General features: G+C 34.1%; 3 protein-coding genes and 1 long non-coding RNA gene across 4 annotated transcripts in view; 1 reads left to right on the forward strand and 3 right to left on the reverse strand.

Moving 5' to 3' along the window:
* Nucleotides 1-1,242: 1,242 nt before the first annotated feature.
* LOC123537256 (uncharacterized) lies at nucleotides 1,243-11,339 on the reverse strand. Its single transcript, XR_008371678.1, has 3 exons — nucleotides 11,194-11,339; nucleotides 10,768-10,977; nucleotides 1,243-8,533 (listed from the first exon to the last, which is right to left on the reverse strand). It is a non-coding gene; the product is annotated as an uncharacterized LOC123537256 (long non-coding RNA).
* Nucleotides 11,340-17,607: 6,268 nt separating this feature from the next.
* Nucleotides 17,608-30,535, reverse strand: LOC123566471 (uncharacterized). Its single transcript, XM_045360610.2, has 9 exons — nucleotides 29,899-30,535; nucleotides 29,133-29,170; nucleotides 28,627-28,830; nucleotides 27,020-27,160; nucleotides 24,756-24,921; nucleotides 24,197-24,460; nucleotides 23,748-23,803; nucleotides 18,265-18,486; nucleotides 17,608-17,820 (listed from the first exon to the last, which is right to left on the reverse strand). Exons 1-9 carry the CDS (start codon nucleotides 30,515-30,517, stop codon nucleotides 17,608-17,610), a joined length of 1,923 nt encoding a protein of 640 aa, XP_045216545.2. The 5' UTR covers nucleotides 30,518-30,535.
* Nucleotides 30,536-36,854: 6,319 nt separating this feature from the next.
* LOC123545573 (uncharacterized) lies at nucleotides 36,855-45,284 on the forward strand. The gene is made up of 5 exons (XM_045331900.2): nucleotides 36,855-36,953; nucleotides 40,492-40,586; nucleotides 41,030-41,312; nucleotides 42,057-42,269; nucleotides 43,177-45,284. The coding sequence occupies exons 1-5, from the start codon at nucleotides 36,923-36,925 to the stop codon at nucleotides 43,401-43,403; spliced, it is 849 nt and encodes a 282-aa protein (XP_045187835.2). The 5' UTR covers nucleotides 36,855-36,922; the 3' UTR covers nucleotides 43,404-45,284.
* Nucleotides 45,285-64,833: 19,549 nt separating this feature from the next.
* The window catches only part of LOC123537274 (uncharacterized), a 9,796-nt gene continuing 2,540 nt past the window's right edge, over nucleotides 64,834-72,089 (reverse strand). The window contains exons 2-3 of the mRNA XM_053548024.1: nucleotides 68,396-68,611; nucleotides 64,834-65,121 (exon numbers count right to left, since the gene is read on the reverse strand). Of these exons, the coding sequence (XP_053403999.1) occupies nucleotides 64,895-65,121; nucleotides 68,396-68,611 (443 nt within the window). The 3' untranslated portion in view covers nucleotides 64,834-64,894. The remainder of the gene's footprint in view (nucleotides 65,122-68,395; nucleotides 68,612-72,089) is intronic.

Here is a 72,089-nt window from a genome sequence, read left to right on the forward strand (position 1 = left end):
CATGGCAAGCCCAGACAAGAGGATCAAACCCGTAAATGGTGCCATCATATACTATTTGATGAAATACTACACACTACCCTCACCATAGAGCCTGTAACAACAAATGCGTTTAATTAGTCAAACATTGGAAATATAAATGTTGAAATGTAATACCTTTTACAAACGTTTTAAAAGTAAAACCTGCTAATATCGCATAAGAAGCAGTTATTCAAAACTTTTGCACAATGCCACGAAAACTCTGAAATACAGTGTCTTGTGATTGTTTCGAATGTGTCAAGTGATTTAGTTTTGCTTTCACCGGCAATCAATGTAAGTGATACAATGCTTGTTTAGTCTGTCAAATTTCCTCCTGTTGAGGAAAGGTTTTGCTTTCTTACGCACCTCACAGTTAGCTACACCATACAGTATGACATTGCAATAAGTCAGATGTGAAATAACAAGAGAAAAAAAAAACTAAATTTTCAGTGGCTGCTTTTGTTAAATGTTTTCGGATGTTCTTGATCCGATGGTAATTCAACATGGCTGTACGGCACATGCGATTAACATGATCTTTAATTCACGAAATGCACCAATATATCTAACTGTGGTTTCACTTTTTTACATCATCACCAGCAATGTTACTGAAATTTGTGAAACATTTGTTCAATTGAGATCTGCTACCAAACATAAAAAAACAGTTTTTTAAGTGTTCATTTTCAGTTTGTTTGAAACTGTTTCTATTCAGAAGATAATATAAATATATTATTATCAATGCAACACACAAACAAGGGATTATTTGAAAGTAGTATTCAACTTTCAGCATGACAATTTCTGTTTAATGCTGACAATATTTTGTTTTCTCTTACTTAAAGCTGCTTTTCACAGTCTAATTAAATTTTGTTAAAGAAAAAATATAATTCTACTTGTACGTAGTCAAATAATTTTGGTTTCAATAGTGAAACATTGATAATTGTTAAATTTGGCGTACTTTTCAAAGATTTCAGTGGTGAACTACTTAGTGTCGTTGACGACACTAAGCAGTTCTTGAAATAGCAAAGCAATTACTAGCTGTAACTTTTATTTATAGATTTGAAAGGTTACTGGAATAAACCACTTCAGTAGAGGAGTACCCTACCTTTATATTACTTATTTTTATAGCAGGTATTTAAATGACTGATTCTTTCGATAATAAGATGCCGTGGTGCAGTTGTAAGCGTGACGGCTCTAGAATCTTACTTTTGTGAGTTCGAATTCCAACCGAGATCAATATTTTTTTATTTTATATTTTTTTCGTTTTATATTTTGCTAACGTACACTTTGAAATGATGATAATGTTAATATGTATTTGAATTGAATTACTAGCATCATTTTGCTCTTTTTGCATATAACATAGGTTTTCAAATATCTTCTTGATTGTGAATTATTCAGCATGGTGTGTACTTGCACGGGAGTGCACGAATTTCACGAGGATAAAATTGTTTTATCCTTTGCATATTACATACTCTGCCTCATTGAGAAAATAGCCACACTCAGTTTGGTAAGGAAAATGGCACTCAACTCTCTCTACAAACGAACGATAAATAGAATTAGGAAAGTATATCTTATTCCTAATGGCACACTTCAGTGCCTTGCGTGACTTTGAAGATTCACATTTATCATTGTTCTTAAAATATATTTCAAACCCTTATTTAATAAATGGGACAGTCTGAAAAATCCAAAACTAAAAATGAAAGCGACAGCTAGTACTTTCAAGTTTACGTTCTAAAAATAGATTTCGGTACTCCGAGGAAAATAAGGGATTACAAAGTAACAAAATGGAATTTGAATAAAATAATTGCTATTTGCCTAGTCTGAAACCATAAGGATTATATAGCTAAATAATAAGATTGCATGCAATTTCATGGAAAGTTACTTTAATAGATTATTGTCTTTGTAAGTAATACGTACTTTCAAACACTGCACTGCAAAGCTGTCGGTTTTTCATATACTGGCAGAACATTACAAAGAAGGGAAATAAGGTATACCAACTGATGTCTTGGAAAAGAAAACGTTTGTACAGATTACATAATTATTCCTTAAAAACTGTTTTAAGTACAAAACAAAACTATAATATATTTTTGTTTATTTTCTGGGGGATTTTTTAAGACATATGTGGATTCATTTAGCATGGAAAGAGTCCCTTATAACGTCACATATCCATCAATTAAACCCAGCAAACAAAAGACGTCTTTTTTTGGTTGTTATGACGTCTTTCCGAGACGTCTTTATGACGTCTTTTTTGGTTGTTTTTGAAAGGTGCGTTCACGTCTTTTAGAGACGTCTTTTTCACGTCTTTTGGTGACGTCTTTTTCTCGTCTTTTTCCGGTTGTTTTTGAAAGGTGCGTTCACGTCTTTTAGAGACGTCTTTTTCACGTCTTTTAGTGACGACTTCAGAAACTCCCCATAAAACATTTAAAAAGATACATATCAACTAAATATTCATTTCAGCACCAAACGTTGATAAATGTAAATATGGCTTGCCGGTACTTGGCTGCTCTTCTGTCATTTAACTTTTTAAATAACTCGATATATCACAATTCGCCTGGCTTAAATTTCCTCGTTTTCCGATTAAAATTGCGATCTACATGTAAACACGTGGTATGCTGGATTTTGATTGGCCCGCACCTAGTTGGAATTGATTTAAGGCATGGGAGGTATATCGTTATGTACAGGGCTTGTGTATAGTTGCCTCTCTTTGAAAATGTTAACAACGGTCGTATTTCATTTCTGATAACAGATTTTCGTTATTGTTTTCAAACAAATTGTGCTGTATTATCATTGCACCTAAGAAGAATAAAAGTTGAATTCTGTTTTTGCAAAAACGTCTTTATGACGGAATAAAAACGTCTTTTAAAAGACGTCTTTTTTGCATGCAGAACGACGTGAAAAACACTTCGTTTTTTGGTCACAGACGTCGCGACCGAGAAACAACCAAATAGAGACGTCTTTTTCTGGTCACAGACGTCGCGACCACGAAACAACCAAATAAAGACGTATTCCAGACGTCTTTTGTTTGCTGGGAACGTATCATCACTTTTAATATGTTTAACTTTCATTTTATTTCATTTAATACTAAATTTAGTATAATAATTAAATGCATTTTATACATAATTATCGACTTCTAAAAAATTGAAATAGTTAAGTAAATTATGATCTCATATTAATTGATAGTTACTGGCTTTACAAATTGCCAAAATTTAATGTAATAAAATAACTTTAAATGGTATAAGACTAATATTTACAGGTCCGTCTCTAACTTTAACTACATAGTGATTTCTCTCATAAATGTTCGCATACAACTATGTGTATTAAGTCATAACACACTGAAAGGCGTATATTTTTGCAAACGAAACATGGTTTTGCTTCAGCGATTGTTTTAGATAAGTTAACATGATTGATTGACCCTTTCTTCCTGTATCAGAAACATCATAAACATGATTAGTAGAAAGAATAATAAAACCCTTCCTGCATGTGACTGTGACAAACGCCACGAAAGCAGGGGGTCAAAAGTATCTGGGTACGTTGGAATTTGAAGCGAGAGCAAAAGGTATGTTAACACAAAACGGCGGATATAGTCGCGTAAACAAGATACAAGGTCAGTATTTCCTTAAAAATAAGATCTTATTTCAACATTATTATGCTTATTTAAACTGTGCATCGAGAGCTCAAATGTTTCAGCTGTGTAATGACGTTTCTATAAGTAAGAACTATGACGTATATAAAAAGTTATTGAGTGTAAACTAACAGCTTTCGCTTTCTCGCCAACGAAAAATGTATTGAAACATCCATCATTTTAAATATATTTTCGTCAGGTATTTTTTTTTTTATTTTTACAATTTACATTATGTTATACCCAAATGGAAGCGTATGACCTTATTTTATTAGTCATAGATACATTAAGCAGCCGCATCGCCCTGAAAATGTGGTGCATTTATTCGTTATGTTTCGTATCGAGAATATATATTTGTTGAGACACATGGGATTCCGAAACATATAATTTGATTCATAACACAGTCAATTTATATTGGGACAGCTTCTGTTATGTTCCTTCGCTACATGTATTCCATTCTGTTTTAGTTTGGCCTTTACTTTATTTGTGACTTACTTTGTATGTTTTTATTTTCAGTTCAAATATTCCACGTTACAAGAAACAAATCTATACTCACGCTTTACTTGATAGGTCAACGGAAATGAAATGACCAGCTTCACCTTCATAAAGTTTGTTTGCATGCTAAACAATGTTATAGTGAAGTTACAATAAGATATTAAAAATTGTACCGAAGAAGAACACAAGTTTCCGAAAAATATTAACCAAAAAAGCACGGGGCGAGTAGAATAACACCTTTATTAGCCGAATAGTACAGCTACTAAAGGGGAAATAGCGAAATGAATGTAAACAATTAAATAATATTTAATAAAAGTATGAAAATAAATGCAAGAAACTGCAAAAAGAAAAAGATACTCAATATAGATCTACTCACTAGTCATCCATGAAAACAATTAATTAAGTAAAAAAAATTAATTTCAGCAAATGTTTATCAAATCAGTGGCCATTTGCCATGTTGAAAATCCTAATCAAATGTATTTAAGAAATAATTTATAACAAAACAGTGTTTGAACACTATTTTACACAATGGCTGGTTATAAGCCGGGCGTAATAATTTCACGAGGCCGCCAAAAAGAATTAGTTTGAAAATACCACCGAGTGTGTGGACATAAATATAAGGAATAGATATGAATGCAGTCCGACTGGTATATATACGTATATAAATATATGCAACAGTTTCGCGGGCTGATAATCTAGCCAGTGTTCTTTGATTCTGTACTTCTTTTTCTCTGCACATAACTGTTAACATCTCCTCCGCATGGATCAGAGATAGACGAAAAAGTATGGGTTCTAGTTTGCTTTGTATAAATTCTGCATCAGTTTTGCAAACGGTAAACGATATTATCAGAAATGTACTGAATTGGAAATTATTTGCTGATCATTCCTACAACTCATTCACACCTTATCTGCTTCAACAAACCATATTTTATGCGTACATTTATGTTTTGTAACCAAAGAACGTACTTACAATTTGTGTATGCGTTTTCTTGATATAGTCCACACCTGAGTGTCAGACTTTTGCGATTCATTTTGTCATATAGCATGTTTGCAGCATTTCTTCACTAAAATAATAATTCTTATGTGTCATTTAACGGTAAAATTTCATGATTTCAGATGACATGTTCACGCGTCTTTTACAAACACAAAGACTTACGCATTCTATAACTTTTTTTTAACACGCTTCATCACGCGTTGTTATACTTGTTGCATACTCTCCAATGTAGATGCCACACGATGCACAGACGAGTTTGTTCTTTAAACTAGCAAGGTTAAGATAGAAAAGGTAAAATGTGTAATAACCTACTTTCACTTTCACATATTTCGGCCATTTTGTGTTAACATACCTTTTGCTCACGCTTAAAATTTCAACAAACCCAAATACGTTCGACCCCCTGGAAAGGACCTGTACTAATGCGTAAACAATTTCACTGACAGACGTCATTCTACTGTACTATCAACCTGTGTACCTTTATACAAATCTACGCATCCGGTGATCGAAATAACTACCCTCAAATTCAAATTCATGTACATAACCTGACAATTTAACAGGACGGTTACGGAAAATCTTTGTCAAATTTTATGTCTTGAACGTTTCCTTTGTATAGACAAAACTAAATAACCTGGTTTAATGACAAAACGGCGTCTCCACTCTAATACTGTGGTTGATAATTAGGTTTAAAAATGAAATATTAAAGTTACTATAAAGTGCGATTGACAACTTCTGTTCACTCAATTTACAGGTATATTAAAGCGCTGTGTGTTCAAAGCCAGGCTACTCTTAGCTTTTGTCTGAACTTTGCGTTTTTGTTCCATATGATATGATGAACAATGATTGTTTTTAAGTTATCATTGCTCATGAACACTCATTTTCGTGATGATGAAATTACTTTACCACCCACCATTGAACAAGTCGTTGAAATGAACTAGTCTGGCAAAATCTAACCAATAAGACTAGATGATAATCTATTTAATAATAATACTATATATAAGATGATTTCGAAGACATTTGGGAGGTAAGAAAAATAAAACAGAACAAAAGAATTATATGGCCCCAAAATGTTGGATTTTAGACATTTTTCATGAGAGGAATGTATTTCAGAAAATATGAGAAACAGTCAAGAAAAACGTCTTTTTAGGAGATCTGAAGTAGCAAGGAACTTTGAAATTTTTTTATAATGTTTGTTTGTTAGTTTTGTGTTTAACAGCAGTAATGTTTAATTTACATTTATTGGATGTGTTGTATATGTAAGGAATAGTTTTCAAAATTTTGGCGGATATCTTTAATTGCCGCCATCTTTGATTTCTGAGTTTTGCAAGATGTTATTATTATAATGACATTTTTCATAAATAATGGTCAATCCTATACGCTGAAACAAAATTTATATGTATGTTATGGAGGTACACATATACTCAATATTGAAAAATTTGTCGTTTGGTCCTATACTATACCGGGTTTCATGTGAGGAATGTTTAAGAAACTAGATACAAAAATAAAAGACTTACCAGTAAACGCTAAAACATGCAGTCTATCAAAAAATACTGGTACGGTTATGTATTTAAGAAAACACGTTTTACGACTAAAATGTAAAACGTAATAAAAATCGTGTATTTGTTTTTATGGAATAATCTGTCTGAAACAGTATTTTGTTACAAAAGTCATTGTCAGTGCGAAAGGATTATATTAAGAGGGCGCATCGTAAAACAACTGAAAACAAAAGCAGTCACTATAAGTGACAAATGCCTCCAAAGCGTGCCCAGATACGCTGCAGTTGTCAGCGAAAAATATGCCAGAATAGTTTTTGTACAAACCATTTTTTGACCTTTACCTTGGCCTTTAAGACCCGACTTATAAGCGCCATACACATTAGTATACTTAACATTGGTTTCAAATTATTTCCAAATTATCCGATAAATTGCAGAGTTACGAATCAGACAAAAAAAACAGACCATGTTAACGTTTGACTTATAAGTGTGAGCTTGACCTTTGAGGTATAGGTATGGGTCTTGTGCATGAAACGTCATCTCATTATAGGGAACATTTATGGCAAGTAGTTTCTTCATTTAATGACAGAGTTGTGCGCACAAGATAAGAAACAGACCATGCTAATCTTTAACCTCTAAGTGTGACCTTGATCTTATCTTTAAGGGTCTGGAACTTGCGCATCACTCATCGTCTTAATATTAGAACCATTTATGCCGGACATGAAACAGACCCTGTTAACCTTTGACTTCTAAGTGTGACATTGACCTTGAAGATTAGTGTCTGCGTTTTACGCAAAACACAGCGTCTCATTATGGTAAACAAATATGCCAAGTCATTTATAAATTCATTTATGGATTGCAGAGTTATGGACCAGACTAGAAACAGACCCCTTTAAGCTTTTACCTCTAAGTGTGACCTTGACCTTGGAACTGGGTCTCGCGCATGACACGTTATATCAGTGTGGTGAACATTTAAGCCAAATTATTTCAAAATCTCTCCAAGAATAGCATATCTTTAGCCCAGACAAGAACATACACAGATACGAGACGCACGGACGCACACACAGACGGACAGTGCGATTTTAATATGCCCACATTTGGGGGCATACAACACCACTGTTTTAGACGTATTTTGAAATATCTTATATCTCTACGCCAAATTCGACATACAGAGATTGTCACTTACGTTTTAAAGTCTTATTCTAGATTTCTTTTTATACACTATATATGTGTTATGTAAAAATATGTTCTCTTAAACAGATTCGTGATTTTGACTCGCAAATATAAAATGAGTAAAACTTAACGACTTAATGACTTTCAGACAACTATCTTCTCTAAAAACTTATCTAAATTATATATTGCCATGTTTACCTGTACATACATATGAGGCTACTGCAACACACGTATTTTTGACGTATACAGATAACAAAACACTGCTTCATGGTTTTATATGCTGTACATGGAGGTTTGTGTTCACACACTGTATGTCTTATAATGATGTTTATATTTAGGGTTGCATTCAAATCTTCATTGGTCAGAAAAATCAGTCAGTCTTGACAGTGGACACATGTGACTGCTACTGTCAACAAATATATAAATGTGTTTTATTTTTTTTTGTCATTTGTATGCCTGATGCATTTTAGATGTTGTATCTATGAAAACAATTTGGCATAATAAATTCAGTAAGAACGTTTAAATTACATGTTCTGTGTATTACTAGTAGTTTGCCGTGAATGCTCTAACATCGCTGTTGTATTGCCATAGTGTCTAGAATTGTAACATATTAACTAGTATGAAATCTGACTATGAGATCTGATAGTTCTCACCAAACGTATACAATTTTATATGCAATTTATCGGCCATCTCCTTCCTCTTCTAGTTCCTCTAATTTTCTTTTCCCAATCTTCAAAACTTCGTTGAATACAGCTAAAACAAATACAAATTTGATTGTTTCTTAGTATATGATATAATAGTTTCCTTTGTTTCATTCAGTTTTTATTTCTATTTAATCTTGACAACTCTTTGACGTGAAAAGATATAATGTGGTTGAAAAACTATTTATTTGTAATGAACTCAGTAATAAGGTAGTTCTGCACGTTTAATAAACCGGAAGTCATGGCGTAACGCAATTTATCCTGAAAACGTAGAATAAAGCCTGGATTCGGTGTATGGAAATGAAAAAAGTCTTATGAATTAATGGCAAAGTGTGAGTAAGTTTATTACAATGGCTATCTATCACTATCTATCTAAGGTTAAAATATAACATTTAAACATCTGACACGTTATATAATTCAAAATAATGTCTTAAAATTAGCGAGAAATATGCAGTTTACTTTAATCATGGTCAAATATCTTGACTTATAAATTTTATTTCATTACATTATAGGCAATATGTTTATTTAAAACTGTGAGAAATTTCACTAAAATCTACACATTAGAAAATTTTCTGTTCGCGAAATTGTTATGAAAGTTACGACTTTTCCATAGACTCCCATTATGAAAAATTGCTAGAGGTAGAAATTTTTCAATTCAGTCTTGCACACGACCCTACCTTTTTATTTGCTGCATTTTCTAAGTATATTCTGAAATTTTGAAAACTCAGCGTTTAATCAAATTCTGCATTGTAGAAAAAATCGATCCGAATGTGCAGAACTACGGTGACCTTAAGTGGCTTATAATGTGAGGTTGAGCCGAACCGTTGGTGTTACACCTAAATCCCTAGACCGTTGGTGTTACACCTAAATCCCTAGCCTTTATTCGTAATATGAAAGGAACATTGACTATTTTAGGGGCATACAACATTTATTTTCTTACTCACCTAGAAATGACCGAAAAATGCAAAATAAATGAAATACAAAACGTTTTGTATTACCGTTTGAAGGGATATTTTAAAAGTTAGCACTTCAACCGTTTTGGGGTCTTTGAATTGTTTTAAATTTCCAATGTCAGAGTGTTTCATTTGTAGATACGAGGGGCGTTCAATATGTAATGTTACTCCGTACGTAGTTCCGTAACCACTTATTATTTTTAGATGCGGTTTTCGATAAATTATAGAGCAATTTATTGGCAACACAATGCTATATAAATAATAAAATTCGGTAGATTCAAAATAAAAATATAATCATTTGAGTGAGGTGTACTCGGGTATACTGGACAATTTTATCTCTAAAATATTGAGACTGTAAAATGCAATTCCTTGATTCTACTATTCAACAACTAGAACTATAGCTCAATTTTCAGTTTAAACAGATAAAAGAAATCATGATCTTCACAAAAACATATGAAAACTGAAATAAAAACGTTTATAAGAGTTTTAAATTGAGTATGTATATTTTTACCCGAAAATTGATAATGTGAGTACAACATGTACAATAAGCCCCTGCAATTTTGTCAGGCGCGATCATCATCGTTTAAAAAATTCTTGCATTTTAAGTTGATACTAGTTTCTTAATTCTACATTGCGAAACTAGTTCTTACGACTTCGATTAATCGCTCACAGCACCCATTCCAGATGGAATCAACCTCGAGTTTAGATTTTTAGTTGTATTAAAAATGCAATAAATAGTTTAAAACAAACGCAAACTCATCACAAATTGCTGTATCTCGTAGAAAAATGATAGAATTTTGTTATTTTACAAGTTATTCTATTTTTCTGAGACTTTGGATGCCAAGTACAAACCTAAATTATAATTATGTTCCAGTATGCCTGAGTACACCTCACTAAAATGATTTTACTTTGAACCTGTTGATTTTTATAATTTATTTAGCATTGTGTTCCCAATAAATTGCTCTATAATGATCCGAAAACCGCATCTAAAAATAACAAGCGGTTACGGAACAACGTACGGAGTAACATTACATTGAACGCCCCTCGTATATACCTTTTTACCTCTTTTATAAAGGTAATTTTATTCTAAAAAAGCACAAATAACATTAAACATATTAAAGGAACACGACTAATTCTAGCTGATTGGACAAAATCTACCAGTATACGTATTTTAATATGCGTTGTCAAAATATATAATGTCTTACAATGTATCAGAACAGAAGTCATTTTACAGATGAATATATTGCTGAAACCTATTTTGATGGAAATGCTCCACACAATTATCTAGCATAAATGCATAGCAAAGGCGTGGTATATGAAATTTTATCATTACCCAGTAACAGAGCATCGGCTTGGAGATCCACTGCATTTTCTTGTATGTAATTCACAACTGGAAATATCTTTTTCTGCTTTAATCTAAACGTTTCCATGAGTATGTGCTTACATTCCTTTACTCTTTTGTCTTCAAAAACTCGACGCTTGTTTGCCTTGACCATTTCGCCCACTGCATCGCACTTTGTCAAAATAACTATGAACGGAATTTCTGAAAATATATAATGCTGGTACTTTAAAATGCCCTTAAATGCGTATCTGTTACGATCCCACACAAAATATGTGTCATTTATTTATATTTGTCATTTTACCGTAGATTGAAGCGTATTATTATATATTATTATTATATAGTTTAGCCGCTAAAATAGCTACGAGGCTACGAGCTATCTCCTTCATAAACCGAAGTTATAGAATGAGCATATTTTACCTTCTTTAGTAACGACTTGCAGCACATTCTGCATCGTTTTTGTCATTTTTGCAGATAATCCTTTCGAAGTAGTTACACAGTCGAAAACCACACAGACGCAATGTATTTTCTCTCCTGGTGTTGGGTGAGCTTTGAAATCCTCATGCGTCTCCTGAATTCCATTGACGATCTAATAATACATTTATGCATTCCAATCAAATCATTTTATACATCACGCATTATGACAAATTTCATATTAGAAATTATGAAGGACTATTATACAATTTCTACATTTGAATGCAAACAGCAAATATTTTATGTGACTACATAAACAGTAATACGTGTTCGATTAACCAAAATGATTTTACAGATGTGAAATTTATGATAGCTTTGTTAAAAACAATAACAGAAGTTTTACTATTGATTTAAAGTTGTGATCCACAAAGGCTGATCACTCTTGCTTTGGGTCAGAACTTGTAAGCAGAGATATCTATTAGTTTACTTCCCTTGCAATATAACACAACAAACGGTTTAAGGCACAGTATCATACCTTTTTGTACAACTAAAACATTTAGGATTTCTTCATATGTTTTTGATTAACCCTTAAAAACCTCTTTCATATAATTTTTTTTAGCTTGCTTATGGTAAAAAATCCAACTTTTAACAAGCCGATAATAAAATAAAATGCCAATAATTGTTTTTAGTGCAGATAAAACAGTTTTACGTGAATCAAAATTTTACAAAAGAAACACTGTTGTGTAATACAGAACAGGTAGGATTAATAAAGGTGCAATTATATTGATCTCTATTTCCTATGCCTAGAGCACTACACACTATTATGTAATACATTTTAGGTGAACACAGTATGACTATGTTATAGAGATAGTACCTAAAATTTTAGATTATGAAAATCAATTTAGAAAATGATGCTGGTTGCTGATATGTAATATTTAAGACTGAATATAATACCTAAAATTTGATTTGATCAATTTTAAGCAAATCATTTAAGAATTTCTGACACTTCGTACTTAAGCTGCTCTTGCAGATAGTCCTACCTATCAAATCATTGATAAACATTTAATCCCCAGGTATACATGTATCATTGCAAGAAGAATTTATCTCAACGCATATAAAGCTGTCAAATACATGATTATTGTTTTAAGTATAAAAATGTAAATTCAGATCCATAATTTAAGCTGAAATTTAGACATGATATATTATTTGTACCATATCATACATTATATACGAGTATAAAAAACAAGAAAAACACTCGTCAGTATTTACCATGAAATTGAAATGACTTATCTCTGAACTTTTAATCAAACATTTACTTCATTATTCCTATTAATTTGTCTCATGCAGGCGTACAGGTAAATGCAGGACAGGATTAAATTTTATGTCATTAATTGATCTCTAGCACTATGTCTATATCACACTAGGTAACCCGATATGTTCGGCGCAGGATGCTATGTTCGGCACAGGATCGATACATTGATTAAAAAAAACTTTAGTGGTGTTAGTATTCTCCTATTTTCGGTCTATAAAACAAATAACCAGTAAAGTTACTTTACTAGTCTTATCACGTAATAAATGAAGTTTCCAAAGCCGATTTGAAATCCTGAAAAGATGCCATTTTAAGCCAAAACGGCAGAGTTAAATGTTAAACTTTACGCCAATTTCAGCAATTATTAAGTCTATAGACACATTTCTTTGAAAATAATGCAAAACAAAGACGATATTATTATGGACAATATTTATCAACCTTTTCCCTGTCATCCTTCCAAATTATAATATTTAAATTGGTGTTTTCATGAAGATTTTTAAGTAATACACCATATGCACGAAAACAGGCGACGTTTGACGCAGGATAAAAATCTTGCGGCGATGTTCGGGAGCAGGTTATTGTATTGTTATTTTTCGTGTTACATCATCTGAAAATTCCCGAGGGACTGGTTGGTATCCGTGCCCGTTAGATGAAAGTTAAAATAAAATCATATATAAAATGGTGTTATAACAGCACATGAGCATGAGAATCTCTTTGTTAACACACAATTTCTCTCCTGTTAAAACAAAAGTGACAATAACAGGAGTTTGATGCTAGAATGTGAAACTAGTATCACATGTGAGGACACAAGATACGGAGGCCCCGAAACTGAAGTGGAAAGTTGATTCATTACCTGTTTTATTTCTGTTTTGTAAAAATTATATCACAGTGTTCTACGGTGGCACAATTTAGTAATTTGTGGCCACAACTTAGTAAATTGTGGCCTCAATCTAGTAACTTGTGGCCACAACTTAGTAAATCGTGGCCACAATTTAGTAACTTGTGGCCACAACTTAGTATATTGTGGCCACTATTTAGTAAATCGTGGCCTCAATTTAGTAAATTGTAGCCACAATTTGATAAGTTGTAGCCACAATATAATAACTCGTGACCACGACATATATCAGCCAATCGAAACTATAAATAGATGGATAGACAAACGGACAGATGAATAGATTGGATGATACCTACGTACCTACCTACTTATTTATTTGTCAGCACTTCCGGTCGTCTATCTATCTTCGATTCCTGTCTTACCCTTAATTGCAGTGACGTAGACATTTTATGCGTCCATTTCGTATGGTTGCTGATTTCTGCCATTTTGCGTTATCTCCCTGCGACCCTTTTTGAGCGAAAACACGAGATTTAACGATTTAAATGCGGGGACGTCGGCTGAAAACTCTCTATTGAGTGGGGAAGCGGAGCGAAAGCACGATAATTACCGGAGCCACGGGGTGAGAATTAGTAGCTGGTATGTCAGGGGTGGGGAGCGAAAACACGATAATTAGCGCTGCTTAAACATAGTATTTCCGAACCGCGCCCAGACATCAAGTTACCAAATTTCACCCCGCGATCTTGTCAAACATCATGTTTCTGCTCCTTGCCCCCACTAAATAGCGAGTTATCACGCCGGACACCCACCATTTTAACTTATAAATTTTACGTGTTTCCGCTGTGCGCGGTCACCAGGCAAAAACTCGTTATTAAACGTTTAAGGAGTGCTAATTATCGTATTTTTGCACCGCGCCCCAGACATACCAGTTACTAAATCGCCCTTGTTGGGTTTCGGCCTGCGTTCTCGACATTTTAACTTGCTAATTCTCGTGTTTTCGCTCGACGGGCCCGCGGGCTGAAAATATAATTTTATTGGGCTGCAACGCGAATTGGCAGAATTTAGCATCCTTACAAAATGGACGTGAATAAAAGTGTCTACGTCCCTGCAACGGGTTAGACAGGAATGGAAGATAGACAGACAGACAGAAAGACAAATAAATAGGTAGATAGGTAGGTACCATCCAATCCATCCGTCCGTCAATCCATCCGTCCATCGGTCTGTCCCTCCGTCGATCCATCCATATATCTACCTTTTACTCCTGTTTAACATTTGCTGGTATGTAGACACTTTTGTGCGCTCCTATTTTGCACTCCTATACAGCAGCGAAGAAAAAACATTCGTTTCGATTGGCTAATTCTGTCATTCCGCGTTTTAGCCCTATTAAATTATATTTTGTTCTCGCGGCCACGTCGGGAAAAAACACGAGAATAAACAAGTTCAAATGTCGAGAAAGCAGGTCGAAACCCCGCCAGGGAGATTTAGTAACTGGTATGTCTGGGGCGCGATAATTAGCGCTGCTTAAACTTTTAATAGCGATTTATCGTCTGGTGACCCCGCCGGGTGAAAACACTTGAAATTTACAACTAATAATGGCAGGGGCTCGGGAGATAACTCGCTTTATAATGGGGGCTAGGAGCGGAAACATGATAATTATCAAGATCGCGGGGTGAGATTTAGTAACTGGAATGTCGGGGCGCGGTTCGAGAACACTATGTTTAAGCAGCGCTAATCATCGTGTTTCGCTCCCCATCCCCGGCCTACCATACTTATTCTCACCCAGCGACCCCTGTAATTATCGTGTTTTCGCTCCGCGTCCCTGCTAAAATAGAGCTTTCAACCTGCGTCCCCGCATTTTAACTTGTTAAATCTCGTGTTTTCGCTCGTCAGGTTTGCGGGGAGATAACGCAAAATACCATACGAAATGAACGCACAAAAATGTCTACGTCACTGCAAAGTGTGATACAGGAAGGGAAGATAGACGGACGGAAGTACAAACAAATAAATTAGTAGGTAGGTACGTAGGTACCATCCAATCTATTAATCCGTCCGTCCGTCTATCCATCTTTTTATCGTTTCGACTGGCTAATAAGTCGTGGTCACTAAGTTGTGGCCACAATGTAATAAGTTGAGGCCACGATTTACTAAGTTGTGGCCACAATTTACTAACTTGTGGTCACAATTTACTAAGTTAAGGCCACGATTTACTAACTTGTGGCCACAATTTATTAACTTGTGGTCACAATTTACTAAGTTGAGGCCACGATTTACTAAGTTGTGGCCACAATTTAAATACAGTGTTGCGGATGTCACCTCTGTGCCACCGTACGTGACAGTTGTTTTATCAACATTCAAAGAAATACTTAAAGCTCGACTTCTCTTCACAATGATAACCCTATGGCTATGAAAAAAAAGAAAGATTATTTTTGTCCGATAGGTTAGATTCAAATACAATTATTGCCATTTAATTAGGTCGTATTTTATCGGATTTGATACCTTTAATCGTTCTGGACCTTTTAAACAAGTAAAAGTAGTGTTCCACTGCGTAGAACTGTTGCAAAAGCATATTCTTAAAGCACCATTAAATAGAAAGAACTTTAGCTAATAAAAAGACGGAGTCGATATATAGACCGATTCGAAAAAAAAAGTCCTCTGGTCAATTTTCTCAGTACGGTGCCCCTAAAGTGACATGTTACGCACTTTTTTTCCACTTAGGTAATGTGAAACTTTTTTTATTTCGTTTAAACGAAATCATTTCGTTTAGACGAAATAACTATTTCGTTTAAACGAAATCATTTCGTTTAGACGAAATAACTATTTCGTTTAAACGAAAAAACTAATTCGTTTAAACGAAATAACTAATTCGTTTAAACGAAATCATTTCGTTTAAACGAAATTAAAAAAGTCTCACATTACCTAAGTGGAAAAAAAGTGCGTAACATGTCACTTTAGGGGCACCGTATCTCAGTGACTCAATGGACAAATATTCCCGGCAACAATTATGTTACTCATATAAAGTCTATGGTGCATTATTTCATGTTTTCCGGATGTGATTGTATATACTATAGATTAAATATCTATTTATTAATAACTATCAGTAGTCAGTTGAATTGAATTATTCCATATCTACTTGTAAATTTACATTTGAACTTTACAGGGTGTTTATGCTTATCGGATCCTTCTCTGTGGTAAATGAGAAAAGTGGATCCCTCTTTATTCGCTCACAGGAACTTCTATGCGGCACGGAAACCATCTTTGACAAAATTGTCTATCGGCACTGGCGCATTCAACTTCATTATTAGAATTTTTAGATTATATTCTTATTGAATCACTATCTCTTTCATAGGGAAATAAGTCATAGTACCTCCCATGATATGGTTTTTCAATTTCATATAACATGCACGTTTAAGTTTTATCATCAAATTTACCTATACGTTAGTGATACATAAATGACTTTAACACTAGAATTTTAATAATTTGATTTAATACAATAAGGGACTATTAATGTATAGATAGTCTGTGATTAGGGGGGCATTTCAGCGGCACAACTGTACTATAACAAATATAGGAACCCCAGTCAACCTTGGCACACAAGTTTGTATTATTGTGCTGCTTTTTAATACGCAAAATTATCTCATAATTCTAACAATAAAGATAAATTGAGAGAGCGTCGGTGCAAATAGAAAATTCTGTCAAAGAGGGTTCCCGGATCGGGTGCAGAGAGTCTGTGAGGCAAAATAGCACAAAATAATAGGGATCCCGGGCAGTAATGAAATCGACGTATGTCGTTTTTAAGGAAATATGAAGAAAACAACCTCATAATGTGTACTTACAAATACGATGGGATCAACCACTTCATATCTAAGGTACTAGCTATAGCTATATTCAGGAAAAGTCGTAGTTAAGTTTATTAAACATCGTCTGATGTTCATCAGAGCCAGTACCCTCCGTCTACATTCCATCTTCGTATGGACCTGTGACTACTGATTAAACAAATGTAACGATAAAAAGCAAGGGTATATAGCTACATATTTCCGTGATTTATGCACAAACATGCGTTCAGGACGAAAATCGATTTTCCAAGCTCCTTGACGTTGGAGTTCATTGTACACCACAAAAAAGGTTCTGTGCGCGAACAGAGAGGGTTTCTCTTTCTCATTTACTACAGAAAGGGATCCGATATGCATACACACCTTGCTCTAGTGAGTGTATATTTTTTCCAATGATCGTATTACTTCAGTTTAGTTATCTTATGAATGCATTACCTATTCTTTAATCTTCAATGAAAAGCTTGGTAATTGTGATTATAAACGTCAAGTTTTAATACAAATGCTACCTTATATTTGTCGGGCACGTTTCCTCTCAAAATGTATTTGACATGATCAAATGAAATGCCTTCCATCTCTTGAAAACCGGGCGTATCTCCAAAAAATACATTGCTTTTTATGACACGTCCAGACTCGTGCTTGTACCTCATTGGATATAGCTCAAACTGCAATAAAAGATGAACTTAAAACATAGACTAGTATAAGTGTCTTTGTATAAGGTATTCAAGCACAAAGCTATATAATACTTTAAATGATGTATAACGCTTTAAAAAGTATTTTCCGCTAAGATATTTAAAGGTCTTTCATTATCAATTTAGAACGTTGTAAACATATACATGTTAAGAAAGGCCAAAAGTACTTGTACTAACTATTGTTATTATTTTACATACATGTACATACCTAATCTTCACGAGGTTCTACATTTGCGATTTCCATTCATAAAAACACTCGTGTGACAATATTTTCAAATATGTAATAAATACTAAAACACGGAAATGAAAAAAAATTAACAAACGGTAGATATGTATAATGTACATTACATTAAATAGCTGGCTTAAGATAGTGAAGTAGTTTATTCGTTACGAAAATTACAATAAAGTATGAAGTACCGTTTCTCTTGAAGAAACGCCATCAAGTTGTGCACTAGCTAAGCATGCTCCTTCAGCTTTGCCATCAATATCATCTTGTAGGGCAGATAAGACTGAGTCGATGAAACTTGATTTTCCGGAGTATGTTGGTCCTACGACAAGAATCCGCAACTTCTTGTTTTCAAGCTCTGAGAGTTTTTCATGTATTCCCTGCAGTATAAGGTCCTTGTCGTTACCATTTCTCTGCAATAGATAAATCAGTTGAAAATAAAAATATTTTACCTGTAGTCATTATAAACTCTGTGAAAAACTGCTTTAGAACCATAGAACGCAAGCAAACAACAGCAGACTTGTTTGACTGGGAAGCATATAAGAATTGCAACACGCCCCTAGCACCGGCTTAAGCGGATTTCTTATACAATAGTGAAATAGAATATACTTCATGATCCAAAAGGAGCAAGAAATCTAACAACACTGAGTACAAGTACGGGGAGACGTTTTACTTTCGCCACAAGGCACTTAAAGACTGCTGGTGTGTTAATTAATGAAACTAATCGGTGATTAGATTTTCTGAAAATGTAAAACGCAAGCAAGCAACACAATAATTCGGTTTGACTGAGCTGTTCATGAGAGATAATGAAATATGTAACACCCTCATACACCCCTAGCATAGGGTTAAGCTCTATTAACCAAAAGGACCAGAAAATATAACAACATTGAGTTCATTAAACTTTCCTTACATGTACTTTTTCGGAGACTTGTATTGATGTTAAGCACAGTAGGTTTAAACATTTTTTATTCTTCACCATTTTATAGATCTCAAACTCAACCAAAACTTTAGTGATTAACCTTTATTCTGATATTGCATTCCGAATGACCTTTAGAAAGACAAATTGCTTGATTGGTGTTACCACACCGTCTCCAGTGTCAGTACGAAATGTTTAGATTATCTTTGATTCTAACAATGCTTTTAGGGTACAATGGTATTTCAAACTATCGAGAGAAATCAAAAAGACGTATTAATGTGATTTGTCAAGTAATCCATTTATAATATCTCGAGCAGTACATGAATCGTCACTCCAATTATTTTAAAGTTGTTACACCCCTTATGACTTAAGCTATTGGTGTGGCAAGACAACCCAAACAAAAATACCAAAACAAATAAAAATGTCTGGGAATGTTATTGTTGCTTCTAGTGTATCGTGCAAAATTACAGATGGCAAGAGGAAACAACTCACCGGTTAAATTGCGTTATATAACAATTTGTTGTTCAAGTAAATTGTCAAGAGATGAAATACTGTAGAATCTGGTAAATAAGCGCATTTTCGAAAATAAGCGCATATCAGAAGTAAGCGCATACGGCCTTACCGTTATTCTGTGTGGGATAACAAGCGCATATCATGCCCTTACCATAATTTTATCTCTAAGGTAGGCGCATATCCGATTACTGGTGAACAAACAACAGATGCAGCAAAAACACGTAATTAACTGTATTATACCGTGATAATTGTTTATCATAAATACAGGTGACAAGTGTTCTCACCTGTTGAATAGCCGGTGGTATTAAAAGATTTTAACGTCTATTGTCTGATAAAACGATAATTGTTTACGATAATAATTCTTTTGAATAGAAAATGTTTTCAGAAAATGAAAGTAAAAGTTTGAATACCAGAAAAGTTGTTTGCGTTGTCATAACAGTTAATCATTCTTTCATAAACTGAACATTATTTACAAATTACAAATATGTATGTTCATTATGCTTTCATTATGTATAAATAATGTATGCAATAAAAAGAAGTAGTTCACTGCGCACGTCCATGACCATGTTTTACTTTCGTTTTCTCAACCAAGGTGAGCACCGACAAAGTTCCTATATATAAGCGCATATCAAATATAAGCGCATAGTTTTGGCTTATGTATAAGCGCATATCAAAAAATGGCGCATGAAAGTGTCACTAAAATTATTATAAGCGTATACGCTTATTTTCCAGATTTTACAGTTTAAAAGGATGGATAAGAGACGAGACAAGAGAGTAGATTATTGACTTCCGAATTGCAATCTTCGCCAACTGCAATCTTAACTTTAAACAAGAGTCAGATTCTTCGGTTTGTCTGTGATTTGATTTTTAACAGTAGCTATTTGTTAGAACATTTAGTTTAAATGTCCATATTGAAATTCTTACTGATGCTTTCCCTATAGTCTGAATACAATCAATCATGCTTTTTCAAACTTGCACCGTACAAATGATGTCATGATATGAAATTAAGCATCAACTAGAAAATGCTTTTGTAAAAAAGCGCATGTCTCCCCCAATGCAAAGTCCTATAGGCAAGAAGTTAATAGGGGTCAGGAGCGAAAGTCAAAGAGACACTGATGGTTGGCTGTAATAGGGATCATCTACTTGGCATGTCCAGTCATCCCGCTAAATTTCAACACTCTTGGCCTAGTGGTTCTCAAGTCACTGTTCAGGCTCCTGTGACCTTGACCTTTGATCAAGTGACCTCAAAATAAGTAGGGGTCATCTACTCTGCATGTCCAATCATCCTATTAAGTTTCAACATTGTAGGTCAAGTGGTTCTCAAGTTATTCCCAAAAAAATGATTTTACATGAACAGGCCACTGTGACCTTGACCTTTAATAGACTGACCCCAAAATCAATAGGGGTCATCTACTCTGCATGTTCAATCATCCTATGAAGTTTCAACATTCTGGGTCAAGTGGTTCTCAAGTTATTGATATGAACTGGTTATCAATGTTCAGGCCTCTGTGACTTTGACCTTTAACGGAGTGACCCCAAAAACATTAGGGGTCATTTACTCTGCATGAACAATCATCCTATGAAGTTTCAACATTCTGGGTCAAGAGGTTCTCAAGTTATTGATTGGAAATGGTTTTCCATGTTCAGGCCCCTGTGGCCTTGACCTTTAACAGAGTCACCCTAAAATCGTTAGGGGTCATCTACTCTGCATGACCAATCATCCTATGAAGTTTCATCATTCTGGGTCAAGTGGTTCTCAAGTTACTGACCGGAAATGGTTTTCAATGTTCAGGCCCCTGTGACCTTGACCTTTCATAGAGTGACCCCAAAATTGTTAGGGGTCATCTACTCTGCATGAGCAATCATCCTATTAAGTTTCAACATTCTGGGTCAAGTGGTTCTCAAGTTACTGACCGGAAATGGTTTTCAATGTTCAGGCCCCTGTGACCTTGACCTTTAATGGAGTGACCCCAAAATCAATAGGGGTCATCTACTTTGCATGTACAATCATCCTATGAAGTTTCAACATTCTGGGTTAAGTGGTTCTCTAGTTATTGATCGGAAATGATTTTCCATGTTCAGGCCCCTGTGACCTTGACCTTTGATGGAGTGACCCCAAAATCAATAGGGGTCATCTACTCTTCATTATCAATCATCCTGTGAAGTTTCAACATTCTGGGTCAAGTGGTTCTCTAGTTATTGATCGGAAATGGTTTTCAATGTTCAGGCCCCTGTGACCTTGACCGTTGACGGAGTGACCCCAAAATAAATAGGAGTCATCTACTCTTCATGGCCAATCATCTTATGAAGTTTCAACATTCTGGGTCAAGTGGTTCTCTAGTTATTGATCAGAAATGGTTTTCAATGTTCAGGCCCCTGTGACCTTGACCTTTGATGGAGTGACCCCAAAATCAATAGGGGTCGTCTACTACAGCAGCCCTACAACCCTATGAAGTTTGAAGGTTCTAGGTCGAATGGTTCTCCAGTTATTGCTCGGAAATGAAGTGTGACGTACAGACGGACGGACGGGCGGAAGGACGGACGGACGGACGGAAGGACGGACGGACAGACGGACGGACGGACAGGGCAAAAACAATATGTCTCCTGGGGGAGACATAATAAAACAAGTAGTATTCCCTTTATAAGCTAGAAATTTACTGATTACGTAAAGGTTATTAAATTTAGTCATATAATAATATTTTGAAGTAGTATTGTTACAAATATTATTACCAACATTTTTCAGCCAGTAATGAATATTTATTAAAAACAATTAGAATTATGTATATCTTGATTCTTCCAGAGACAGAGAAAAAGAAACACAAAATCATGAAACTTAATATAATTACTTTATACAAATTATTTTCGTTTTGTATTCTCTTGTATTACATTTAAACGAAAATACATTCCAGTATAGACGACCAGTTTATTTTCTAGAATGCATGGTAATCAGAACGTAATTCCATATTTCGAAAAATAACGCACATATTTAAGAATTAGTAAATATGGTTATCAATACATTAAAACAAGAGGGCCATGAAGGTCCTGTATCGCTCACCTGACCTATTGATCTGAAGGTCATCAAAATTAACATTCTGACCAAGTTTCATTAAGATATGGTCATAAATGTGGCCTCTATTGTGTTAACTAGCTATTCCTTTGATTTGACCCCGTGACCTAGTTTTTGACCGGACATTACACAGATTCAAACTTGCTCTGAAGATCATCAAGTTTAACATTCTGCATTCTGAGTAAGTTTCATGAAGATACAGTCATAAATATGGCCTCTAGAGTGTTAACAAGTTTTTCCTTTGATTTGACCTTGTGACCTAGTTTTTGACCCCACCTAACCCAGATTTGAACTTGAGCTATAGATCACCAAGAATAATATTTTGATTAAGTTTCACTAAGACATGGTCATAAATGTTGCCTCTAAAGTGTAAACTAGCTTTTTTTTATTTGAGCTAGTGAACTAGTTTTTTATCCTACATGACCCAGATTCAAACGAGTCCTGAAAAAATCATTATTATTAACATTCTAACCAAGTTTCATATATATACAGTCATAAATGCGGCCTCTACAATGTTAACAAGCTTTTCATTTGATTTGACCTGGTGACCTAGTTTTTGACTCCAGATGACCCAATATCAAACTCATCTAAGATATTATTCAGGGTAACATTCTGATCAAGTTTCATTAAGATTGGGTCCAAAATGTGACCTCTAGAGTGTTAACAAGCTTTTCCTTTGATTTGACCTGGTGGCCTAGTTTTTGACCCCAGATGACCCAATATCAAACTCATCCAAGACTTTATTGAGTGAGGGTAACATTCTGACAAAGTTCCATTAAGATTAAGTCAAAATTGTGACCTCTAGAGTGTTAACCAACTTTTCCTTTGATCTGACCTGGTGACCTAGTTTTTGACTCCAGATAACCCAATATAAAACTCGTCCAAGACTTTATTGAGGGTAACATTTTGACCAAGTTTCATTAAGATTTAGCCAAAAATGTGAACTCTAGAGTGTTAACAGTCAAATTGTTGATGACGGACGGACAGACGGACGACGGACAGAGAAGATCACTAAAGCTCACCTTTGAGCACTTTGTGCTCAGGTGAGCTAAAAATAAAAAACAATATAATTATGACGGGTTGCACTATGAATTTCTATTAAACTTGCGATGGACTATATTCGGAATATGTAAAAGATGAACTTGAGTTTTCATTCAGTAGAATAAATATATATATACCAAAGCAGGTAAGAGCTCTCCTCGCTTTGTCCACTCATCGGGTTTATCCACCACGTCTGAAAATTGATATCTATTATTTAGAATTATCGTTAACAAGTAATGTCTCTGTCTTCTGTTCACACTTACAATAACATGTGAATAATAGCAAGATTTATAAAGCTTTAAAAGGTATTGTATTTATGATAATACTTAAACAATAACACTGATGTACACACCCGAATTATATGTAGTATATATGCAAATGCTTAAACCTTTCATAAAGCATTCAGACTGGTTTAACATTTGCATATGTACTCATATCTCACATACCAGCATTGACGTATAAGTCTTTGTAACTGATCGGGACAAAAGAAGTTATACATTCTTTGAAACGTATATGTTGTATAAAATCTATATTTGCCAAACACTCTTATCATAAATAACAGGTAATAAAGATTTTCACACAATACCTTGGTGATTTCCCAAATAGGACTGTATCAACTTCAACATTTCATACAAAGCGTTCAGAGCTAATCTGTCTATCCCGTCATTCCGCTCGTTTTCACTAACGTAATTTACAACCGGAAAGACATGATTGTGAGGCACTCCGTAGAATTTAGCTGTTTCGGATGTAGTGCGTTCAGCCTTACGGCTTGAATAAATATTATTAACATCCTTTGAGACTGTAGGACAGTGCTGATCAAATTTTGTTGCGACAACAGCCATTGGTAATCCTGAAAAATGTGTGAAATTCTAAGGCATCAGTTATAAAACTAAAAAATCTGACAAAAAGTGTAGTTGTATTAAAAAAACAACAACATTATTTTTAACTTTCGTAAGACGTTTTCCTTTGGTATGCATGTGTTTTACTCAAGAATGTCTGTCAAAGCTTTTGTAGCAATGTCGTGTATATAAGAGAGAATGTTCCCCGTCAGAAACTAATTACATATTTACACAGTTTTCACCGTATATGCAAAAAGAATATCTCTGTCTGAGTACTTTGATCTTTAAAATAGATCTAAGGTTTACCTTTCCTTGATATTGTCTTTATGATGTCACCAAAGCGTTTATGTAGATCACCTGTAAACGTCTCAAAGTTCGGATTGCCATTTACGAAACAAACTAAATGCATTTCGTCGTCTAAAGTTGTTGCCGTTTCTGTTATTTCAGGTACATGCTCGGGATTATCTGGAAACTACGTTGGGAAATCATTTTAAAAGAGTAAAGAGTCTATATGTGTTACATAACTATATATTTAACAATTGCAGACAGACGTATTAGCCACCAGCAAGTATCAGAAAGGAAATCGAAATTTAAAAAAAGTCTCCTGTGTTTTCTTTAGTTAGAAAAGATATCTGTGGAAATGGTAATACAGTCGCAGTTTGGTCAAAAACATACGTTAAATAAATATTATTTATCAATATTCATATGCATATTGTTAAGTTTTATAGCCAAACATTCCACTAAAAGTCAGCGGTGATATATATTCCCCGGATGAATCGGGTATTGGTACTCTTCTTTCATAGAGCAGTGTGCTTAATAAATGACTTTAACATATTAAGCTGATCTTATTTTCTATAACTCAACAAACTATACAGTAATATCAATGCCTAGTATTGACATTTTACGGTATTCTACATGTATTTCTCACATGCTTGATAAAAATACGTCCTATGTTGACTCTGATACCCTAAAGAAAGAAGATATTAAGGTAATGAGGTCAACAATGATGCATGTGTACGTGACTGACAACATTTGCGTTTGATTTTGTGTCATTGATCAATACTCAAGAACACACACCTTTAACATACACCTGTATATAATTTGGACTTTTTACTTGTACAACATAAAAGTGTGACGTCACGATAATTCAGACGTACAATGTGGTCAAAAACACTTAATATTAAGAAGACAGAAAATTTGAAAAATGGAAATTAGTCTAGCAATCATTTTATCAGGTTTGCATCTACGACACGTGGGGAGATATTTCAGTCTTACACGGACACGAACAAACACTTACGGTTGCATTTTTGTTTGATATTTTCTGATATTTTAAAAATACTTGTTTATATTTGAGGATTTTTTTTTGTTGCATTTACGCAGGAAAAAGACAGAGATACCGTTCTGACATAACCAGCGACTGAGTAAATACTAGACATCTAAAACAAAAGATAACTCGGCGGTCTTGCACGAGTGAACAGGGTGAGCAGTAGTGTAATGTCTTGAAATGCATACCTACATGTAACGCTGAATAGCTCCTACTTTAATTTTGTACGAGGACCTAGCACTATTAATCTTTCTTTAATACCTCTAAAGAAGGAACGCAGAATCAAGTGGGTAACGAAGGGTTGGTTTTTATGGAAACATCAACGGCAAAACTTAAAGTCACAAAATACACAACATTCATTAAGGTACGGACTTTCACCAAATTCAGACAGCAGAGCAACGAAGAAACTTTTCTTCTTGTAATTTTTAAAGATTTAGAATATTAAAGAGTAAATAATGTGCGGACTTCTTGCACGAAACTTTAATTTTAAATTAGGTGTTAATCAAAGGGCTCTCCTTTGGTCTGTTTCGATATCTGTTTTGAGAATAAGGCTTAAGTGTTGTTATATTTTCTGGTCCTTCGGGATCATTGATTTCAATTCATTTAGATTTGAAGACTTAATACTGCTTAAGCCGGTGCTAGGGGGCGTGGGCAGTGTTGCATTTTCCATTACTGCTCATGAACAGACCCAATCAAACCGAGTCAGCAATTTTCACTCTTTGCATTGTTCTTGGTGCTTTCGAGGGATCTACTTTCCAGATTTTATTAAATTAAAGCAATATTAATATATTTTACAAGAAAAAGAAACAAAAAGAAAAACAAAAACAAAAATAATATCGTCTATCACATATAACATCTGAAACGTTTTGAATGTAGAACTTCGAAAGTTGTAACAGTTTTGTAAAAACTCTACGTGAGTGAATTAATTTTGAAAAATGTCATCATCAAAACAAAAAATGTAAAAGAAAAGGGTTTTACTTTTCCGCCACTTGTAGGAGGACACATTTACAACAACGTGTATTTACCCTTGCGTATCGCATGGAATTCCTCGCAGGTCGGAAAACATTATTTTCTCTCTGAATCATTCAATTCATTTCACGCAAGAACCGACTGAATAAATTGTACGTGAAAGGTTAAAAGTTGTGTTTTTGCCAAACATCTTATTTTAGAACTCCCTATCTTTGACAGCCGAACAAGGCGTTTAGGTGTACATATGACATTTCTACAGAAATATTTTACTGCTCACTTGATAACCAGCTGGTAACTTGCCATCTAAAAGAAGGTCTAGTTCATTCTCGTAGCCTCTTTCATCTTCAAATCCTCGTATGTCGACAATGCGTATGTTTAATGAATCACCATTTTCTGATTTAAGGACATATGGCTTCACCTAAAAATAAGTTCGTAACACTGAATAGTGGTTATTGTGTATACTAGGATATGTATGGATTAAATCTATAAATGATTAAACACGAAAACAACTACAAAATGTTAATATACATATAGTGTAGCCATTAAATTACTACAGTGTACGAATTAAAACTTGTTATACCCTCTACATTTATTTGTATTTATAACATTTAGACCTCAAGTACATCTTTATAATCCACAGGTTTTGAAATTATATAATGTATATCTAAGCAAACATCACCGTTATTAATACATTTGTGTCTTCAATCATTCCAAACAGACAAACATGCATTCTAAAAACAATTATGTATTATAAGAAACGTTATAAATTTCCGATTTTAAATGCATTTTATAGTACGACTAAATTGAACGAAAATAAAATCAGTTTATAATTATTTTAACATTTATATATTTATTTGTTACAATTATCATTTTGTTCAGGACGGCTTTTGTCTAAACTAAATACAAAAAAGAGAGTAAAACACAAACCACACAACTTAAATTAATAATTTTGTAGTTTCCTTTTCCTTTTGATAAATTAACTGTTATTGTACAATAGATTCAAGCTTCAGTCGGTGGTAGTGGCGTGGGGTGTGATATGTTTTATTACACACTTAACCGAAGTATGCTATCGTTTTGATTAACGACATTTAAGCTGCGAGTGACTTCAGGTTTGCACAGTTAAAACGAAATTAAACATATAGAGATTTATGATTCAAATAATATAAGCTTGTAACTTTTTATGTCTTTGATTTCTATTTAAGGAACCACTTGCCATCACGGCATCCATCTGAAGGCATGGTATGGTAGGTAAAATAGTTTTGATACGTTAAGCAGAAATTTTTGTCGAGCCCGCTTGCGGTGAGCTCCACATAGTCGCCACTTTTGGCGGTTCGGTGTATGTGCGTGCGTCCGTCCATTTGTGCGTGAGTGCGTCCGTCTGATTTCGTTCGGAGCATAACTTTGAAATGCATGGACGTTTGTCCGGAGCATTTCTTCATTATGCATGGTGGGATTCTGATAAAACTTGGCATGAATGTTCACCATACTAAGACGGAGTGTCATGCGCAAGAACTAGGTCCCTTGGAGTTAGGTCAATGTCACATTTGACAGCTGTCGGACTCAACAAAAATAAAGATAAAAGCAAAGCATGTATTTATAAATATATCGATTTGTCAATTCAATCACACGCTGCTTTTTTCTTATCTAAGAAGAACGACCACTTCAACTTCATGAGTTAAATATACAACAAAAATCCGCAGAAATTGAAAATTGCTGTATACAAGACACGACACTAGTAAGATGATTAACAGTTATTTTAAAGCATAAATGAAGAGATTTCTAAAGATGAATCTCTTAAGCAATCACATGTATCAAGTTTCCTGATTATTTCGATACTTGCATTACTATCACAAAAACGTTGACATATATCTGCAAAATACTTACCCTGCTCGTAACACTTTCCGAACAATTTCTAGCAGGAGCAATGTGTGCAACTTTTCCCGTGAACACTGTTGAAAGAGTGTTAACGAAACTAGATTTGCCAGATCCAATAACTCCCACGAGTAGTATAGTGTACCTTTTGATATCTAATACAGGAAGGGGTACAATTTCCGTGAGTTCTTTTTTCTTTCGAATAAAGTCTTCTCTCTATAATTTATAATTTCTTGCAATATAAAACAAATACAAGTATTGCACTGGGTAAAAGAGAACGATTATACTGATAATCGACACCAAAAAGGTTTTAGAAGATAAATGTTTAGATTTGTCTTTATGCTTTTGAAGGATCTTTTAACATTTCTTTTTATATACTGCAAAACTCATTGCCTTTGTCTTGTTTCAAGAAAAGTTTGTTTGAATTTTCATTTTTGATCTATATTCTGACATGAAATATAAACGATATTTTTAGAAAGGGTATTATTATTATACAAAGTTTTCAACGTCAGCATTACCTTCAATTCTGGTAACCAGTTTTTTGGTTGTATGTCATCTGAAATTAAGTAAATAAAATATGTCTCTAAAAGGACAAAATACGTCATACGTTATAAGATACAGTGTAAATGATTCAATATTTAGAACATCGTCAGAGTAGCTAATTTCATTGTTGTTCTGACAGCTAATTATAGGCCTGCTATATTTATGGGTGTGTGAAAAGTGGGTAATTGAACACAATCATGAGGGATCAAAATGTGTAGATAGGCCCTTTTTATCGACGTTCACCGTCTGAAACTAAGACAAAGATTATAATATTCAATTTGCCATGACTTGAATTCTGAAACAATATATACAGTGCAATTTCGCCGAGTTCTGAGAAGGTGAGAAATATATTTTGTGCTCAGAGTCGTTCAAACCGATGCTAACTGAAGGAAGGCAAAGCAAAAAGATAATTTAGCATTTTAATGACCATGCCTTGCAGACTTACAACATTGATAAAAATGGGCTCTATGTATCTACGCTATTTTCCATAAGATTGATACTGAAAGCATATTGTGTAACAAAGTAATCTACACTCATGAGGCAACATTCAGGTACAAGACAATCATCTCAATTCATCAATCCAGAGTAGTCAGTTTCAACGACTTCAACGTTTTGAACCTTTTTTGAATGCCTGAAGGTCGTAACTTTCAATCTACATCTACATAGCCCTTTTCATCTACATAGCCCTTTATCTTATCATTTCAATATTTGACGGGCATGTAAAATATTCATATGACCTACCTACAACCTGGTATACTTCTATTCTTTTTACTATCATTTGCCCTGAATTGATATCTTTCGATTTGATTTTTTGTTGATCAGTATTTTCAGCTCTATCCAGACCCTGAACGTTTTCCTTGTATTTAGGATTGCGTTCTGCACTATAGGCATAGTTTACATTCAACGAGCCATTCAGATGCATAAAGCCATCTTTTATGTGGGACGCTGGTTTTGAACCTTTTTTGAATGCCTGAAGGTCGTAACTTTCAAATGTCCCTCCCCCAAATGTAGGACCAAAACTTGCATCACATGTTATAGCCACGGACGTCTTATCTTTTTTAATCGGAAGAAAGATGCATTTAGCACCAGGGTTGTTTTTCTTAGAAAACAAAAATGCATCTTCATCTTTCATTTTTCTGTTCTTGTTTGAGCTCCAGTCTTTGGAAGTATATCCTCCGAAAAGTGTATTATGCTTTCCGTATAAGATGGTCACGGTCGGGCCTTTTGCATCACACGAGTCATGGAACGCACGTACATCAGCCTTGTCTACAGCTTTGTATAGTAGGTTGAAATCTTTTATATTTTTGCCTCCACATATCCTTGAACCGATTTCGTCTAAGAGATCAGATGTATCAGTCATATTTTGCCTCTTACACCATTGACGCTGGAACTTCACATGTAAATGATAATTAAAGTTAAATTAACGCCTGTACATTTGTATTTCTTTATCAAGGTTCTTTACCAGGTTGCCAAAGGCTCAATAAAAATGACATACAATTATATAAAGTTTTAAAATATATATATTATTATTTTTTTTTTATACAATTAAGTTTTAAGCTTGTATAGACCAAGTTGCCATGGCCATGTTGCTGTTATCACTTATTAATAATCTATTTTTTTCAGTAAGTAGCTAAAATCAAACTGTTTTGGATATAGATTTGTTTTAGGTGAACTTTTATGCTAAATACGAATGTAATCGTTTTCATTTCCATTCATTTCAACTTCGTTATACTGAAATGATTACAGTAACACCTATACGTAAGTATTGACATTAGCTGATACAGTGGCATCATATATCTTAAATATCCTCGATCTTTAGAATATTGTTGTTTTGTGCATTGTAATATTTTAGAGACAAAAATATCTTGATGACGAAGGCTAAAAATGCTACTTGCTTAAATAGCAAAATAACAGTTATGTACATTTTAATTAACTGTTTAATTGCCCAGTATTGTGGGTTGACTATATTGTCCTAGTATGTGTTTCAACATAATTGCGCAGGTCGCGAAAAGACGATTTATTGTTTCAACTAAATCAAATACTGTACATAATAAAATACTTGTTAATGTCAATAAAATGAAACCAGTTGTTTACAACATTGTAAATCATTAGTTTTTCAGTTTCAAACAATAATTTATGATCTCGTAAAAGGTGCCTATATTTCTATCATTAACTGAATGTTTACATTTAGGCTTATTTCTGTTAACATTAAGTAGTTTTCTTTACTAAAATGCTATAAGCTACTAACAAGAGCTCTGCTAAGCAGGTCAATTTACGTCCAAACTAGATTAGATGTTTGTGTGTGCGTGTGTCCGTGCGTGTGATTGCGTGCGTGTGTGTGTGCGCGTATGACATAACATGGCGGATTTAAAAATATTGAACAATTCAGAGTCTTATTTAATATTCACTGATATTTCATTTTCACGATTAAGATATGAAAATTAAAGGCAGAGAAAAATGAGAAAAAAAAACAACAACAAAACATTGGCTTTAATCTAGATTCTCAAAACTATATTTGAAAGAAGCATGATTCCAAAGTCGTTTTGTCTGACTTTATTGATGCCCCTATATAAGAGTAATATATTTTAGTTTGATTCATCATCAAAAAATAAACGTATTAGAAGTCTAAAAATTTATCATTATCTGTTACAAAATTTTGGGTAGATTGTAAGAAGTAAATATCGGATATGATTAAACTCAACACAAGTGCAAGCGAAACACGATTTGTCTATAAAGCCACAATAAATTTCAAATTGTTCTATGGAACTGACTAAAATAGAGAAAAATAGAAACTTCACAGATCGCCCAACACGACAATGTTACAGGCTCTGTTTGATTGAGCCTGTTCATGGACGTTAGTGGAATTGCATGCTACCGTCCAGTCAGGTTATTATTGTTTGGTTTAATGTTAGTACTTTCTCAAACCATTTAGTGATATGGAACTCAATAACCAAACAAAATTATTTGTAAATAATGATTTTGGACCGAGGTATCGGTTTTCATTTACTTTTTTACATTGTATTATGGTTTACTCTACCGTGTACTAAATTAAAATTTTAATTATCTTAATTTAAAATTAAAATCGTCAGAACAAATGCAAAATCAACTGTTCTAGATCATAACCACTTTTCTGTCAACATATTGCAAACCATATTTCTGCGTTTGGTCAGTAGAAAAAATAATCTTTACAAGTTTTAGTCTCTGTAAGTTAATAGTTCCGTAGCTCTTTACACCTTAAATTGCGGGTCACTTATTATTACTAACCAATCACAGCAGTAATTTCATCTCAATTGCTAAAACACACTTAATTATGATAGTAAGCATGGTTTGATTTTGATAACATCTGTCTACAAAATAAATTGTAGAATCCCCTTGAGGGCGAAGGAATTCAACGTTAAATAGAAGAAAACATACAGGTTTCATTAATAATGTTAATGCCTTTGTAGCTGAAGTGTGACGCCTTGAATTCATTTCACCTTATTGTTGGACGAAAATATATATGATTTAAGCAGATGATTGAAGCGAATTGATATCGTCCAATATAGTGACAAATTAAATGTTTTCAGTATAATTCGATGCAGTAACAGTATTTATTATTTATTAAACCATTAAAGCTTGTCAAGTTCATGATTTCAAAACGCTCTTTACTGTATATTGTATCAAATAAAAAAGAACGTTTTATTTCTTTCTAACGTACTTACTGATACTAAAAATATTTATTTCTGAATATCGCGTTAAGCACCTAAACAAGATCATGATGACTCCATAGTTCTCACATCTCCAACAGGTAACAAGTCTGATACAGACACATTTCTGCATTATAGCTTTGAAAACTGGACAGTTTATTAAGAACATGCAGTTTCTGACAGACAGTCATCACATTTTGCGCTTAAGATGTATGAGGAAAACCTGCTTCGCCGTATGGTAGCCACGTTTTCAATGTACCAAATGATCTGAAGGAATTGGCAGAGGGTAATAAAGGAAACTTTCTGCATTTTTTTTTAAATCAGACAACAGTTTCCATAGGACGATTCTCAGACTTGACATTATAGACAACATATACAAAGAAAACTTGATTCGACTCCTCCCTAGTGACTATGTTTAAGGCAGTGAAATTATCTAAAAGAATTTGCAACCGGAAATCTGTATGAATTACCTAGATTTTCTGGAATTGCAATGAACACCGACAAAAATTATTTTCCCGTGAAGCTAGATTGATATTGATCTTTTGTTAAGAGAAAGATGCTACTTACAATAGTAATGGGGAACCAAAGACGGACGGACGACGAACATCCAAAAAACAGACAATGAGCAAGACGTGCTTCAAATGTGCACGATATTATCAATAAAAGAAATTGGAAAAAGCAATTATAATATATCTTCCTGTTATGCAAAATTCTTCATTCATGTTTTAAAACATTTTAAGTCTTTACTGTTTCAACAACGTGAAAGTCCATAAAATGTTCGAAAAAGAAATCTATGATACTTCACTTTAGAACAAGAATGCTAGTGAAAGAATGGACATCCACATTTTCAAGCTCTTCAAGAGACAATCTGGATAACGTATAACTTAGAAATATAACGCATGACGTACACTCTTCTGTCTTTGTGATACGGCAGTGGGGCAAATATCAAACAGTAATTCCTTAGACAAAAGGCTAGAGCGTCTGAGACGAAAAGACTACCTTTGTGGCTTTTTCGGGCAGTAATAAACACATTAATATTTACTGAATTTCTTAATATAATACAGTAATATCCAAACATCATGCTGAGTTTGAAGACAAAAGTTAAGTTAATTCTAGATGACATACAGCTATGTACTGACTAAATTTCATAAAATTTTGCTATTTGTGAGAAAACATCACATTTTGACCAAATGCTATAATTGCAATTTAATTTAATAAGTAAAGTTGCTGTACAGTAATACGCCAGATAGCCGACTTGTCGGACGATTTCAAAGGGGCCGTCAATTTCAAATATTATTTCCTAATATCTGAAGTCACGCCAAATATTTAAAGAAACCAAATACAAGAATAAAATATATTTACACAGATAATGATTGCATAATTTATTCTATGATACATACGTAGCTTACTGCGCTTTCACAACGGCCGTCCAAACTAAAATGTTCACCAAAAATACGAATATGATAAAGTATTTAGGTCTCCATTACTTTTACAAAATTTATCTTTGTAAAACTTTGATAAATTATTACCTGTAAAAAATAATAACGTGTGTTACACGTCGCTTTTTCTTTGGAAACTCCCGATATCGGCACTTCCCATATCAATAAAACAGAAGGTTCTTAAAGAAATACAATTTCACAAAATATTTGCAGTTATACAAAGTATATATTCAGAGTTCGATACTGTAAAAATACGTTTTGGAATGTAAGGGTATAATATTATGTACAGACTTTTGTCTCTTTATTCAACAACAATGTAAATAGACAAGTTTTTTTCGCAATCACTTGAGCCTTCTAAGAGGTAACAATAAATATCATTGGGGTATAGCTTACACAAACTTTCCTGTCTAAATATTTAAGGATTTTATTTTATTTCAGAACGTAAATAGACTTACATTTTACAAACATTTTGATTTAAAGAAAAAACTCATACGCCGTCCTGTAAACTCACTTTGTTGCAAAGTAAATTTTGTTTTTGTGCAAGTTGACACGTACGGTTATATCAATTTTAAAATCGTAAATAATAGTGCAACTTTAAGCAAATCCATACTCATACGTGCACGTCTCGGTGATGCTATACAAATGCACTTCTTTTGTCTGAGCAAATGGAATTTCTGTATGAGTTAATCAGTCAACGTTTCTACAATTTGTATTTTTTACAAACACTGACAAATACTTATTTTAAAGTTTTGGTCTAAAATCAGTCCTTTATTCAGGCGTGTTGTGTTACAGCTAAACTCATGTATCTCTCCCGGCAACAGCAACTTCACTTCCATGGGCTCTTCTATACGCTAAACCATAGTTTATTGAACAGAAGTAGATACACAGGGTGGTACTGTGCAAATTTTATGGCTACGTGCTTTAACCCATTTATTTTTTTTTTTTGTCATTTATTTGATAACAAAAATCAATACTGCTTGTCATATTACTTTTATCAAGCTGTGTGCATATTTTTCAATAAACTTGTGAGATAATGGATTGAAAAATTATATGGAGATAATCAATTCTGCAAGATGGGCAATTCCAGAAGCCGTGAAAAGCTTAAACGGGCGGATTCGAAAAGGGATAGTCGTAGAAGACTAAAAGCTCAACCTGAGGATAATCCAGAGGCAAGTTTATAGCTCGCTTATTACTGTGTAAACGGTATTTTTGTATCAAATATAACAGGGTTATCATAAAAGTAGCTGGATCTTTGATGCTGTATTCGGCTGGCTCATGTGGACTTTTGCCGGATCCAATCACACGAGGCGCGCAAGCGCAGGGTGTGATTAGACCTTGCAAAATTCACCAGAGCCGATACAAAATCACGGATCTAGCTACTGTCATATATTGCCCTTTTATTATATACCTCTATCATTTTGTTTGTTGTTTTATTATTCAATGAAATCTCCAATGCTTATTGATGTTAAAATAGGACTTAGTGAAGTTTTGATGTGCGCTGATATGTGTCAGGTCATGCGTATTAATGAAACTAGTCACTTAAGGTACAATACGGCTTTTTTCTGCCTGTTCATATTTACTTGTGAAATGCAAGCCGATATATTTTGCACACTTAATATAGGTATGTAATAAAATACATCTTTAAAATGAGAAATAGTCACATTCATTGCTATATAATCTTACCATTTAGACTTTTTTCCAGACGACGGACACAGCAAGTAGGACTGAGATTGAAAAGACACATCTACCGACGAAACAAATCGATTCAAACGAGGAAATATATTTTCAAAACCTTGGGGCAAGATTATTTCTTAATTATCAAATTATATGGGATCGATATCAAACTGAAATTAATGTTGTTATAAATATTTAATTTATGTGCGTATCTCAAAAAGCCTGGGAATTTTAGGTCGGATCTAAATGTAGTAATAGAGTGAACTAGTAAAACAAATCTTAAAAAGAGTAACATCTTTATATGAAAATTTGTCACTACATTTATAAATTTATAAAATGGCAGTATAAAACATTGTATCAAAAGTGTCCGAAGTGCAGGATTTTTAATGTAAAATGTCGATATGGATACTGGAATGTGAACATCCGCAAAACAAATCTCTTATTATCAACACTCAGTATTTGCGATGAAAAAAAAAACAGAATTCATCAACTGAAGACAAAAAAATCAACTTGTACCTCTTACGTCTTTGATACGATCAAAACTGAAAATTTCCCGACCCTCAAAAGACTACATTTTCGAATTTGCTAACATTTAGAAAATTGTTTGTAAATCGCATTTGCTAGAATGGTCTGTATTTACACCATTCTATTTACACGATCTCAGTCTGACATCTCTTATACCAAAGATTGTAAGTATTTTCAATGTAGGCCCTATAAATACTACAGGCTTTTTAAAAGTGTTACTATATGATATTTTACTTATTAAACCAAAATTTAAAAAAATCATGAATATTTTCAAGAATTAATTCAGTATGTGGAAATAAATTACTTTAGTGAAATGCATAGTATAAATATTTTCATTTGTTCATAATTATGTTCATTTTATAATTTTACCTACAGAAAAGTTTGTCTGGTCACGAGAACATTTTAGAAAGCTTTGTATACGCAGCAGACGCACAGCAGGGAATGGTTGATGAACTTTTGAATCTTTTAGAAGGTAAAGCGTGAAATAAGGTTTATCCAACTGTCAGCAAATGGTACATTGTTCGAATGTTTGTAACTGTTAGGAATGTTAAGTAAATATTACTTTGTCTGTTATAAAAACTTACTATTTTCCCAGAAATAAATAATATATAATTGATATTGCGATAATATTTCGTGAAATGTAATGTGTTTTCATACATTTAAGTATACATAATCATGCAATAGTACAGACTCATACGAAAGGTGTTCAACTTATATTTGAACATACCAGAAACATAAATACATATTAAAACTTTTCCATGTCATTGTAATAAATATCAGGGACATTAAGGGCATTAAGTAAATATTACTTTGCCAATCATATAAATATGTTTTCCTAAGTTAAACAATGCATCATTTACATTCAGTTGCGATAATAATTTAAAGTTGGGTTGCATTTGAGACCATATAATGACACAATAGTACATACTCATACGAGGGGTCTTTGACTTATATTTGAACTTAACAGGAACCTAGTAGATAAAAATGTTAAAATGACGACAGTAATGGAAAGTATTGCTTCACAAACATTTTATATATATTTACTTGTCGAGCTTCTCTTACTTATTGAAGGACTAAAAGGTCCTATATAGAGATGGTACCTTCAAATTAAAACTGCAGCTGATATTACTTTCAGTTGAAAACTTAATACCGGAGTCCCGCAATTGTATCATGGTTTAACTTTCATACTTCATATTTCATGCTGAAAGGCAATATTTAATCTGAAAACTTAAAGGTCCAATACTAAGGAAAGTGAACATTTTAATTTCTTTTAAAAAGCACAGAAACTATTTCATTTTATTGGAAAATGAAAGTTGGTATTTAGAAATTCGAAATAAATCGCAGTATATGTACAATTATTTTTCTATGAAGTATGAAGAAAGTTAAAAAGACCTGGGGGGTCATTTTGTCGATTCATTGAAATTTCAACATAATACACATACATTTCTTTGAGTTCCAAAGACCTTCTGTAAATTTTGACCTGCCAGTCTTCATTATTTAGTGTCTTGCAGAAGTCTATGCACTGGCTATGAAAAAAATTGCCAACTCACTTTCCCTTAGTAATGGACCTTTAAGTCCGAATTGGAAAATTAAAGCCAATGATAGATAACTCTTCTAGGACTATTTAGTTATCTAAACAAAGTGTGCATTGATCCGGATGTTTTCCGAAAAAATACAGTTTATTTCAAGATTTATGAATAATCATTCAAATAAAAAAGTTGAGCATTATATTTCATTTTCAAACGAAATACTTTAAAGACATTTTTTTTTTATTTATTACTGCCGATTATTTACAGGTTTGGTATAATCATAGGAAAGGAAACATTACTCGTGAGGAAAATATAAACAGATTATATAAATTTAACGACATCGAATCAATCAACATTTTACAAATATTTTTGTTTTCCAAGAATAATCAAAGCCTCATAGTGTCTGAGTTAAAAGCAGAACGATATAAAAATGTCTATTCAATTCTATGGTCACACCAAAACCATTCCAAGAACTGTGCCGAAAGAAGTTATTTCATTTTCTATGACAAGCACCTTGTGTTTACAAATCGTCACCTCAGCGCAAGAAGTTGATAACTGAATTGGCTTAAGAAGGACTTATTCACTTTTTGCTCTAAGGTGACGAACTGTGCCTTATTTACATATTGACCGAGACGTGCAGAATCGCATTTACCTCGCGGAATCTTCCGTTACAGAAACTTCTGTTAATATAATGCAGACATTCTTTAGTATGCAAAAGTCGCTGTCAAAAGTTCCCGCTTTTACTGCATGGTACTATTTTAAAATATTGCTAGTGTGAGATAAGGGATATATGCACTTCAGTTGTGCACTTGATTTGTTGTTGTGATCGTTGTATAGGTAGCCTAAGGTACCATCTCTATTCTATATAGTTCGCTTCTATAATCGACTTTTCAGCACACACAAATCTTACCATAAACTTTAGATTCAATTTGTAGTGGGTTATGAACCTCATTTTCATAGTTTTAAGATTGCCGAATGTCTATTAGATGTAGACGAGGTGTCATATCTTAATGAAACCTTCTGGAAAAGGTCTTCTGTTTGATCTACCTCTTCCGTAACAGTGTTGCTTTCTCGCAAACTGTGGCTTTATTTAGAAAAATCCTTTTTTAAAGTAGCAATACCGCCTACGCATACTTTCGTATACAGATTCCAACGGCAACAGCTTTATTGATTTGTGCAGTGTTGAACTTGAAAGCGTCAATTTAGATATCTCCTTGGCCGAGTGTTAAGACCACTTGGCAATCAATACTCTAGGTCCGAATGTAAAATAATTTCACAAAGGTATTCAGCGATATATTAATCTTATCTGTCCGAAAACATAGCAGCTGAAGTAAAATCTTCAAACAAAATCTTCTAAACCATAGCTCCGATCTGAAATAATTTCACGGAAATTCTTTTTTGGTGACCGTGCAGATGTTTAAAGTCATTTGATAAAAATGTGTTGATGCATGCTTAAACTGTTAACTCCTTTGACCATGGAAGCCCTGGAGGGACAATTGATTTCCGTACTTCCCACTTCTGACTTCTAACTTTTGCACTTCTCACTTCCAACTTTTTGACTTCCTACTTCCTACTTCTAACTTCCACACTTCTGACTTCTAACTTCCGCACTTCTGACTTCCAACTTCTTGACTTTCAACTTCTGATTTTCAACTTCCACACTTCTTACTTCCGACTTCTTGACTTCTTACTTCCTTCTTCTAACTTCCTGACTTCCGACTTCCTTACTTCTGACTTCCAACTTCCTGACGTCTTACTTCCGACTTCCAACTTCTTACTTCCGACTTCCAAAGAGGGAAAGTTGGAAGTCAGAAGTGCGGAAGTTGGAAGTCAGGAAGTTAGAAGTCAGAAGTGTGGAAGTTAAAAGAGGGAAGTAAGAAGTTGGAAGTAAGAAGTGTGGAAGCTGGAAATCAGAAGTCGAAAGTCAGGAAGTTAGAAGTAAGAAGTGTGGAAGTCGGAAGTAAGAAGTCAGGAAGTTGGAAGTCAGGAAGTTGGAAGTCAGGAAGTAAGAAGTCAAGAAGTCGGAAGTAAGAAGTCAGAAGTGTGGGAGTTAGAAGTCAGAAGTCTGGGAGTTAGAAGTAGGAAGTCAAGAAGTATAGGAAGTGAGAAGTGCAAAAGTTAGAAGTCAGAAGTGGGAAGTACGGAAATCAATTGTCCCTCCAGGGCTTCCATATTTGACAGTTATAGGGCCCTCTTGTTATTTCGGTGAATTTACTTCCGATATTCTACGACAGATGGATATTCAATAATCGCAGAAGTTGTGTTCAGGATTCCACAGACACCTTTAGCAGCAACCATATTCTAACGAATTATCGTTATGAACCTAATGAAATCGATCTTAATGGTTAGTTTTCTAAAATGCCAAAGCGTTAAGCCTTCTCGGTTATTACTGTTTTTTCAATATTATAATTTTCAAGGTACATGTAACGCTTATCTATTGTGAGAACAGTTCAACGTACTCATTCTCTGCTGTCTATTCAGAAAACACGGAAAACTATCCTGATAATGCCTCACAAGAGAAAAATATTATGCCAAGTGTGATGAGAGGAGCAGCATATATTTTAAGAAACATGCAGGTAAGTTAATATATTATATACACATTTCTATTTTTTCATACATATTTTAGTTTTAGGTGTGTGTGTGTGGGTGGGGGGGGGGGGGGGGGGGGGGGGGAGGGCTTTTTAGAACATATTGCGACTGTTCAAGTGAGTGTTGGTAGATAGAGACCAAATGTCATCTATGCAGTTTCAGACATATATGCACCCAGATTGACGCACCGTTTTTACGTAAGCAAACTGGTTTCCTCATAGAGATGAAGACATCTAACCTATGTTTGCACCAATATTTGTAAGCGATTCGAAGTCTGAATTAATCATTTAGCCACTTAGCCTCTTTAGTTTGAATAGTATCATTGATACAAATGTGAATCGTTTTTCTAAAGAAAGAAAGCCGTGGCAAAATGCACGAATGTGTTATAAATAATTCAAAGTATTTTATGGATGCTCCTTTATATGTTCAGATATCAAGTCAGTTGCTGCTTACAAAGAGTCTCAAAACCTCATTCGCGGATATTCGAAGTGACATCAACAGATGTCTAGAACAGTTTGGAAAAGATGTGTCCATTATCGATGTGAACCGCCAGAAAGATATTCCCGAAAACTTACAAAAAAGAAACGTAGAAGGACAGATGAAATACCTGAAACAAACCGTAACAGAACAAGAAAAAGAGATCAAAGAGATACAACGACAAAATAGAATACTTCAGAATGAAATAGAACAATACAGACCAGAAAATGTATCAGGTATGATAAGACATTCACATGAGACTCTGTGTACCATCAATATTAAACCCAATGCTGTAGCATTGCTCATCATATTGTATTCGCGTTATCAACATACATCGTCCATACTTTCACATGTTCATTTTCCTGTTGTGTACAAACACTTTGTTATAGATAATTTTGGAGATTATTTTATTTTTGTCGAAACTCTTCTGTTTATGTTCTATCAAACCTGAAAGAAAGACAAATATCCAGAATTATTTGAGTATTTATTCAGTAGAAAAGCGTAACATGATTTGTGGCAATTCTGGTTTATAACAAAAAAAATTCGTTACATAACTCCCGAATGACGCCATCTTTTTATGTTACCTACAATTGTAATTTCACTATTAAAACAATACGAAGTACAACTGTGTATACACTTATATATGTTGATGTACTTTGTTGAATCTTGTCGAACATTTTTCTAAACTGACAGAATACAATACAGAAATAAGAAAGTAAAACAAACAATATTGATGTAGATTTGGCAATTAAAATGTGAAGCATACATTTTCAACACGATCATAAGGATCTAAAAATTACATTTATTAGGAATATAAAAGATACAGACTTTCGAAAATGCGTGACGGAATAAGAAGTTGCCAAAATTAAACATGGTCATTCATGTTTGCACTAAAATAACAATAAGTAAATAATGAAATAGATTACTTTTAAACGGTTTTTGCTTCTACCTTTTTGTACATGTACAATTTCACATTGCAGCTACAGTACAGTTATTGAATACTCTCGGGGGTAATTCAGTTGATGAAATGGAAAAAGAGCTCAAAACTACGTTGACAAGCAAGTTAGGAACGATGAACTTCATAACCTGTCAAAGTGCATCCGACTTAGATGATAAAAAGTTGGTTATAGTACTGTGTATAGTCTCGACCAGATTACGTGCAGATGCAGCAAAAGCTATAAAAGATATAAAAAGTAAATATCATTTTACAGATCGTATAGTTAGGTTTTTATATTGTAAATGTATATAGATATATTAGATATTCAGACTTAAACATTTTATTACTATATAGTTATCAGCCCTTTACATTCAACACACCTAGAACATAACGTCTTTTTGAATAACAAATATAAAACATTTACGTTTATAAAGTCTCTTTAAATTTCAATAAGTAAAAAGCTCCTTTACACTTTCTAAAATTTAAGATGATAAGACACGGTTCATAATCAACAGATTAATTGAGCTGATTTCGCACTTCGACTGCCATAATAGCAATATAAAGAATCTAAAATGTGTAAGTCGTAGATATTGTACAATAAAATAGATTTTCATTGTTTATAAGCACATCCGCGACATTTACAAAGTTATGAAGCCCAATTGTTATAACCTACAACATCACTAGACTCTTCGCATTGAGAACGATGTCAATTTGGGTATAACAAAGTTTTAGTGTGACGTAGATTGTGTGGGAAATTCAACTATATCTTTCGATATAAGTTGTCTTGTTGTTCTAAATTTCGTGCTAGACTTAAAAATGTTGATACTCATGCATACATCAAATATGAAGGAAAATGTACAAAGGAGAGGTTAGCAACATGTATGTACGAGGAGATGTACTGACGGAAAGTATGACAGGTCGTCTTAAAATACCTGTAACATTATAAGGAAGATCTATATAATTTTATTATGTATATCAAACAAGTATTCTTTCATCATATATGTACATACATGTTTCGGTATTGATGTAGTCTAGTTTATATTTAACCTTCAGAAAGGGTAGAAATGGAAGGTAAAATGACCGGAAGACAGTATTAAGATATAATTTTGTTTTGAAAAAAAGTATTGATATCAGTAAGTGTATTTTAGCATTATTAATTTTAGATCCTGGAAATGCTGCATTGTTGATAATACACATCACAGAGGCACATTATTTGCCAAATCAGAACAGTTCTAGCAATCTTACCGACCAGAACTTCAAGAAGTTACGTCATATCTTTGACATGGCTTTCAAGTCTGGGAATGGATTTTTTCAATGCGACATGAACGAACGAAGTATTAATGAACTATGTTCATTTTGTAAAAAACATCCTTACGGAGACAGATTTTAATTTATGTTACAGAACATTTAAAGGCTGTCAAAGAAACATTATAAACAAGATGTATACTGAATCAATCTTTTTATTTAGAGTATCTGCGTGGACACACGTCCAGAGTTTCGCTGTAGTGGAATAATATGGCTTGTAAATAAGAAATGAAATGAAAATAATGTTTACACTTATCTACCTCTAATTATAAGACAGCTCGTATACTTTTATAAGTATGAAAAACAGAAAATTATGACCTTTTTTCACACACAAGACAAACTTGACGTATAGATTGATTTATTTTGTCTGCTTTGTTAAGAATACACACAATTTCTGTCTGTCCAGTTTAAAGTCAAATTATATACATTTCATTACGTGTGCATGCTTCAATTGTATTAGCATTAATTTTTATATGGATTGTTAAACGATCGCTTATATGTTTAAATCATTTACATCATTTTACCTCTAAGAGTTATCACTCACTGCATTCGAATTGCAACGATATTTCTTAAAAACACAAGTTTTCGTTGTAATGTATGGAAAATCATTGATTATATTGAAAAAGTACTACCTTTCTGAGACACATCTGCGGGTGTCTCTAAATTATGTTTTGATACTTATGCCAGGTGTAAATGTTGAGTTCTGCTCAACCCCTGACGGTAGCTTGAATTTCTGCTACCGCCAGTGAACAGGCTTAATCAAACCGAGCCTGCAACATTTTCATATAAGTCGTGTTGTGGTTTTCACTTTTTCAAGTTATAAATGATCTCACTTTCACATGCTAAAAGAAGTTTAACAGTTGTGTTTATGTACAGCCAAAACTACTTGTAACAATGTATGTTTTTTCTATTGACACTAAATCTATGCTTAAGGTATTTTATCAATGAGATATCAAATTATGATTTCATTTTTCCTAAGATTTGAATGGCTGTCAAAAGTGCCAATGGTTTTGTAATACATTGCCACATTTATAGTTTTAAAACCACTAAACAGGGCATTTAAAGCATCTGCTTTAAAAAAAGTATTTCGAAACTTTAATTCAAACCACTTTGATCTTGGATTGTGTACTTTAATTCAAGTTAAATAGATATATGCTTTTGCTGCTTTTGAATTCCGATAATGAAAAATTGAGTTTACTTTATCAAAGTAGCAGTGATTATATGCGTTAATATCAAAGCAACAAAGCTGGTATTTAATTTAGTTAGAAGAACAGGGGAGGGGATCGAACTCGCGTCCCCTTGTTTCGTAGTCAAATTTTGCTACAAATAGACCACCGCGTCCGCTCTAATACAAAAAACACGCATTCGGTGTATTTATATCTTATGACAAAAGAAGAATAGAACGTAATATACTCAAATGCGTTTATTTATACATGACAATTATTATTTCATTCTTGCAATTTGTTTACAAACACGTTTAAATTCACTCATTACTATTCATGAAAAGTGATCTCACACGGAGGTCTTTTTGCATGACCGTTTTCATCTGTTAAATATCTTACTTACTTTACTATTCAAGTCTGTGCAACATTTGTAGCCACGCTTCAATTTATTTATGAAAAGTTAAGTTGTCCTAGCCCCATACTTGCCCTTTTGAAAAATGGGGGTTGTATATACGAAATATTGCAATCCCTAAAACCAACAAAATATAAACAGCTTAGCTTGGTCCTACGGAGGTAATTTTCTATCATTTTTCTTGGCGTGTTTTAAGAGCACGCACACGCATAAACGACAAATGAACGAGACACTGCAGCAAATACCTTATTTGTTATATCGATGCGCTTGTAATACGTCAGAGATGTAGTTTAATTTGTCGTTCTGGTATGTTTACGCGTTAGAAGGAAACCAACACGCCAGAATGGCAAACAAGTTCGCGCTCCTTAAACAAGCAAGAATGAAATGAATCGTGTGAACACGAATTGTATCCCATAAAAACAACAACATAATTATCAGACTGAACATTAATTAGGAAAACCAAATGTGCGACGTTATATCCAGCTGCAAATAATAACTTGTTATGAATATTACATTGCAATAAGTAAACCAGAACAGACATATATTATTCCCATCATTATTCTAACCTTTTAACTACTTTTTCCGGAAAAGAATATGGTCTTTTTTAATAAGGGGATGTAACTAAGTTTTAAAGTCCTAAATAGAACGGAGTAGATTATCTTCCGTACATTTTGTCATCAAGGCTGAGATATATATAAACTGATTCATGCACTATTTATACATTTATTAATTTCTGGCATATTCATATGTTTGATTATTTTTCAAAGAGACATTTACTTACTGCAAATCACACCAAGCCTGGTATCAATGCCTGTACTAAAATACAGCATAAATAAAATAAATAAACCTAGCCTTAATGCTTTGGTCACAAAACCGTGCGGTTTTAAACAATCGTACAAGATTTTAGAATCCTTCCGGTCTCTGTACAATCGAAATGTCTCGTCACAGTACCTACGGGCCCCGAACGATCTTTAGAGGTTGCAATCATAGGATATCCGTACGGACATCGCAGACAAATCATGCGAAGGACTCAAGGAGCCTGGCTGTACCTAATTCAGTGCTCGTGGGTTCGTACAGCGCTCACACGGTACACGTACGGTGTCCTGTTTTTATACTACATTGTACCTTGAATCACCAAGGAATCATACGGAGCCTGTACGGCGCTCGTAATGCCATGTGAGCCCCGTGCGGAGAACGTGCTATGTCTTTATATGTACGGACATCGCACGTTGACCGTGCGAGTCCCCTGCGATATTTGTGCGAGCACAGGCAAGCCTTGCAGTTTTTCAAATCCACATGGACATCGTCGATGCCATTACGGGATCTTCCGTGGCCCGTGCGATACCCGTAAGGGGATCTTCTGAGCTGCTTCCGACTTCAAACATCTTTTCGAGTCCTTTACGAGTTCAAAATATCCGTATGACGCTCGTGCGAGTCAACGCTGTCCGTATGGACGTCGTACGTGTTTGCCAAAATGAAAACCAACTCTTACGGAGCTTGTAGCGGTATAACTTATGCCTCGGTCACAATTGTGCGATGTCCTTACGGTTTATAAAAATCTCGTACGATTTTAGAAGCCTTACTGTACAATCGTAGCGTCTGGTCACAGTACCTACGGACCCCGTACGATCTTTAGAGGATGCAAACGCAAGATATCTGTACGGAAATCGCAGACAAGTCGTGCGGAGCTTGCAAGGAGCACGGCTGTACCACGTACGATTCTCGTTGGTTCGTACGGCATTCGCACTGCACTCGTATGATGTCCGTGCGACAAGAATATATCAGTTCGGTTACTGCTGAAAAATTTCCATTCTCAATCGTAGGATATCCTACGGATATCGCAGACATGTCGTACGAAGTTTGCAAGGTGCCCGGTCGTATTTCGTGCGGTGCCCGTTAGCTCGAACAGCGCCCGTGCGGTGTCCCTGCGACAGGTATAAACCAGTTTGGCGACGTCTGAAAAAATATCCATTTGTTCCTACTTTGACTGTTACGCCCAACGTTGACCTTGCGAGTCTCTTGCGATAGTCGTATGAGCATCCGCAAACTTCTCAGTTTTCCGAATCCATGCGATGCCTGTATGAGCTCTTCCAGGGATCGTGCGTTTCTCGTAAGGGGCTCTTGCAAGATGCTCCTTACTTCGAAAATTTCTACTAGCTAGTGAAGAACTCGGGAGCTCGTTGAAACATTTTTACCGAGTTTCAGATACGAGTCAATGATGTACGTACGGACGCCGTTCGAATTCGCCAAAATTCGACTGAAAACGTACTCGTACTGAGCTCGTAGTGTTCTTGTGACCAGGGTATTATACTACGGTTGCCATCTAATAAAAACGTTACTTTATTTGATCTGTCTGCCATATGTGATTAGATCGTATGGTTTTCGTGCTGGTAGACTGATATGCCTAATGTTTAAACCCCTGTTGCTGTTTTGGGGGAGGATTCGCCGGCGAATAGACACTAGATGTTAACAAACGAATTTTACTATCTTATTGGCGTTACACCTGACGCGACGTCACAATTGTAACGATTCCATGACGTCTGAACTAAAAAGCAGCCAGTTCATTGTAAATTCTTTAATTGTTTAATATTTTTCCATGCTTTTATCATGTTTTAAATAATACAGACTCTACTCTAGTGTTGTGTACCTGATATTTGCTTTAACTTGAAAAGTATGCGTCAGATTATGGGATGTTTGGAATGTTTAGAGATTCACCATCAGTTGAAGAAAAGACAAAAAGATCGTAAAGTGTTTTGTTCCAGTTAAAACAACATACCCACCTGCCCTTGATGTGCTCTTGTAGTTAATTAAATGTAAACGTAGTCGAATGTAAATGCAAGGATAATTAATATTCTTGTGTGTTAATGGCTGTGTTTTGCGGTGTTGAGGACCACTTCGGTAAAACACACTGAGTGTTGAGGTCAAATTTTAATGAATATAGTGTGTAAAAAGCTGTGCGGGGGAGGCAAACTGAGTGTTGGATGAAACGCTTGAATAAATATAGTTTATAAGTAAAGACTGTACCATTCCTATATAACTTTTACTGGTCTAATTGTTGTATAAATAATATAATCCGAACAAGATTTAATGGCTAAACAATATTTTATAATTGCAAATTATCTGGCATATTATAAATAAAAATGTTTTTTTCTATGTTGATTTTTATTAAAGTTTGATCAAATATGTTTCATTGTAAATTGAATTAATGCAATTGTGGTAATTTGTAGTTATATTTCTTGTAACGTTCGGAAGTAATCGTATTTCAAATTCAGTTCATTAAGAAGAGCTGAACAAAAATGAATATCAAGAGATTAAAGCGACATGTAAAAATGTATTGTTACTATAATGTTGTAAATATAAACATTCAAAATACTAAATTATTTTACGGCATGATATCTGATACCATAAGCCTTTCAATTGATTTTTTCAGACGTTATTTACAGTATTAGTTTCATAATAGTTCGCCATATTGATGACATCATTAAAAACTTTCTGAATCCAATCGCGATCGCAAAAAGAGATACGTGTATATTTTTTAATAAGATCAAAAAATAATTTTATAATTTTCAATTATTTTTGAACGGGCTTAAACGGCAGTGGACTATTTAAAGACACTCGCTACATTATTATTAAGAAATCTGCCGTTTGATAATTTGATATATCTCTAAGTCATTTGCTCAAACACTGAAAGCGTAGTTCGTACCAACCTGCGCTGTATGAATGTTGTATAAATGCCCGCCACACTCCACCTCGTTGTAATTTGATTTAAGCGAAATCTAATATGGTGACCTATCATTTTTTTTTTGTTTTAGATTAGGTAGACATTACCAAAGGTGTGTGCAGAGTTTATTAAATTCTATTATGTGAAACTCGATAAAATAGCAAAAGTACAACTTAAAATTGACAAAAATATGCAAAATAGCCATTGGGTCTGCTGAACAAGTATTCCTTTCTTTACATTTTTTTTCTTTTGATTTCTCTGAGTATGTTTCAAATAGATAAATTGTTTTCCGTTATAAATGCTTAGATATCAAATTTGTGCTGATTATTGTACTTTACTGAAATATATTTTAGGATTATAAAAATTTTGAAAAATGTTAAAAATAGCACCATATCTCGGGGCAAATTAAATTGAAACAAAGCTGGTGACCTAGTATTTTTATTTCATTTTTCAATACATCAGAACATGATCTTTTAATACAAAACATTTCATCAAAATCTATTATTGAGAAAAAATTACGAAACTGTAGCGAGCGCCCTTAAGGTAACGATGTACAACAAATTTCATCGTAATTGGATATAATGTGAGGGAGGAAATGTGTACACAAGATACTAAAGAAGCTGCAATATTTAATAAATAATGACTATCAAAAGAATCATCGGATATGAAAGCCACACCAATATGTGCATTTCTGTTGCCTGTTTCTGGTGTATGCAATGATTCATTTTAATCTGACGGAAACTGCAAAAATAGCTTTGATACAAAATGTAACAATATAGCTGTCGTAAAATAAAGTGAAAAATGGCATAATAACTCAAGATAAAAAAACAAAACATAACAGTCCTTAATATATGTGCATGTCCACTTCATGTTGATGGTACCAAATTTCATTTGAATTGCACGGAGACTGTAGGAGGTATTTAGAACATAAATGAGTGGATTTTTTAAATTTTAAAAGCTACTGTGCAACGTCTAATGACGGCATTGAAAAGGTTTATTCAAAATGTCATACTGTAGCAGAAATAGAAAGCCACCATACACATTTATATCTACACATTTTTTACTTTCATAAATGACCGAATTTCTCGTTAAAATTAATTGCTGACGCTAAATAAGTATCATTATATATCTGGGATTACCTATAATAATCTAATAACCTATTTTCAAAATACTGACAGCTACCTTTATAAAAATGTTGGTGGTAAGTTAATTATGTTCTTGGTTATTATACCTTACATGGTCCCAATTTTTCCTTGGAACATTTTACAACTTCATCTGAATTAAGTACAGTACAATGAAAAACAACAATGAATATGTGGAAATCATCATTACCTTAGACGGTTTTATGGATGTTGACAAATTTGAACTTAAGTATTTCAAAATTATTCATATCTCCACTTTTCTTTAGTAAATAAAGTTTAAATTAGCATGTATGTACCATAACTATCAGGCAAGTCTCCAGGTCTACGGCACATTGATCTGTTGATGTTCACATATACAGTTTGTACTTTTTGCCCAGATCTCAGAGAATTTCTCTGCTTTCCCCTAATCCATGCATGTAACTTTATGACCATTTAATGGACATTAGTTAAACAAAAGCTGTTTATTCAGACAAGTGCAAATGGATATGACTATTTTAAATGCCTAACCTAACTATGGTCTAAGAAACCACTGCATGGCTATACTATCTGCAGAAATAAGACTGACCAGACACAATTATAATTTATCTATTCACTTGTTGAAACTTAAGATTCCAACAATGATTTGTTTTCCAGTCTGTCTGAGTTCAGAACTTTATGTTAAGCGAAATGCATGAAAAATACTTGAATTAAACAGTAACCGTTCTTGATGTTGTTTTCTTCTTTACGAACACAGCACTGTTTTCAAAAATAATCATAACATATAATAACTTTATTTTACGGCAGCATAAAGTTACTAGAATTATAGCTGTAAAATATATAAAAAGGGTTTTATGGTTAAAAAACTTTAAGTGCATGGTAAAAATTGTTATGGTACATCCAACTTCATTTGCATGAACTCAAAATGATCGAATAGCCTGTTATACTCTTGAACTCTATCTTTGGTCCTTATAAACCTTTATCTTCATGTGCTATACGATTATCTGTATTTTATAGCATTTCCATATTTTCTTTAGTCAATTGCTTAGTATGATGTGCAGTACACCATGTTTCTCTAGTAAGTCTTACCTAATTATATTTGAAATTCAGTTGGTTCGAATTACCTATGACTCGAATAAATTTCAATCGGTCGAGCAAGTTGGAGCACTTGAACAAGGTTGGACTATATTTCGCTGAAGAATAATCAAATTATATATAAATATTTAACGGTACATCTCAGTATCAAAACTTTCTAAACAGTAATATCTAAATTAAAGATACATATTTTTGTTTCTCTTCAAAATCATGTAAACTACGTAAATGATGTGAATCATAAGGATATTTCATTCTTAGTTTTAACAGAATTCGCACACCTGACTTTGACTGTCTGACCTCAATTTTGTATGATACGTTAGATCATGAATGGTTACATCTGAGTTAAGTATAAACTAGTGGCCGGTTTAAGGAACCAAGAGCCACCATTTGGACAAATTTGGGAGAAGACTACTAGTAACTTTACAATAATGCCACAGACCAAGTTTAATGAAGTTCCGCGCAGTGGTTCACGAGGAGAATTTGTTTCAAGTTATTTCTAATTTTAAATCTAGTGACCGCTGAAAGGGGCAAAAATCCCTATTTTGAACATACTTCGTAGAAGACCTTATAGTGATGCTACAGAGCAAGTTTAATGAAGGTCCATCGAGCAGTTCAAGCGAAGTTTAAAAGTACTACTACTTTAGCTCTAGCGACCCCTAAAATGGGGTGAGTGCCACCATTGGAAGTATTTTTGCAGAAGACCTTATAATAATATTTCAATCCAAGCTTGATGAAGATCCATCAGGAGATTTTGGGAAAACTTTATATTTTCAGCTTTGCGTACAAGGACCGAGCTCCCAAATTTGTACAATTTCAAAGAGTTTGATGAAAATCAAGGAAGAGGTTCATGAGAAGAAGTTGTATAAAGGTTTTCCTATTTTTAGCTGTAACTGCCCCTAAATGCGGTAAAGTAGACCCATATGAACTCTCTTGAAAAAGGAACTTGCAAAACTGCTATAGACCAAGTTTAGTGTAATTCTGTTCAAGTTTCAAAGGAGATGTTTATGAAACTTCTGGACGATAGACCACAGACCATGAATGCGGGCCTATATAAATAACTCCACCTGACCCTTCGGGTTCGGTATGAGGTAAGAAATTATTTTAAAGGCACTAACCTCTAAATCTTACGGCAACAAAATTAACAAGAGTTTTTAGATACTATATATTTCTTCAGAAGGCTTTGAAACTTAGTTATTTTCAGATCATTAATTATGGAAATACATAAGAATTTGTTGTTGTTACTGATTTTTCCATTCAAAATTGAAAAGCGAAATGGGGTATCGGAGGTAAACTGCCTTATTATTAATTATAAAACTTGATATTTTAACGAGCATTAAGTATCTATTCCTGTCCATGGTGTATTAATTTGGTCAAGACTGCAAGAAAATATTTATTCCGCGAGTTCGATTCCCGATTCGGGCTTGTTTTTATTCCTTTCTTGATTTCCATTTCAAGTTAGTTTAGAAACCAAAACTCATGTTCTAATTTTCATAACATCACCAAACTTTAATTATAAAGATTGATCATTTTAGCCAAATACTGAAGATTAGTTATGATACTTTTTTTCAATAAATGAGCCTGACACACTATTAAAACTAGATTGCTTTCTTAAAGGGACTGAGCTCCAGATTTCGGCTGAAAATGATTTTCCTTTAACACTGAAGGTTTTGTCGTATTATGATGTCACAAATTGACATACGGGCCTTATAATATCTGTAGTGTAAATGCAGGTATTGCATCATCTTTTTGTAAATTTTTGAGTTGTTGAGGTAAATGACAGATTTCACGCATAAAATACCTCTCATGTTTTTCTGTATTTCATAACTTAAATTTCGATGTAAATTTTATTAAATTCGGTTCAGTAATAAGAAAGTTGATATTTTATAAACTTCAGTAATTTATGTTTTTATCCCCAAAACCACTATAACGGGCCCCAAATTGTCAATTTCAATCCGCTCCAAAGTAGTCAGATTTCCCGGCTATATCGTGAATCCCGTGAAAATAAAAATAGTCAGAGCTCACGCATTAGCCGTGAGTCCCATGAAATTTAGTATTTGGCGGGACATTACCCTACAAATAGACTGGACTAGATATGCCTTGCGCACACCACATTCCGACATTAGACGAATCTATGTCAGACTAATTTTTCTTGCTAGAAATTTATGCTCGATCGAGGTAAGAAATTTATTTGTTAGATTTTTGTATGATTTTTGCATTACGATTTTTATTTGGTAAATATTTGTGCATTCTACAGAATTCTGTAACATTTACTTTTCGGCATGTGATTTTGGCTAGCTTCGGTATGTTAGGATGATATATTAATTTTTTCAGACTTTTGTAAATTATTTCGAAAGAGGAGTATAAAATGTTTCGTTTATATAAGATGTAAAATTTGTACTGAAATTTGTAACATGATAATTGTAAAGTACTCTTTTTCAAAAGATATGTCAAACCTTTCGTAAATTATGGAACGCCGATACTGCATTGCACTGTAATGTATAAATCTATATGGCAAGTCTAATATCATGTATGTAATTTATTATTGTAATATGAAATTGTGTGCCAGTCTATAGCATATACATATAACGTCCGTTTTGTTGGACATTAGACATTATATTGATGCCAACTATGATATAACGTTTGATTTACATTGAATTTTGTTAATTTGTAGTTGTAAATAATAGCTGCAGTTTATCATTTCCGTATCTATAATGTTTCATCATAAACTTTTCATATCTTTTTCATACTTCAATTTTAGACTTTTAAGAAATTAATTTTTGTAATAAGGGAAGTAATAAGTGACGTATTTTAATCACGTGACGTCTGAACTTAGTAGCACATATATTTTGTATAAGTAGCACGTATTATTTATGGGAGCCTACGAAGGTATGGTGTACCCAAAGGAGCAGTATTATGCCCTGACTTATTTGTTTTGCTATGGTGCTTACCATATGTTATATATTTTAGCTTCTTCCGCCAGACGATTTTACCTGGTGATGTCATAACCCGGAAGTACAATGCCCGAGGTTCTTATAATCATTTTTTTTCTATTAATCATCTATTCATTGTTAATAAGCATTTTATGTAAATAAATTTGTAAATATTGTAAAGGGTGTTGATTTGTTCTGATAGTTATTGTCGCTGGTACGTCCATCTTGTCACAAATGGTGTCAGAAGTGGGATTGGTCGACCAGACACAGTAGCTATTCGAACATTATTAACACTCATTAAACTGCAGCAATAATTTGTAAAGATTCCTCTTGTTTTGTTCTATTGTTACACATATAATAGTTTTATTCATTTTTCAGAGTGACGTCTTACCTCAGACAAGACAAGACAGATCCATAGCGTCAGCTAACCAGCCTTAGTGGTCACAGACTGATAGACAGTTGCATACGACACTTGGATTCTGGGGTGAGTTCGTTCCTTTTGTTTTTCTTTTGGGTTTATTTTGTGTCACTCTAAGATTAAGCCGCCATATATCTGTGCTGAGAGTGACCGCCCTTGACAAGAAGAGTTATCCTACTCACTCTTACTTGTGCGTTGTCCTACTTCTCCCAGTCATCCTATTATGTATTAGTGTACTGTATACATACTAGATACAGGATTTTAATTTGTGTGTTAGCAAGCTTGTTTACTTGCATATACTTTTAACTTACTCTTAAGTTTTAGAGCTACACAGTAGTGTTATACCTATACTTTATCTTAGGATAAAGCACTCTGGTTTATTTTTGTTTTATTTGTTACACTAAAGTGTTAGCACTAGTTACAGTTGATTGATATTTGATAAGGCTAGGGTATTGTTGCAGCCTACTGTCACTGTACATTGTTGATTGTTGCCTATGCAACCTTGAGTGACACATAGTACTGTTGCGCAACTTAGTGTATTGTTATTTTAGTGAGGACGTTTTGTGTAGTATATATGTAGAGTATAGTACTTTGTTTTGGCTTCAGTGGTAACGGTATAGCCTTAGTTTAAACTAATGTAGTCTAGTATTCCCTCACGATTGTTTAACTAGTGTCTCAGGTTGTTATAGTAGCTGTTGTACTGTAGTGTTATATAGTGTTAACGCAGTGTACTCATTTAAACATGACTAGTGTAGTAGAGTTAACGAAGGTAGGAAAGGAGTAAGGTTATGAAGGAGAGAAGTTACGTAACTTTGTTAATGAAGAGCAGGCTAGAGAACGTGAAAAAAGACATAGTAGATTAGAGGCAGAGAAAGATAGGTTAGAAGCAGAGAAGGAAAGATTAGAGTTAGAAGCTAGGTTGCAGAAGGAAAAGATGGAATTTGAACTTAAATTAGGTGTACAATTAGAAAAGGATAAGTTAAAAATGAAAAAGAGAAGTTAATGTTAGCTAGGAAGTTAGAAACAGAGAAGGAGGAAGCAGAAAGTAGGAAATTAGAAACAGAGCATAAGTTTAAGAGAGACTTAGAAATGATGAGTAAGAAAAAGGTAAAGGTTAAGATGTCTCCCTTTGATGAGAAAATTGATTCCATGGATCCGTACTTGAATGTGTACGAAACGTACGCTGTTGCGCAGGACTGGGATAAAGAGATATGGTCACTTAACTTACCGTTCCTTCTAAAGGGTACGGCAAGAGAGGTTTTTGATAGGCTTCCTTTGGAAGATAGGAAGGATTATGATAAACTGAAAGCCGCTTTGCTACGTCAGTTCGAACTCACTGAGGATGGCTACAAGAAAAAGTTTAGAACTGAAAGGCCTCGTGATAATGAGACCTTTGTGATGTTTCTAGCCAGAATAAGTAGATATTTAGACGGTTGGCTTAGATTGAGTAAGGTAGAGAAAACTTACGAAGGATTGTTAGATTTTATACTTAGGGACCAATTCTTAGATGTATGTTATAGAGAACTATACCAGAATTTGAGTAGTAAGAGGTTAGTTAAAGCTAGGGATGTAGCAGAAGATGCAGATTTGTTTGCAAAGACTCGTGGAGGTCCCAAGTATGTCGTGAATTGAACCAATAAGGACCGGAGCTATAAACCATATGAAATACCTCAGAGACAGTATCCTAGTAGTCGTAATGTAGGCACTAGTAATAGAGGTAGTAGCAAGGTTGCAAATAGAGGTAGAGGTTATCAACCCTTTGGTGTACTGAAGTGTACTAATTGTGGTCGTATATGGCATAGCTCATATTACTGTAAGAGTGGAAAGTACGGTAATAGTGCTAATGCAGCAGCAGATATAGAGGTAGAGCAGGAACAGGAATGTAGTAAAGGGGAGAATAGAAAAGTAAGGAAAATAGAAAATAGAGGTAGAGGCCGTGACCGATCTAGGAGTAGAGGTAGAGGAAGAAATAGAGATAGAGATAGGAGTAAGTCAAGTAGGTCAGAGAGTGGGAATAGTGTTATAGAACTCAGTGTGTTGAGGATTATGTATGCTAGTGTAAGTACATGTCCTACAAAACCCGGTACTTGTAATGGTAGGGATGTGATCGCTATGTGGGATACATGTTGTACATGTGTGATAGTGAAACGGGACTTAGTAGAAGCAAGTCAGTTTTTAGAGAAAACCCGTAGATGTAAGTACATAGATGGGAGTGAACATAGGCTAGATGTAGCTAGAATAGATATTGATTGTCCGTATTTCAAAGGTACAGTAGAGGCGTTGGTTGTAGATAATCCTACCAATGATGTTATAATTGGTAATGTAGAGGGAGCTGTAGAACCTCAGTTTAGTAGCTTAGCGTCAGCAGTAGAAACTAGGGCGCAAGCCAAAGTTAAGAAGCAAGTAAAGCTTAAAGTTCCGTCTAAGATTTTAGATATATCTTGAGAGGAATTCTTAGAAAAGCAACAGAAAGACAGCACTTCAGGTTTGTGTAGAAAGAAGGCTGAGGAAGGTACGATTAAGCAGTGTAGAGGTAAAGGTTCAGTTAGGTTTGAGATTAGGAATAAATTGTTATATAGAGAGTATACCGCCCAGAATTAGGACAAAAGTAGACAGTTGATTGTACCTAAATGTCTTAGAGTAACTGTGATGAAAGTTGCACATGATTCGTTACTATCAGGCCTTTTAGGTGTAAGGAAAACGTGTGATAGGGTATTAGGCGAATTTTACTGGCCAGGAGTAATGGCAGAGGTTAGGAGGTACTGTCAGTCGTGTAGTATTTGTCAACGTACTATAGCTAAGGGTAGAGTAAGCAAAGTTCCGTTAGGAAAAATGCCTTTGATTGACACTCCGTTTAAGAGAGTTGCTGTCGACATTGTTGGTCCGATCGAACCTATGACTGATAGGAAAAACAGATAGATTTTGACTATGGTAGATTATGCTACTAGATATCCGGAAGCTATAGCACTACCTAGTATTGAATCTGAGAGAGTAGCAGAGGCATTAGTAGATATGTATAGTAGATTAGGAGTGCCAGAGGAAATGCTCACTGACTGGATCGCAGTTTACGTCAGACCTTATGGCAGAAGTTAGTAGGTTATTGTCATTAAGGCAGTTAACTACAACACCGTATCACCCTATGTGTAATGGTGTAGTAGAGAAGTTTAACGGTAGTTTGAAGCAAATGTTGAAGCGTATGTGTAGTGAGAGACCTAGAGATTGGGATAGGTATTTGAATGCTATGTTGTTTGCTTACCGTGAAGTTCCGCAAGAAAGTTTGGGATTTTCTCCCTTTGAGTTACTTTACGGTAGAACAATCCGTGGACCGATAACTGTGCTAAGAGAGTTATGGGCTGGTAAGACGGAGAATGATGAGGTTAAAACCACTTACCAGTATGTTATGGATTTGCAAGAAAATTTGGAGGATACGTGTAAGATAGCTCAGCAACAGTTAGCAAAAAGTAGTGCTAGATACAAGAAGTATTACAATAGGAAGGCTAGAGATAGGAGGTTTAAGGCAGGTAGTAAGGTACTTGTATTGTTACCTACGAAATATAATAAGTTGTTGTTACATTGGAAGGGTCCTTACGTAGAAGTAGAGGTAGTAAATAGACTAGATTACAGGATAGATGTAGACGGAAAGTTGAAAACTTTTCACGCAAACATGCTAAAACAGTACTGTGAAAGGAAGGGTGATAGTAAGTCTATACCAGATAAGGGTATATTAAGTATGGTTGGAGCAGCTATTGTGGAGGAGGATCAGAGAGATTATGACATATTAGATCCGAATGAAAGTAGAGATGAGATTTCGAGTAGAGTAGAAAAGGATATAGTTTTGTGTCCTATAAAGCAGGGTACAGAAACGTACAAAGATGTAGAGATAAATCCAGAGTTACCAGTAGAATGTAAGCAGGAAGTAGTAGATTTGTTAGACAATTTCTCAAACGTATTGACAGGTATTTATTTTGTATGTGTATTTTTATTGATATTTTTTAAGTTTATCTCAAATTTCGGCGCCATTGCAGTTCCACTCACAGATTTGACGAAAAAGGGTCAGCCAAATCTTTAAGAGTGGAGTGAAAGTCAAAAGGCTTTCCAGACTTTGAAGGCTAGCTTAATGGGTCCGCCTATTTTGAAGTTGCCAGATTTAGATCAGACTTTTATATTGAGAGCAGATGCTTCAGATGTAGGTTTAGGCTCAGTATTGCTTCAGGAAAGTGATGGAGAGAAATTACCTGTAGCGTATGCTAGTAGGAAATTGTTACCTAGGGAGCAAAAGTACTCAGTGACAGAGAAGGAGTGTTTAGCGATAGTATGGGCAGTAGCTAAATTTCACCGGTATTTTTTCGGTAAAGACTTTGTATTAGAGACAGATCATCAGCCGCTCACTTATTTGAATAAAGCGAAACTTAGCAACTCCAGGCTGATGAGATGGGCATTGGCAATACAGCCATATAGGATCAGTATTAGAGCAATTCCTGGTAGAGAAAATGTAGGCGCAGATTATTTTAGTAGAGTGTAGACAGGTGGCTATATTATATGGTGCTCAGATAGTGACAGTGTTTTTTTTGTTTGTGTGTTTGCTATTTTCAGTATGTCATTTTGTTTTCATTTAAGAAAATTATAAATTTTCTTTTTAAGGGGGGACGTGTGTCACAAATTGACATACGGGCCTTATTATATCTGTAGTGTAAATGCAGGTATTGCATCATCTTTTTGTAAATTTTTGAGTTATTGAGGTAAATGACAGATTTCACGCATAAAATACCTCTCATGTTTTTCTGTATTTCATAACTTAAATTTCGATGTAAATTTTATTAAATTCGGTTCAGTAATAAGAAAGTTGATATCTTATAAACTTCAGTAATTTATGTTTTTATCCCCAAAACCACTATAACGGGCCCCAAATTGTCAATTTCAATCCGCGCCAAAGTAGTCAGATTTCCCGGCTATATCGTGAATCCCGTGAAAATAAAAATAGTCAGAGCTCACGCATTAGCCATGAGTCCCATGAAATTTAGTATTTGGCGGGACATTACCCTACAAATAGACTGGACTAGCTATGCCTTGCGCACACCACATTACGACATTAGACGAATCTATGTCAGACTAATTTTTCTTGCTAGAAATTTATGCTCGATCGAGGTAAGAAATTTATTTGTTAGATTTTTGTATGATTTTTGCATTACGATTATTATTTTGGTAAATTTTTGTGCATTCTACAGAATTCTGTAACATTTACTTTTCGGCATGTGATTTTGGCCAGCTTCGGTATGTTAGGATGATTTATTAAATTTTTCAGACTTTTGTAAATTATTTCGAAAGAGGAATCTAAAATGTTTCGTTTATGTAAGATGTAAAATTTGTACTGAAATTTGTAACATGATAATTGTAAAGTACTCTTTTTCAAAAGATATGTCAAACCTTTCGTAAATTATGGAACGCCGATACTGCATTGCACTGTAATGTATAAATCTATATGGCAAGTCTAATACCATGTATGTAATTTATTATTGTAATATGAAATGGTGTGCCAGTCTATAGCATATACATATAACGTCCGTTTTGTTGGACATTAGACATTATATTGATGCCAACTATGATATAACGTTTGATTTACATTGAATTTTGTTAATTTGTAGTTGTAAATAATAGCTGCAGTTTATCATTTCCGTATCTATAATGTTTCATCATAAACTTTTCATATCTTTTTCATACTTCAATTTTAGACTTTTAAGAAATTAATTTTTGTAATAAGGGAAGTAATAAGTGACGTATTTTAATCACGTGACGTCTGAACTTAGTAGCACATATATTTTGTATAAGTAGCACGTATTATTTATCGGAGCCTACGAAGGTATGGTGTATCCAAAGGAGCAGTATTATGCCCTGACGTATTTGTTTTGCCATGGTGCTTATCATATGTTATATATTTTAGCCTTTTCCGCCAGACGATTTTACCTGGTGATGTCATAACCCGGAAGTACAATGCCCGAGGTACACTTGTCTTCACTCGCCTTGATGTGATTTTCCCAGCGCAGAGCTTTCGTCCCATGGTTGTGCCGTAAATCGCAAAGACGCTGATTTTTGTTATCCTCTGAAGTCAGCTCAGGGATGCAATCACCTACCATCATAGGGAGCCAAAACGGAGTCAACGTATTCACGGTTTAAAGGGACTTTATTGGAAGATATGTTATATTTTTTTGCGCTACTTAGAGTTCGAAATTATCTGAAACACCTGTGCCACGTCACGTTACAAAGAAACTGTCAGTGATAGAACTTTGTATCTAGAGATACTTTTCTTTCTTATAATCAGTTTTTTTTTCTATTAATCATCTATTCATTGTTAATAATCATTTTATGTAAATAAATTTGTAAATATTGTAAAGGGTGTTGATTTGTTCTGATAGTTATTGTCGCCGGTACGTCCATATTGTCACATATGACTTTTATAACATGAATGTTAATTTCTATTATTTTTAAATCCACATGATGCTCAATGCATTTGATTTTTGTCATGCAGTTTAATTAGGAAATAGAATATGGAAATTCATATACATAGTATACTTTATATTTTCAGATGATATAAAATATCAAACTCAGTGCTTAATTAGAAAATACAAAATGCATGAGATATATAATGGTTTATTTGACGTTTTCATTTGCAACAATTTTGAACTATAAACAACCACATCTTTTTGAAACAAATTTCACAATATTGGTTATAAATAAAACTACTTTTTATAATTTATTCAAGCTGTAACAATACATGCATGTACAGTACATATCAAAATGATCCAGATACTAATACACCACAATATATCACTATTGTGATGACCTGTGGTCCCATAACTCTACAGGGGCCAGGAATTTTACTGCTATGGTGATCAGGTTAATTGCTTAACAAGTAAGCTTGGGCCCTAGTAGTTTCTACTTGCCAAACCGGACAGAAAATACACACTGTATAGTTGGAAAAATCAGGCGTGACATAAAAAGTAATTATTATACCTTTTATTTTCATTTAGCATCATTTAGTGATTGACAAACTACTTCATTCAGACCTTTGTCCGTTATGCAGAGTATATCCATTTTTTCATCCAGTCAAGTGTGACATACATAGGGAACATTTTCTTCAAATCAAATATTTTATTGTTTATAGAATATTCCATAAGTCATTTACCTTTCTGTAGTTTTGGTTGCCATCAAACATCTTTTTTTTCAGGTTTGGTCACGACCCAAAAGCGAAAAATGTTTGCGTGTTGTAGCTGTCGATTTTGAAAGAAAAAACATGACCTCATAAAATTGTTTTTTTTTATCTTTCTTCCTGAGTTTCAGGTTAAAGTTTTCAAGATATATACTTCACAAAAGAACTCAAACATTTTCAATAGTGGTTCCTTTCATTACAAAGTGTAACTCTCCAGTAAAATGTCGCAATAAATTTGTAAAGACAAGCACTAAGTGTGTCGAAACTTTTGGGATGCAATGTATGTAAAAACGTAACATCAGAACTTTTCAAGTTGTCATTAAGTTCTAGAATATTTGTAAATAATTTAGATGCCAAATAAAACTTAAAATCTGGAAATCATCAGAAACAAAAATAAAAAGAAAAGAAATAATATTTGTTTCCTGATTCAGTCAGTTTATTTAATACACTATTTATGGTGATTTCAAAGCATACATGTTTGTATCTAACGTCAGTAAATGCACCAAAATTACTCTGTTGGGTCTTCTGCAAGTGAAATATTGCAATAAATCTCAGATATAGCATGTTTGTTTGGTTACACTCATTTAAGTTACCAAACAGTTATTTGATTTTTATTCTCATTTACCTGATCCGTCTAAGAGGTTTCAAACTTACTGTAACTACTGCAAGGGTAGCGGTGGTCTAGTGGTATGGTGTCGGCCGCTCAATCGAGTGGATGTGGGTTCGAGCCACACTGGGGTCAAGACCATGACTTCTCATTTGACACCAGTACTGGTTTTTTCCAGGAAGCGGACTCAAGAGTGGTTCCAATAACCTTGAATCGTTCATCACAATCGAGCTAAAACAAATTAGTATAAACTAACTTACTGTAAGATGTCAATTAAGAGTTCAACCTTCGGCTCAGACTTCATGGTGAGGTAAAACCACAAGAAATTATGTCAGAGGCCATTTGTACAGTATCTAAGTGTCTTGCATATACACGTACAGCGGCAAATTTGATGAAGGCATGGCAAATGAACAATTTGTAATGATACGTCAATAATTTCCTTTTTCTCAAAATTGCTTATCAACGATAATGTACTACTACAGTTTAAAGACTCACCAAAGAATAAATGTACTTTTTGCATTTCCATGATAGTAATTTGCATAGACATGATGAACAATGTTTGAGAAATAGTACAATCTAGTTACAAATTTCAGTGACATATGTTAAACCAAGGCATGTATTTAATGTCTGTTAACTAAACAATTTACTGAATGCTCAGTAATTGATGTAAAGAGCTGAATGTATAACACACTTTGTTCCTACTGGGTATTATCTCTGTCTTTAGCCTATACTCAAAAGAGATTTACTGCACAGTCTGAAAATGAAAACACATTAATTCACGGAGTGCCATAGTTGCCCGATGTCATCTTGAAGTATACCTGTATTATACCAGTATTATCAGAATGTTGTTCGGAGGAAAGGGAAGGTCACTAGGTTTAAACCGTATTGAAATAATTTGTTTGTTTGTGTTTTTTTCTACATTTGCAAAGTCATTTTGCCTCATTTAAATTCAAGAGCTTTAGTTTATGCTAATTTCTAAATGCGATGAAAACTTCTGACTTACTTGAATGACTCATGAGTCGGCTAAGTAGAGTTTGTGACCCTAGTGGAGCCCCTTAGTTTTTTTACTTATGCTGAGAATATTACAGACCGTAAAGAACCTGTTTATGTTCCGCTGCAATATATTTGTCACGTATAAGTAATTCATCAAGTATGAAAAGTGTAGCAAAACATCTATTAAAGAGTATACGAGTATACACAGCATTTTTTAAACAGTGTATAGAGAATGATTAGCTCCACTTGTCCTCCTAAGCTGATCTCGGATATTCATAACTGAGCAGACAAACATGAGTGTAAAGAGATTATTCTCACAAAAATACTTTGTGTAAATTGTTTGTTTCATCACATAACGATATAGAAAAATAATTGATAATTATTGCACGGGTACAAAACATGTAAGTAGTATAAAGTACTTTAAAATATTATCTATATCATGGAGACAAGTGTCTACTATTTAAAAGCTTTCTTTATTTATATAGAACAAAAGGTTACCTGGTAACTATAATTTTAGATACCTGAACCTAGTAATCATATAATCTTAGTGATAATTCTATTCTTACTAGTTTTCTTTTTTTGGTTGACAAATTAATTAAATTTATTGTAAATGTTTAACATATTCATTAACATAGATGAATGTCGCAAACAGTAACTTTTCAAATATAACACTAAAGACGGAAATGCTATCAACTAAATGTGATGTATTTACACAAAATACAGTGTGTTTCATAATTGAGTTAATTACAAGTTTAGTCAGTAAAACGTGTTTTCGAAAATTCAAAGGTATGAATAACTTCGTGCTATTCGGTGAAATGAAGTCGCATTTAACTTTATTAAACAGACGCTAAAATTTGTGTTTCTTGATAATAGTAAACTAGAAATATATATAGGCCCATCTAATAAATAAAACGTTTAATGCGTTTGCGAAAAAAAAATCGGTACTTTGAGGATAATTACAATGCGAATGTAAACTATGTGATATTTGCGCCATCGCTTTTGCAAAGGTAGATAAATAAGCAGAACAATACAAAACTACAATGTATAACAAACTTCTGTTTTAACAAATTCAGCTGTTAACACATCAATTAATGTTTTCATTTTAAAAGAAAATGAAAATACATGATTTTGTTAATACGTAATGCGTTTTAGAATATCAAAAAAGCTGACAACAGACCGTTATAATATTGAATGGGGAAACGTATATTTGGAATAATGACAAATATCAGTAGTAAGAAATTAAAAGACTGATACGATGAATGACGTCATTACATTATGATCTGTTATATAGAAAAAACAACTTACTGGAAAAAATCTGTCATATGTTAATATGTCGGCATATTGCCTTTGATTTTGTACATTTTCAAGCCATAATGTGATAAAACTGATGAGAGGCTTTGGTGATTAAAAGGCAACCAAGCATTGGTTCTGTTGCTTGCTCATCATATGAAATAAAATATGCCACACCTTGCACGCCACGCCCCTCATCCTTTTAAAACGTACCTAAGTTAAAATAGAATACTAAGTAATTAAACATTTCATTACAGTTTTAAATCGATGTGGCATCTCAAAACATCAGTTGACGAATATGACTACATTTATCCAAACTGCTCCAACTTCTGCTTCAGGAACGTGGCAATATCTGTTATTGCTTTATCGTTAAAGTTACAGTGATAAATGCCTTTTTCTTGAAGAAAAGCTATGTCATATATTCTATTATTTAAAGCTGCAAAAGGCGAATCCGACAAAGCCCGACGGCTTGGTATGAATGAGAGAGCATGGACGTCCTTGTGATGAAAAACAACTAGGGCTGTATTGTCTAACTCTGAAAACAAAGAGTAAAAATTAAAACATTTCATTACAGTTTTAAATCGATGTGGCATCTCAAAACATCAGTTGACGAATATGACTACATTTATCCAAACTGCTCCAACTTCTGCTTCAGGAACGTGGCAATATCTGTTATTGCTTTATCGTTAAAGTTACAGTGATAAATGCCTTTTTCTTGAAGAAAAGCTATGTCATATATTCTATTATTTAAAGCTGCAAAAGGCGAATCCGACAAAGCCCGACGGCTTGGTATGAATGAGAGAGCATGGACGTCCTTGTGATGAAAAACAACTAGGGCTGTATTGTCTAACTCTGAAAACAAAGAGTAAAAATTAAAACATGGCACATGCGACACACCTTTAAACTTCAAATGCAGTGGGTTTAAACGTAGATGTAATTACATGAAATGTTTATCTGGCATTAATATATTCTACAGTTATGATCTTTTTTCGACTTCATAACATTATATCATAACATGCAACTGGACTATAATTTTATTGTATGGTGGCGCTTACGTGTGTGAGAGTTTGTGCGTGTACGTGTGTCTGTCTGTCTGTCTGTCTTTCTCTCTGTCTGTGCGTGTGTGCGTGCGTTTGTTTGAACAATTATTGTGCCTGGCTAGCTGGCTAAGAATTATGTCGTTTATAGTTGTATTTGAAATATTTTGGCACATATTATTTACAATAGTTATAACGAGATAATGCGATGTGTGCAGGACCCATGGCATGAACTTGAAAGTAAGGATCACTTTATGGTTTACAATGTACTGACAAAATTTGTTTATATTCGTCATAGAATTTTGTTGTGAATGATTAAGATTACTCGATGGTCACTATCACACCAATAACAAGACTATGTGTCTAGTACAAGACCTATGTAAAACACTCAAAGGGCAGGAACTAGGTGCGACACGTCCAACTGTAAAAAAAACGCCGTTATCCACAGGACACCTATTTTTGAGACATATCATCTCATAGGTTGGGTCTTCGTGTCCTGTGTACAAATGTTTAGTACAAGTTCTACAAAAAAGCAATACGGTTAACCATCTAAAACATGCATGTGAAAGTATATTGAGACTGACTTAGATACAAAAGTATTTGTCACGACAGATCTGCAGTGTGTAAATTAATAACATATCATCGCACATTTCCAGTCAATATTGCGCTGTTTCTTTTTTAATAGATTTCATTTATTGACAAGGAAATCAACAGGCCAATGACAATACTTTTCCAAGTCTCAAGATTAAACTTGGCACTATTTACTTTCGAATGAAGAACAGGTAAACTGAACAAGAGGGCCATGATAGCCCTACATCTCTCAACTGCGTTCATTTGCTTGCTTGAACATGTAAGAGTTTCTACTAATGTGTAAACCATTTGACAAACTTGATAAAGGTCCATGCCAGGCTGCTACTAAGCAAGTCTGGTATTGTTCTAACCAGATTATTAGAGATAACTATTTAAATATGTTTAAGATTAAACATGTGGCTCAAAATTTTTTTGCTAAAGCTTCAGAAACCAAAATGTAGGTGAGTAGGTCGCGGTAAAGTTAATTCTGGATAATTACTGAAATTTGTATGAAGAAAAATGCTATTAAAACTATTCAAGAAGAGTATATTCAAAAACACGAAAGTAGACTAGTAGGTCAGGGTCAAAAATATTAATGATAAATATTGAAAACTGTATCAAAACTTATACACACAGTCAAGAGTTCTTTGCTGTACCTTCAAAAATAAGAACGTAGATCAGTAGGTCACGATTTAGACCATTTAAAATGAGTATTGAAATCTGTATCAAACAATATATTAATACATGTGGTCTAAATTTCTATACTGTAACTTCAAAAACGAGAAAATATGTCTGTAGGTCAGTATCAAGACAATTCAAGATGAATATTCAAATCTGTATCAAACATTATACTTGTGGTCCAAATTTCTTTGCCACTGCTTCAAAAACAATTTCGTCTAGGTAGAACAAGAAATTACACGAGCGAGACCTATACTGACCCCGGGATCATGATATGAAGAATCTTGTTATAAAACCACTAGAGCATGCCACATATCAAATATCTAAGCTCTTGGCCTTTTGGTTTCAGAATAGAATTTTTAATGGTTTTCCCTTTATAAGCCAATGTAAAAACTGTTGACCCTGGGGTGAGGTCAATTTTAAAGCCGGGGTTTCAACAAACTTGACAGTAAACCACTAGACAATACTAAATACCAAATATCTAAGGTCTGGTCCTTATAGTTCTGGTCAAGAAGATTTTTAAAATCAATTTAAAACAAGGATCCCAGGGCGTAGCATATATTGACCCTAGGGATATAATTTCAATAATTTAGATAGAGAGTCACTAGAGCATGTCATATACTAACTATCTTAGTTCTGGGCCTTACGGTTTGAAACAAGAGTTTTAAAGGTTTTCCCCTATACACGTCTATTTAAACCATGTGCTCCCCGGGACAGGGCCATTTTTTAACCAGAGGGGAATAATTTAAACAATATTGGTGAAAGACTGCAATATGATGCTACATGCCAAATATCAAAGCTCTATACTCAGTGGATTTTACTCTAAGGGAATAATTTTGAACCTCTTTTGGCAGAAGATCACAAGATGATACTACAAACCAAATATTAAAGCCCCAGACAATGTGGTTTTGGAAGAAAATTTTCAAAGATTTTCCTTTCGGTTGACATTGCAACCACAGTTCTACATGCGTTGTAATTCTTTGGAAAATTGTGAAAGAGGGCCAAACAAGGATAATTCTTGTGATGTTTGGTGTAAATCTGCCATAAATTTTAAAGAAGAAAACATTTTAGAAATTCTTGACAGACGGACGACGCACGACGGACAACATACATCAAGCCTTCAAAAAAACTCACTTAGAGCTTAGCTCAGGTGAGCTAAAAATCTAAATGAAACCGCTAATGTGTAGAAAAGACAAAACTAGCTATTTTCTTGACCATTCAGGGCCATAACTCCATGAGAATTATGACTGATTCATGAAACGAACCGAGATCGTATAATTATATAACTTGTGTGCAAGTTTTGTAAAAATCCAACTGTAAATGAAACTGCTATTATAGTGCAGACAGGACCAACATAGCCAACGATTTCTAGCCCTTTAAGGAGTCGTTACGCTAGAATCCATCATGAAAGATAACTGGATCGAGAAAGGAACCGATGTGGTATAGTGATACAGGTTCTGTGTAAGTTTAGTTTAGATAAAAATCATATATAAACCACTACCATGCAGACAAGACCAATAATAGCCATTTCTGTCCTTTCACGGGCCGTTACTCAAAATCCTATTGTGCAATATGACTGGTTAAAAAAGGAAACAAGATCTTATGGCGGTAAAAGTTGTGTGCAAGTTTGGTTAAAATCCAAAGGACGACGCATGACGGATGACGCACGACGTACCGCGGACGACGGACATCAACTGGCCTTTGCCTCAGGTAAAAAGCTCAACTCGAGCCTTTGGCTAAAGAAATACCACACTAATAGTGTGACCTAATGCAAGAAGCTTTCTTAATACTAACTGCTACGTTAATGAGTAACACTTATCGTTTTTGCTACAATATTTTACCTGTAATTTCTTTTACTGCATTAATTGCGTCAGCAGCAACCCTAGAAGTGCTGATACACATAACTAGTAGTGGTGATGTCGGTTCTCTATTGTTCACATTGTCACATGAAGTGAAGATTACATTTCTAATCCGTAAGTTCAACCAATGCTTTAATTCTTTCTCGACCATTTTCATCAAATCATCTTGACGTTTACTGTACAGTAAAATTGTTCTATCTGTTAATATACGAAACAATATTTATTGTGAAAAAAGCACGCGATGAGAACACAGGTAAACATATAACACGCGGAACGTTATTTCTACTTATTGCATGTACGTTAACTTGTCAATACACCTATGACTGTATGTTTCATTTAAATGTTCCACATATGGTTAAGCGTAGGTCCAACACAACGATTCAGGATATCATTAGGTCAGCTATTTTATCCTTTGTTTAGCTAAAAATAAACTTGTTCAGCACGAAAGTAGCATGCACGTGTATAATACAACTTTATATTTTATCATTAGGTCAAATATTTTGAGAAAGATATTCTAATAAGCAAAATGGTCAGATCCTATATTGTATTATGTGGCTAAGGTTGAATATCAATATGTTTCTTTTTGCAATATTTGACAGTTTCAAAAAACATAATTTTGCGATAATTCGGAGCTTTTGGAAGTCTTACATTGTTGTATGTGGATTTGAACATGTCCGAACTGCAATTACTAATCGCATATCTTCATTGCATGAAATGGTAAAATAAAATTATTAAAAAAATACATTAAAGAGTTCCTATTGCTTCCATGATGGCTCTGAAAGTCTTACAGGAAACTTGTGAATCAAAAAGTAGTACAGTAAGTATACCTTTTTATAAATTATTAATGTTGAAAATGAAACGAAATATTTTTCATTCAAAAATTTGGAATTCAAAATATAGTTGAAACAAAAATTGTTTTTTTTTTTCGTCTTAGAGAACTTAGAAGATTATACAATGTCTTAGGAAATTAAAGTACAAGATTCAATGTATTAATGTCATAGGAGGCAAATAATATTATTTATATGAAACATGTCTCAAATGCCATTATTTACCTATTCTACTCATGAGAGCCTATTGTATTAGAAACTAGTTGTTGTCAAATAGTTAGCATTCTGTAGTAGTCAATAGTCAGTTTTTAAGCCGTGACATTACTATCGTAGGTCGTATCACTTGCACTAATCCAGAATCATACTAATTATCAACTTGGCCCTTTCCATAAACCCTTTGTTATGTCATCCGCCGTGAACAATAAATATACATTGTCTTAATACATTATTATATATATTTACAGGTATGTTCTGATGTTCTAATAAATGGCCCTTTCCATAAACCCTTTGTTATGTCATCCGCCGTGAACAATAAATATACATTGTCTTAATACATTATTATATATATTTACAGGTATGTTCTGATGTTCTAATATATATTGTTAGTTACATAAATACGTGTTCTAAATAATTAAGGTTTCTAGATGTAATAGTTTACCAATTATTTTCATATATGTGGCTGGATAACATCTACGTAGGCATTTCGTGAAGATGTAACTTTTATTTGTTATATGTGAATATATGATGTAAGTAGTTTTTTGATGCCAGTAGCCTCAATCCTAAGGTGAAATTAAGGTAAAAAAATAAGGTGAAATGCTATTAAGTGCAGTTTGTACAAATTTCACTTATATGGCCTCATATCTTCGCCCTTTGATGAAATAAGTGAGTAAAATGGTATTCAATTGAAACCAATTTATGAAATAAAACACTATATGCAAATTGGCTTATTTGACTATTAATAAATATTAATTAAAGCCGCAAATTACGATAAACATTTGCATATATGTACAAATGTACAATAATTATTGTTTTATTTATAGTTTTCATGATTTGAAAAACTGAAAGGTAAGAAATGATATGTGGGATACTTAACTATTGATAAACGCAACTGTTTATGTCGCCATCATATGTGTTACATGTGTAGATACTGCTTGAAGTAGGTGGGGTGAGTTGACTTCTGACCAACAGTAATCCTTAGGACAATATTTTATTTTTTCTCAAAAGCAAGGCATTTTGTTTTGTATTAGGTACATATCTCCCGGTTTTTTCAAGATGTGAACTTATGTCACACAGCCAAAATGGCTGCCATTCTTTTCAAAATGGCGACCAATAATTATGATCACCAAAGGTAAGTATGTTCAAACGAATGCATATATATGAGCGTTTACATATGTCTTAATGTAATTTATTGCAGTATTAAGATTGATAAATATAATTGATAATAAGACCATAAGCCATGTAGGCAACCTCAGATAACCAATATCGCGCTCATATTTCAAAATGGCTGCCAAAAACCAATGTTTCTTTGCATACATTATAGACTTTACATAATTGTTGTATGCAGTTTAGTACAGTATTGTGATTGAAAAATAAATGCTATTTTAAATCAGGGTGCCACCATCTCAGACAATCGAAAAGACAGCCACTTTTCACAATGGCTGTCAAAATGTCAGTATGTTCAGTTTTTCTAATATAGTTTTTTCTAATATACAGAAAAATATACAAAAGGTTCTATGTAAGATTTTACAGTATTTTGACGGGTAATAAAACAATATACTATTTAAAACATATATTGGGTTTACAGTCGGGCTAGCCTAAATTGGTTTCAATGGTATACATGGTATATCGACTGGAAACCCAATGTATCTAGAGGTATAGAGAAGGCAACTTTGGATATCTTAGGTATATCAGCAGGCAATCTTGGCTTTTCATACAGGCCACTATGGATATTCTTAGGATACAGACAGGTAAACTGTGTATCAGTGATATATAGGCAGGCCATTTGTGGTATCATTTGTATACATACAGGTCATCAGGGCTAAATATTCATGACACTATCGGTATCGAAGGTATACAGACATGCCACTCTGGGCATCCTGTGTATACAGACTGGCCCTTCTTGCTATACATACAGACATCTAGGGAAAACCTGGCATACAGGCAACAATAGGCAGCCTGGATATAGATACATGTAACTTTGGTATCCTAGTTATACAGGCAAATTATCCTGGGTATACATACATTCCACTATGGGTATCTCAGTTATACAATCATTCACTCTGCGTGTTTCGTGCATACAGAAAGTCCACTATAGGTACCCAGGCTATACATACAAGTCACTCACTATGGTATGATGGGTATACAGAAAGGTCATATTAACTACCCATGTATACATACTGGCAAATATTGGTATACTGAATACACAGACATGCGATTCTGAGTATTCTGGGCATACAGAAGGGCCAACCGAGTTTCCTTGCTTTAGAGACAGATAACTCTGAGTATAAAGGCATGTCATCCTAGCTATACAGTTGTATATATAGGCTACTAGGGATATCTTCGATTTACAAACACGCCATTCTGGGTATCCAGGATATATAAAAATGCCATCGTGACTAGACCTTCAGGTAACTTTGGAGGGCATTGCTATACAGACACGTTGCCTATGTATCCAAGGTGTAGAGCCATGCCACTCTGTGTAGCCTGGATATTCAAACATGTAATCGTGGCCATATATACTGGACATTAAGGATATCCTGGATTTGCATAATTATAAGCCTTTCTGGGTCAAAACTCTAGGTATACAGGCAGAAAATCGTTGCTATACACTAGGCCAGTATATACGTTGA

This window comes from Mercenaria mercenaria, chromosome 1 (genome assembly GCF_021730395.1).
Source record: "Mercenaria mercenaria strain notata chromosome 1, MADL_Memer_1, whole genome shotgun sequence".
Lineage (NCBI taxonomy): Eukaryota > Metazoa > Mollusca > Bivalvia > Venerida > Veneridae > Mercenaria > Mercenaria mercenaria.

Coding starts and splice junctions, on each gene's coding strand:
- LOC123566471 (XM_045360610.2), bottom strand. CDS start 30,517: ATGACTGATACATCTGATCTCTTAGACGAAATCGGTTCAAGGATATGT. Junction 24,922..27,019: donor AGTTACCAGCTGGTTATCAA/GTGAGCAGTAAA, acceptor TTCCCAACGTAG/TTTCCAGATAATCCCGAGCA. Junction 18,487..23,747: donor GAGAGCTCTTACCTGCTTTG/GTATATATATAT, acceptor TATCTATTGCAG/AGAAATGGTAACGACAAGGA.
- LOC123545573 (XM_045331900.2), top strand. CDS start 36,923: ATGGTTGATGAACTTTTGAATCTTTTAGAAG. Junction 36,954..40,491: donor ACTTTTGAATCTTTTAGAAG/GTAAAGCGTGAA, acceptor CTGTCTATTCAG/AAAACACGGAAAACTATCCT. Junction 40,587..41,029: donor ATATTTTAAGAAACATGCAG/GTAAGTTAATAT, acceptor TTATATGTTCAG/ATATCAAGTCAGTTGCTGCT.